The following is a 72,089-nucleotide window of genomic DNA, read 5'->3' as shown; positions in this document are numbered from 1 at the left end:
CCATTTGTTGGAGAGACTATTTTTACTCCATTTTATGCTTCTGCCCCTTTTGTCAAATATTAAATGACCATAGAGGCATGGGTTTATTTCTGGGCTCTCTATTCTGTTCCATTGATCTATGTGTCTGTTCTTATGCCAGTACCAGACCTTTCTGATTATAGTGGACTTGTAATATAGTTTGATGTTAGGTATTTTGATCCCTCTTACTTTATTCTTATTTCTCAAGATTGCTGCAACTATTCATGGTTGTTTATGGTTCCATTCCATATAAATTTTTGAAATATTTGTTCTATGCCTGTGAAATATGTCATTGGTATTTTAATAGGGATTATGTTGAATCTATACATTGCTTTGGGTGGTATGGACATTTTGATGATGTTGATTCTTCCAATCCATGAGCACAGAAAATGCTTCCATTTATTTGTGTCTTCCTTGATTTCTTTCTTCAGGGTTGTGTAGTTTTCTGAGTCTAGTTCTTTTACCTCCTTGGTTAAGTTTATTTCTAGGTACTTTATTTTTCTGGTTGCTATAGCAAATGGTATTTTTTCCTGATTTCTGATTCTGATATTTCATTGTTAGTGTACAAAAATGCCTTTGATTTCTGAATATTGAATTTGTATCCCACTGTTTTGCCAAAGTTGCTTATTAGGTCGAGTAGTTTTTTGGTGGAGTCTGTGGAGTTTTCTGTGTACACTATCATGTCATCTGTAAACAATGACAGTTTTATTTCCTCCTTTCCAATTTGGATGCCTTTTATTTCTTTTACTTGTCTGATTACTGTGGCTAGGACTTCCAATACCATGTTGAGTAGAAGTGGTGAAAGCAGACATCCTTGTCTTGTTCCCAATCTTAGTGGGAAAGCTTTTAGTTTTTGCCTGTTGAGTATGATGTTGGCTGTAGGTTTTTCATATATGGCTTTTATTATGTTGAGTTATGTCCCTTTTACTCCTACTTTGCTGAGTGTTTTTATCATAAATGGATGCTGTACCTCATCAAATGCTTTTTCCACATCCATTGATATGATCATGTTGTTTTGTCTTTCCTTTTGTTTATGTGATATATTATGTTTATTTACTTGCAAATATTGAACTATCCTTGCATCCCTGGGATGAATCCCTCTTGATTGTGGTGGATGATCTTTTTAACATATTGATCATCCAGTATGGCTGGATTCAATGCATGGAAGATTCTTTGTTGCTGATGATGATGGGGACTGTGTGACAAGGACCTGAAAGCATCCCCTGAGAACAGAGAGCAGCCCCTGGCTGACAGACAGCAGGAAAACTGTGATCCACCTCTACAACAATGGGGAGATGATTTCTGCCAACAGCCTGCATGAGCCCCAAACCAGATTTTCCCCAGAGCTTCCACATGAAAAATCATCCCTGCCAATACCTTGGTATCAGCACTGTGAGACACTAAGCAGAGCATTCAGCTATGTCATATGGAACTTGGGAAATATAGTAGGTTTGCTAATAAATGAGAATTGTTTTAAATTGCCAAAAAAAAACAGAAACAAAACAAAAAACCCAGAGACGGAGGACATCGCCAAGCTGACCAGCATCGGCCCCAAGTCGATCACTAAGAAGATGATCGAGGGGCTCTACAAGTACAACTCCGACAGGAAGCAGTTCAGCCACATCCCTGCCAAGACCTTGTTTGCCAGCGTCCACGCCATCACCATCCACAGCCACCTGTGGCAGACCAAGAGACTCGCGACACCCAAGAAGCTCCTGCCCATGAAGGCGTAGGGCCGGCGCACCCCTCTGCTCCCCAGGGAGTGCCTTCCCGGTCGTCTCGGGGGCTGACGGCCGCCACACCGCGCCAGCGCTGCAGGCGGGGCGCAGGAGACAGTGTCACCCAGGCGCTGGAGGGTGGCGCCCTCCCAGTCACACACTAGTCGGACTTAGGTGGAAGTGGGGCGGAGGTTGCAAATGATGGGTTTATTTGAAAAAAAAAAAAACAGAAAAAAAAAAGGATGGATACCGTTTGTCAATATTTTGTTGAGGATTTTAACATCTATGTTCTTCCGTGATATTGGCCTATACTTTTCTTTCTTTGTTGTGTCTTTATCTGATTTTGGGATTAGGGTGATGCTGGCCTCATAAAAAGAGTTTGGGAGTCTTCCCTTTTCTTGGATATTTTGGAACAGTCTGAGAAGGACAGAGGTTAGTGCTTCCTTAAATGTTTTGTAAAATTCTCCTGTGAAACTGTCTGGTCCAGGGCTTTTGTGTGCCATGAAGTTTTTGATGAATGCTTCAATTTCACCAGCTGTTACTGGTCTGTTCAGGCTTTCTGCTTCTTCATTCAGTGTTGGAAGGGTATATTTTTCTAGAAATTTGTCTATTTCATCGAGGTTTTCAAAATTCTTGTATGCCATATTTTCTTTATCTGTTATTCATAACTTATGTTTTCTTAATTCTTGTGTTATAAATAGTTTAAAATTTAAAGCGATGTAAATTTGAAATTAATGTTAAACTCTGACAGCCCTTTTCCACGTAAGTCCTACAAGCTTCCTTTTTAGATGTAATATCAATATAATTCTCAACAAATTAATAATTCCTGAGATTGTAGTAATATATGTATACTTTTTAAATGATAAATTTATATATAAATTTATATTCTGTATTTTAATTTACTTTGTTATTTAGGTATAGGAAGAACAAATATCTCAGGACTTCTTGAGAATATTTTAGGGCTTCTGTATATATATTCCCATGTTTTTGGAGATGTTCAGAATTTAAAATAATTTCTAAAAAAATTATAAAATGATTAAATATGGATCCTTAAAAGAAAGCATAAAGGTGTTACAAGAATTAATGAAACAAAAGAAGTACAGGAATATATGAAGCAAATGGTGATTTTTTAAAAAAAGTCTATGGAAAGTGGAAAAAGATACAAGAACTTTTACAGAGTTTATTTAATTATACAGAGCCAACAACAGTACACATTTGGCTACAGTGATAATATTGACAGTTTTAAGTTCCCTGGAATTAAGTCTCATCTCCCAAAGCAGTTGAATCTTTGAAGATGTCAGTGACAACACAAGGAATATCCAAAAAAGAACAATTTATTTGGGTTTTATGTAAAGTATACCTTTGTGACTACCCCTACCATTGTCTAATCCCCAATTTGACAGCCATGGACAACAGAGATTGCAGGATATTAACACAGAGAGAGAGAGAGGGTAATGATGAAATATTAGCTTTGGTTCTCAGATTAAGAACAATGGGAACTCTTGATGTATCAGCTTTTGTGAGGCTAACCAATAAGTTTGAAAATGCTTTGGGGACATACAGGCTTTAGAGTCAGGCAGCAGTAGTAGAGAGAGAAAGTGAGAACCAGCAGGTAGATTCTCAAAGATACTTATAATCTGCTAAGTGTTAGCATTTGTTATTTAATGAAATTTTGCCATTATCTTCTCCTTAAAGATAAAATATGAATAGAAAACAGATGTTTCTAATTAAAAGTATAGCAGTAAAGAGATATTTGCACTTGATTGATTGCCAAGTGGTTGATTATAAGCCAAGTGTTTGATGGATAGAAGGAAACAGGATTTCCAGAAACAAAAAATAGATCAATGGTTATGAGAATTTTTATGGGTGAAATTGTCACCAGAATATTGGTAATTCTGAGGTATTTAACTGCTGGGGGTTGCCAAAGAAGTGACTATGTGGACAAATCTCCATAATTATTAACTTTGCACTCTAAACTATGTTAGAGGCTAGTTGTAGTTTTCCTTATTGATTTTTCTATCATTTTTTGTATGACTGGTCACTTGGACAGTGCTTTATTATTGGAAACAAGTATCATTTTAAATTTTAAATGAGAAGTATCTGCATCTTCATGATAAAGTTTTGACCCTATATTATTTCTGGGAAATTCATACCTTCGCAGAATCACACCTTAGAATTTAAGCCAGAACACATTGTAATTAACACATTGTAATTTTTTATTTTCATGAAACCTTATGGAGGTTAGATCTACTTCAATAGAGTTTTCTCATTCATAATATAGAATGCCAAATAATTCTTTTATTGATGATTCCAAATACTTTAGGACTTTGGCACCAAAGATAAAACTAAGGTTTTATTCTTTTCAACTTTGAGTTTATACAAAATATCTTCAAGTAAGTCAAAGAAAATACACTGAACCATTGAATTCACCCCTTAGACTCATGAAAAGTCATGATGATGCTATTAGAGAGTGTGTTTCAAACCTAGGAATGAAATTTGTTTCCATTTCTTTTCACTCTGAATATTCATAAAATACTGACTATAAACTTCATATTTTTCAATTTGGTAGTTTTCAAGAGATAATGTTATTACTTCTTCCTTTCTGGAAGCTTATTATTTTCTTCCTGAATCACTTTTTGATTAATTTATAGTGAGCTAAGCTGAAACAAGTAAGTATTTCAAAAATTTTCAAATAAAACATACTAGTTTTCTGAAGGCCCTGCATAGCAATAGCAATCCTGAAAAAGAACAAATTTGAAGGAACCACACTACCTAATATCAAACTATACTATAAGGTCATAGTAATCAGAACAGCATGGTACTGGAATAAAAACAGACACATAGATCAATGGAACATAGTAGAGAGCCCAGAAATAAACCTACACCTTTATGGTCAATTGATATGCAACAGAGAAAACAAGTGCATGCAATACACTAAAGATAGTTTATTCAATAAATGGTATTGGAAAAATTGGACAGATACATGAAGAAAAATTAAACTAGACCACCTTCTTAAGACCACACACAAGAATAAACTAAAGAAATAGATCATACACTTAAATTTTAGAACCCAAACCATAAAAAATTATAGAAGAAAAACATAGGCAGCAAAATCTTGGACATTGCTCATAGTAATTTTTTATCAGATATATCTCCTTAGGCAAGGGAAACAAAAGAAAAAATAAACAAATGGGACTACATCAAACTAAAGCATTTTCCCACAGCAAAAGAAATCATCAACAAAGGAAAAAGGCAACCCACAGAATGGGAGAACATATTTGCCAATACATCTGACAAGGGGTTAATATCTAAAATTTATAAAGTACTTAAAAGACTCAGCACCAAAAAAACAAACAACCTGATTAAAAAATGGACAAAGGATCTGAACAGAAACTTCTACAAGGAGGCCAATAGACATTTGAAAAGATACTCGATGTTACTAATTGTCAAAGAAATGCAAATTAAAACCACAATGAGATACCATCTCACACTAGTCAGAATAGCTATCATCAATAAATCAACAAACAAGTGCTGGCTGAGGATGTGGAGAAAGGGGAACCCTTTTACATTCTTGGTGGCAATGCAGATTGGTGCAGCCGCTGTGGAAAACAGTATGGAGATACTTCAAAAAATAAAAAATGGATCTCTCTTTTGACTCAGTGACCTCACTTCTGGGAATATATCTGAGGGAACCCTAAACACTATTTCAAAAGAACATAAGCACCGCTGTGTTCCCTGCAGGGTTATTTACAATCACTATGATATAGAAGCTGCCAAATGTCCATCAGTACATGAATGGATAAGACAACCATGGAACATTTACACAATGGAATACTACTCAGCTGTTAAAAAAGAAGAAGAAGGAGGAGGAAAAGAAAATTTTACCCTCTGCGATAGTATGGATGGATCTGGAGAACATTATGGTAAGTAAAATAAAACCAGCAAAAGAAAGAAAAATACCGTATCATTTCACTTAATATGTGAAATCTAATGAACAAACAGAACTAACAAGGAAATGGGGACAGACTCATAGATGGAGAGCAGATGACAGCTGGTGTTGCGGGGACCGTACAGGGCAGAAGGATTGAGCAAAAAGGAAAAAACACTCCTGGACATGGACAACAGAGTGGTGATTCTTGGGTGGAGGGCTATATAAGGGGACTAAATGGTAATGAAAAAATATAATAAAGATTAGAACAACAAAAACCAAAAAACAAAACAACAACAACAACAAATCACCCTTCATATACAGTAGTAACAAACAGAGTAGATATAAGATGATACTCTTGAATACCAGTTGGGATATATGTTATCACTCTGATGTCCTCTTTTTTTCTTTTAATAAGTGATCCTGTATAGAAAGTATGATTTTGTAGATTAAGCCATTTACAAACTCTGCATAAACTGATTGTTAGTATAATGTAAAAACAAACACACAAAAATAACTGTACTTGGATACAGGATGGATAAATATTAAACCTAACTCCACGACTATAAGGTCTTGTGAACCTGAGAAACACACTTAAACTTACTGGGTCCCAAAGTCTTTTTCTGTGGAGTTATTTACACTTGGCATTATTTTCTGTATTATATAAGGAGGTACATATAAATAAGTGCTAATTGATAAAAGTATGGCATTCAGAATAAAGGGGGTATTTTAAATTAATACAATTTTTTCTTATAATTTTTTTGTGTTTGTCAAAAAAGGTCTCACAAGTAAGGATTGCTTAAAATCTCTAGTTTAATTTGGGCATTTCTTTTGTTTTAGGAAAACTTGGAGAATAGTAACGTTGATCCTTACAGAGAAATATTCTTAAAATATACTTTGTTTTCCTTCATAAGCATATTTTCTTAATTGGGGAATTCATTTATAATTATCTAAATATATCACAGACCTAAGCACTGTATAACCATTAAGAAACTGCTAACATCAATTAAATTTTTTACGGAAAATTGTGTTAAATAAATAAATATACTTTACATAGACATGGCTCTTTAGATTGATAATAGCAGAAATCTTCTTAAATTAGATTAAATTAAATGCAAGACTATCTCATACCATAAAGAACTCTATCACAAACTGAAAGGCAAAATGTTTTGTTGGCCTGTGATGACTGGGATGAGGAGCTGGAAATCTGAGTCACCAAAGCAATCTCTTTCCATGTCTCTCTGGGACCCCTTATCTCCACTCTTAATTCTCTGTGCATCTGCAGGCCAGTTTCCCCTATTTTTCCAGATTTGGAGAATTTTTATCTCCTCGTAGGTTTAAGTTTACAATTCAAAGTGATGGCAGAGGGTGATCAGTGTTTGGGACCCTAATAATTAGAAGAAGAACTGACCTCCCTGGTTTGTGTCAAACATCTACCATAACACAATAGCAGACGCTAAGGTAATGGGGCTAAACCACTGTGACCTAACACTGAGGTCCCAGTTCCATGGATAGGAGCCCAGTTCTATGTGTTAATGGCTTACAGGCTAAACATTCATCTTAAAATATATTTCACGTAAAGATGATTTTGTAGGAAACACGGGCTTGGATGAGAGATTTTTCTTTTTTTAAATCACTTTATGGGGATGCTTGGACATATTTATACATACATTCACCCTTTCTTAGGGTAAATTAATCAGAACCTTTATGGTAGACTTCAATGCATAATTTAAATAAGTTGAAAGCATGTTTAAATTGAAATGGGAATTATTCAGTAAGCACTATTAGAGAAACTAGTGATGATATATTCTAACCTTGCCAGTTCACAACCACAAAGAATAAGTCTGGTGAGCCATTGCCATAGTCCCTGCACCCCTTACATACTGATGTCAAAGACAGAATATCCAGTGTCTGGCTGGTTGTCTGGAAAATATAAGATTCAATAATTATTTATTATAATAATTGAGATATTCTGACTCAGTTGGCTTATTATTATATGCAAATAAAAAATTTGAATCCTGAACTCTGGTGTTTCCACATCAAAATTTCCTTTCTTAATTAAAAATAGATTTTATACATTAATGGGTAGAGAAGTAGAGGAAGGGAAAGGTAGGCTTCTAGAATTTTAAAAGTTACAAGAACAAAGTGACAGAATATTTGTATAAAGTTAACAGATTTATCAGATTTCCCAGCAAGATTAATTGAGGATAGATGAGAATAGTGAAATATGGTCAATGAGCTTAGAAAAAAATAGCAATTCTCAAATAATATAAACAGGTAAACTATGATTTGAGAATGAGGGTGATATAAAGTTACCTTTCAGATTTGTAAAAACTAAGACCACCTTCCAACCTTCATGGGATATTTAAGCTTATTTCTGCATGAAAGATAGAAAATTCAGTCATGACAGAATTAAGAAGCAAACACAATAACCCACTTGAATAAAGTATGTTACCTCAATTTAAATTAACGGTAATATTCCATTTTGGGCTAAAATCAGGCAAATTAAAAGTTGAAGCAATAATGAATAATGGCTATATTTGATGGGAAGGTTCACTAAGTTCTTTATAGCATTTAGGAGGAAGAGAAAATTGCTATTATTAGATGACCCGCTTAAAAATTTAAGAGTAGTCACTTAGAAAAGATGTGAAATCAGAAGAAAGAAAAGGTTTTATCACAAATCTGTAAAAAATAATAGGTGAGAAAAGAAAGAAAATTGTGTAGGAGTGTAGAATAGTTTAATAGCCAAATTAGCAAAATAGAACTGTGAATTAGGTATCATAACATGTACCTAACACATAAAAAACATATCTTTTATCAAGTACTATACAATGTTTGCAAAAATTAACTGCATACTTTAAGAAAAAGTCTTCAAAAATGCAGTTGAGAAGGAAAAGTAAAATTATAATTATTTATTTGTTTGTTTGTTTGTTTGTTTTTGTTGCCTCCCGTACATGCTCCAGGGATTCAACACACAACCTAGGTATGTGCCCTGACCAGGAATGGAACCCGTAATTTTTTGGTCTACAGGACAATGCTCCAACCAAATGATCCACCCAGCCACGTCCCTTATTATATTTTATTATTTCATTTTAAAATATAAACTATTGATTCTTTTGTAATTATCCTGCTGTATCATTTGATAATATAGATCTGACTTTTTTTTTTGTCTAACTGGCTATGAAATTATCCCAGTTCCACTTTTCCACTGACTTATTATGCCACCTTGATCATATATTAATTTTCAAATTGTATTGAAGAATATTTCTGGCTTTTTTTAAAAAATGTCATTGGTTTGTCTGTTTATTTTCTACTGTTTTAACTATTTAGGTTTTATAACACATTTGAACACCTGATATTGTGTCTCTCACCCATTGTTTTTTTTTTTCCAGAGACTTTTCTCTTTATCTCTTTTTTTGACTATTTTTATATATTTATTTTAGTATAAATTGTCTATTTTGAAAGAAATTCTTTTTTAAAAAATAGAAAGAGAACCTGCAGGAAAGACAAAGGGACAAACTCTGGGGAACAATGGGAAGACTGTGGGAAGAAAAGGGGAGAAAGGGCTCTTGCTAGTGGGCCATGAGAAGGTACCACATGGTTTTGGATTAAGAACTGGAGATCGTGGTGATGCAGAGGATGGTGCTGGGAACCACCAGAGGACTGCGTAGCTGAGCCCTGGACTTCTGTTCTTTTTCTTCTGAAGGGTGGTACCCCTGACTGGCCTGACTGGGAAAAGAGGGGAAGGCAGGACTGTGTGTGTTGGTGGGTGTTTTAAATGCAAGCTGTCCCCCAGTTGTCATCCTGATGCCAGATACCTCAGTTCCTCCCCGTATGCCACTGATACCCTGCAAGCTGCTACTCCGGTGCTGGAGCTCAGAGGGAGTGAGTCTGAAGTCCTAAAAACTTACTTGAGAGAGAGAGAAGATGGTGGAGGAGTGAATGGGAGTCACGCTGACCTCCTCCCAAGACCAAACTGGAATTGCGACTAAATAGTGGAGTAATCACCTGGAAAACAATGGAATGATAGTGGGAGAGGAGCCTTGGAGCCGTGGACAGTGGATTCAACTCTCACACATCCCAACGGGTGAGAAGTGTGGTGGAGGCTCCAGAGGGTGGGCTGGGTGCCCACGGGCACTAGCACCAGAGGGACATTGAAACGGCCAGTTAGCTTCCCCTGAGAAGAATGGGGTCTGAGTCATAATCAGGGACCCCTAAACTACAGCAGCTAAAACCAAGAAAATACAGACAAAACGCAACCCCGAAAAGCTTAGGGGCGCTCTCTACCAGAGACAGGTGGCTGGGGATGCAAAGAGACATTTAAAGGGCCAACCCAAAAATTGCAGTGGCAGCCACCCTCCTTGATCTCTGGGTAGAGGCGGCAGCAGGGTGGGCTGGTGCCTGGGAAAAGGCTGGTGAGGAAAACTTTGTGAAGAGAACTGACACGGCCAGTGGAGCCCGGGTGATAACTCACTTCCCACTCTGCAGCTACCATCTCGCTCAGGCATAAGGGAATCAATTAACCTGCCTTTTGTGTGCTCTGCACACAGCTTGTGCATGTGAGCTGCGGGGCTAGTGCAGACTGGCTGGGAGAGCCTTGAGGAGAGACTGGAGAGGGAGGTGTTGGGGAAAGAACGGTAGGAGGAACCGGGGAGCCCTGACTCCCTCCCTGTTCTGTAGTCTCCACTGTGGGCTGGAAAGGCGCGACCCCAAAGAGGCAGAAGTGGGGCGCGCATGAACCAGACTGCCTGCTATTGAAATGCAGTCCACACAGGGGGTGGATCCTTGGCCGAAGGGTCACAGAACTGCCCAGAGGCCCCTGAGAAGAGACTAGAAACGGAGGCGTTGGGGAAAGAATGGGAGGAGGAACCGGGGAGTCCCGACTCCTTCTCCTTGCTGTAGTCTCCATTTCGCGGGAAAAGGCCACACCCCCAAAGAGCCAAAAGCCGAAAAGCACTCACAGACACCCAAAAACACCCAGTGCAGGTGCGCACACTTGTTCCGAGTGACCGGCGAGGGTTGGCGAGCCTGTGTGTGACCCGCGTGGGCTGGAGAACGCTTGCACCGGCCAGCAAGGCCTCCCACAGAATGGCACCTATATGGCCTGCTAGGGAGTGCACAGAGCGGCAAGGGCAGGCGTAAATTGACCTGCCTGCCTGTGATTGCTGAGCGGCCCACAAAATTAGTAGATCCCCGGCCGGCCTAAGGGGTCACAGAGCTGCCCAGAGTCCCTGGAGGAGAGACTGGAGACAATATTAACCGGAGAGTCCTGGAGCTGACTTCCTCCCATTTCCATAGTCCCCATTTGGCGAGGGCAAACAACGCACCCAAAGAGCCAAAAGTGGGGAAAACACACAATAGAAGACCCTAAACTGACCAGTGCCTGGGAGCTCCCCGGCCAGGAGGGCCAGATAAGTACACGAGGTCACGAATAAGTCCCCTGGTCTGGGGCAAGCACATGCGAGCCCAGGCAGGCGGGGGATCCTGCTGCGCTGGGAGCTCGCTCAAGGAGCCTGCGTGAGAGTGCAGAGCGATCCCAAAAAATAGCCCAGCCCTGACCGAAGGGGTCACAGAGCTGCCCCAAGCAGGAGTCAGACACAGACAGTAGAATCCTGGAAGGCTCAAACAAACGACCCAAGGTCATATAGGGTCAACAACTGACATCATCAGAGGCAAGCCCAGAAAGAAAAGGACAAAAATACTTAACAGACTCTCACAAAAATGGGAAGAAAAAGAAGTTCCCCCCAAATGAGTGGAAAAGGGGACTCCCCACAGAGAGAGCTAAATGAAATAGAGGCAAGGGAACTGTCAGATATTGAATTCAAAACAATGGTCTAAGGAAGCTCAATGAGCTCAGCCAGCTCAACGATAACTATGAGAAACTGCAGAGAAACTATCAGGATCTTAGAGCAAACTATATCAGCTTGGAAAAGGTCATAGAAACTATTAAGAAGACACAAGAGGATATTAAGAATACTATTTCTGAATTGAAGAACACAGTAGAAGGAATCCAAAGCAGGCTGGATGAAGCCGAGGATCGAATCAGTGAGATGGAGGACAAGGTAGAAAGAAGCTCCCAGAAAGAACAAGAAATGGAAAAACTACTCAAAAAGAATGAAGAGGCATTTAGGGAAATACAGGACAACCTGAAACGCAATAATATCCATATAATAGGGATTCCAGAAGGAGAAGAAGAGGAGCAAGGGATAGAGAACATCCTCAAAAAAGTAATGATGGAAAATTTCCCAAATTTGAGGAGAGAAAGGGTCTCATGGATCCAGGAGGCACAGAGGACCCCACTCAAGAGGGACTCAAAGAGGTCCACTCCAAGACAGATCATTATTAAAATGGCAGCTATCAAAGACAAAGTGAGAATCCTCAAGGCAGCAAGGGAGAAGGAGAAAGTAACATACAAGGGGGCCCCGATACGGCTAGGAGCTGACTTCTCAACAGAAACACTCCAAGCCAGAAGAGAATGGCAACAAATATTCCAAGCCATGAAAAGCAAGGGCCTACAGCCAAGGCTGCTCTACCCAGCTAGGCTCTCAATTAAAATAGAAGGGGAAATATGGAGTTTCCCAGACAAGAGAAGGCTAAAAGAATACATCTCTACCAAACCAGCACTCCAGATATGATAAGGGGACTGGTTTAAGCAGATGAAGGAAAAGAATGAGAGAGAGAGAGGACACACAGGTACAAAGAGAAAAGATGAGTAAGTTTCTATCAGTAATAACTCTCAATGTGAATGGACTAAATGCCCCAATCAAAAGACACAGAGTAGCTGAATGGATAAGAAAACATGACCCACACATATGCTGCCTACAAGAGACCCACCTCAGAGCAAGAGACCTACACAGATTGAAAGTAAAGTGATGGAAAAAAATATTTAAAGCAAATGGGCAAGAGAAAAAGGGCGGGGTTGCCATACTTGTATCAGACAAAGTAGATTTCAAAACAAAGGCCATAAAGAGAGACCCAGAGGGGCACTTTATAATACTTAAAGGAAGAATCTATCAAGAAGACATCAACAATTATATGCTCCCAATATAAGAGCCCCCAAGTTTATAAGGAAATTGTTGGACGACTTCAAAAAAGATATAGACAGCAACACACTGATAGTAGGGGATTTCAACACCCCACTGTCAAAAATGGACAGATCTTCCAAACAAAACATTAATAAACATATTGTGGCTCTGAATGACACACTGAATCAAAGAGACTTAACTGACATATATAGAACCTTACATCCCAAAGGAGAAAAATACACAGTCTTTTCAAATGCTCATGGCAGTTTTTCAAAGATAGACCACATGATAGGACACAAAGCAAACCTCAGCAAATTCAGGAAAATGGAAATAATACCAAACTGTTTCTCGGACCACAAGGGCTTGAAACTGGAAATCAACCTCAAAGAGAAACTTCAAAAACTTGCAAACTCATGGAGAATGAACAGTAGACTATTAAACAATGAATGGGTCAATAATGAGATAAGAGGAGGAATCAAAAAACTTCTGGAAACAAATGAAAATGAGCAGACAACAGTCCAAAATCAATGGGACACAGCAAAGGCAGTCCTGAGAGGGAAGTTCATAGCAATACAGGCCTACCTAAAAAAGATAGAAACATTTCAAATAAAAGACCTAACACTACAATTTCAAGAATTGGAGAAACAACAAGAAATAAATCCCAGAGCAAGTAGAAGGAAGGAAATAGTCAAGATTAGAGCAGAACTGAATGACATAGAGACGAAAAGAACAATTCAAAGGATCAACGAATCCAGAAGCTGGTTCTTTGAAAAGATAAATAAAATTGACAAGCCTTTCAGCAGACTCATCAAGAAGGGGGGGGGAAAAAAAAATCTTTTTTTTTTTAAAAGGAGAGGACCCAAATTAATAATATCAGAAATGAAAGAGGAGAAATAACAACTGATACCACAGAAATACAAAGGATCTTCAGAAACTAGTATGAACAATTATATGCCAAGAAATTTGAAAATCTTGATGAAATGAACAAATATTTAGAAAAGTATAATCTTCCAACACTGAAGGAGGAAGAAACAGAAAGCTTGAACAGACCGATAACAGCTGGGGAAATTAAAACAGTAATCAAGAAACTCCCAGCACACAAAAGCCCAGGGCCGGACGGTTTCACAGGAGAATTTTACAAAACTTTTGAGGAAGAGCTAACCCCTGTCCTTCTCAGACTGTTCCAAAAAATCCAAGAGGAGGGAAGACTCCCAGACTCTTTCTATGAGGCCAGCATCACCCTGATCCCAAAACCAGATAAAGATCCTACAAAGAAAGAAAACTACAGGCCAATGTCGCTGATGAACATAGATGCTAAAATCCTGAACAAAATATTGGCAAACCGTATCCAGCAATACAGTCAAAAGATTATCCACCACGATCAAGTGGGATTCATCCCAGGGATGCAGGGATGGTTCAATATACGCAAATCAGTAAACGTGATACATCACATAAATAAAAGAAAAGACAAAAACCACATGATCATCTTGATAGACGCAGAAAAAGCATTCGATAAGGTACAGCACCCATTTAGGATCAAAACACTCAACAAAATGGGAATCAATGGGGCATTCCTCAACGTAATAAAGGCCATATATGAAAAACCTACAGCCAATATCATACTCAACGGGCAAAAACTGAAAGCTTTCCCACTAAGATCGGGAACAGGACAAGGATGTCCGCTCTCGCCGCTTCTTTTCAACATCGTATTGGAAGTCCTAGCCACAGTGGTCAGACAAGAGAAAGAAATAAAAGGCATCCAAATAGCAAAGGAGAAAGTAAAGCTACCATTGTTTGCAGATGACATGATAGTGTACATAGAGAACCCTGTAGACTCTACCAAAAAACTCCTCAACCTAATAAGTGAATTTGGCAAAACGGCAGGATACAAAGTCAACATTCACAAATCAAAAGCATTTTTGTACACCAGCAATGCAAGAGAAGAAGAAGAAATCAGAAAAAAAATACCATTCGATATCCCAAGAAGAAAAATAAAGTACCTAGGCATAAATTTAACCAAAGAGGTAAAAGACCTGTACGCAGAAAACTATACAACATTGAAAAAAGAAATTAAGGAAGACACAAATAAATGGAAGCATATAGGGTGCTCATGGATTGGAAGAATTAATATCATCTAGATGTCCATACTACCCAAAGCAATTTATAGATTCAATGCAATCCCTATTAAGATACCAATGACATATTTCACAGAAATAGAACAGACATTTCAAAAATTTATATGGAACCATAAATGACCGAATAGCCTCAGCAATTTGGAGGAAAAAGTAGGAGGGATACAATACCGAACATCAAACTCTACTACAAAGCCACTATACTCAAAACAATCTGGTACTGGCACAAGAAGAATAGACAGAGAATAGCAGAAATAAGCCCAGGTCTCTATGGGCATCTAATATTTGACGAAGGGGGTAGAAGCATAAAATGGAGCAATAATAGCCTCTTCAACAAATGGTGTTGTGCGAGCTGGACGGCTACATGCAAAAAATTGAAATTGGATCATCAGCTGACACCATACACAAAAATAAACTCAAGATGGATAAAAGACTTAACTATGAGTCGCAACACCATCAAAGTCCTAGAAGAGAACATTGGCAGGGAACTCTCAGATATCCCACGTAGCAATTTTTTCACTGATATGTCTCCTAAAGCAAGGGACATAAAGGAAAGAATAAACAAGTGAGACCTCATCAAAATAAGAAGCTTCTGCACGGCTAAAGAAAACATCAGCAAAATGAAAAGGGAGCCAACCATATGGGAAAATATACTCACTAATGATACATCAGATAGAGGTTTGATCTCCAAGATATATAAAGAGCTCACTCGACTCCACTCCAAGAAGACAAACGATCCAATCCAAAAATGGGCAAAGGACCTGGGCAGACGCTTTTCCAAGGAGGAGATACAGAGGGCCCAGAGGCATTTGAAAGGATGCTCAGCATCACTAGCCATCAGAGAAATGCAGATCCAAACCACCCTGAGGTACCACCTCACACCGGTCAGAATGGCCATCATAAACAGATCAACAAACAACAGGTGCTGGCGAGGCTGTGGAGAAAAGGGAACCCTAGTCCACTGTTGGTGGGAATGCAGGCTGGTGCAGCCACTGTGGAAAGCAGTGTGGCATTTCCTCAAAAAGCTGAAAATGGAACTGCCTTTTGATCCAGTGATTCCCCTGCTGGGACTATACCCTAAGAATGCCAAAACGGCAATACAAAAGAACCTATGCACCCCAATGTTCATAGCAGCACAATTTACAATAGCCAAGTCTTGGAAGCAACCTAAGTGTCCATCAGTAGATGATTGGATCAAAAAATTTTGGTACAAATACACAATGGAATACTACGCAGCAGAAAGAAAAAAAGAACTACTAAACTTCGCGATAGCATGGATGGAACTGAAGAACATTATGCTAAGCGAAATAAGCCAGGGGGCGAAAGACAAATACCATATGATCTCACCTATAAGTGGAACCTAACCAACAATACAAAGGTGCAAAGAAAATAAGACCAGCAACACTGAAAGGAAAAGAAATCAAGAGATAAGAGGGAAGGAGGGGGTCGGGGAAAGGGAAGGGAAGGGGAAAATCAAGGAGCATATAGCAAGGACTCATGGACAAAACCAAAGGGGAAGAGCTGAGGGAGGGAAAGAGGGAGGAGGCAAGGGAAAGTGGTAGGGGGTAGGCAGAGACAAATGTATTTGAAAAAATGAATTAAAAAAATAAAATAAAAACATAGAAACAAATGTATTAAAATAGCTTAGTGATGATAACATAATGTTGATATTATGTACTTCGACCTATTCAAGTCTTTCTCTGTGTCCGTTTGTAGTATGTAAAATTTTTCTTCCTAATGATTTTACACATTTCCTGTTAAGTTTATGTTTTTGGAATTTATATTTTTGTTGCTATTGGAAATTGAATCTTTTTCCCATATTAAATTCTGATTATATGAGTGACATTGATCTTTATATATTAATTTTATGTCATGCTATCTTACTGAATTTCCTTCTAGTCTGTCATATTATCAGCAAATAGTGATAGTTTTTTCCCTTGTTCAATTTTTATAGCTTTAATTTCTTTCATCTTAGAATCTTCCCTAACCACTATCCATTTTTTTTCCCTGTTTGTTGTGTGTTTGTTCTCCTGTTTTCTAAATTCCATGACTCCCTCTTTCTTGGTTTAATCTCTCAGTTTCTTTCTGAGAAAGGCTGCCTGGAAGGTAAGATTCGAGAAAGAATTTATATCTGAAAGTATTTTCTCTTTTGCTCTGGCATATTTGTATTATTTTCACTGGGATCGAATTCTAGATTAGAAATAATTAGCCCTCCAAAATTTTAAAGGGGACACCATATTATGGTTAAGCTTCTTGTGAAGCTCTTGACATTTTGATTGTTATCCATTGCAGTAGTACTTATTATTTTTCTTTTTTTGTATAACATTTAAAAAAATTTTAAGTATATTTCATTGATTGTGCTATTACAGTTGTCCCATTTTTTCTCCCCTTTTGTCTCCTCCATTCTGCACCCCTCCACCAGCTTTCCCGACCCACCTAGCTCATGTCCATGAGTCGTATATGTAAGTTCTTTGTTTTCTCCATTTCCTGTACTAGTCTTAAACTCTCCCTGTCTATTTTGTACCTGCCACTTATGCTTCTTACTCCCTGTACCTTTTCCCTACTTCTATTTTGTGACCATACTCAACCATTTTTGTGAACAACCTGATTACCATTGTTTTGAACTCTGCATCAGGTAAGTTGGCTATCTCTTCATCACATAGTTGTATTTTTTCTGGAGTTTTGATCTGTCCTTTCATTTGGGCCGTATTTTTTTCTCTCAGTGCTGTTTTGCTGTAAGGGGTGGAGTCTTAGGTATTTTCCAGGGTGGGGCAACCCATGTGGCTGGATTGTGGCGCTGTATGTGGGGGAGGGTTCAGAAAGGTAACTATGCTGCTTGCTCAGCTCTTGGCCGCTACCCACAAGCCCATTGGGCCCTTCTGGTGCTGATTCTCAGGCAGGTGGGTTTGTGTGTGTTATGGGACGTTGTGGGTCTGTCCAACAAACCGACTCTCCTGTGAGGCTAGGAGTTTCTCGTGCTGTTGCAACCCCCACAGTATTTATAGCCAGAGGTTTTGAGGCTTTTTTTTCCCATGCTGGAACCCTGGGTTGCAAGGTCTGTCTTGCTCGCCAGATGTTCCTCTCTGTTTATCCACATGCAAATATGGCACCTCCTGATCTGATGCCAGCCACTGCCTCATCAGCTTGTCCTCTAGCCACTGCCTTGCCACATGTCCTATCTGCTCTGGCTGGCCATCTCTGCCCCGACAACCGGTCTGGATAAATGTTTCTTCTTTAACTCCTTGGTTGTCAGACTTCTATACAGTTTGATTTTCTGGCAGTTCTGGTTATTTTTGTTTTTAGATTTGTTATTGTCCTTTTGGTTGTGCGAGGAGGCAAAGTGTATCTATGTGTGCCTCCATCTTGGCTGAATTAAAATTAGAATTTATTAATGAAAAGATGATTTTACAAAATCAAAACTATATGTTTAAAAATAAAACTGCACTCCTTAGTTCCTTTTATTTATATCACAATCAAAATACAAACTATTTAGAAATAAACTTGAAGGAAATTGCCATATATCAAAATGTTTAGAATCTATCAAAGAAAGTATGGATATAATTTTTATAGTAACAAGAACAAGAAAGAATGAGCATGTGTTAGTTACACAAATTGAGAAGCTGAAGAATAAGGCTAAAAGAAGCCTTTAGCTTTAAAAGTATTAAAAAATATTTAAAAGTATTTAAAGGATTTTAAAAGTAAAGAAAAGGACAATTACTGACAAAACAGGAAAAAATGTAATGCTGAGTTAAACAACAAAAACAAAAGCTGTTCTATATTAATAAATCGTAAAAAAGAAAAGCTAAGCTAAAACAAAATTAACAAACCTTTAAGAAGGCTAAGTGAATTATAAAAAATGGATTAAAAAAGGGAACACAATTACAGATATGGTAGAAGTTAAAAATACAGGGGTGGGCAAAGTAGGTTTACAGTTTTTCATATGGAAAAACATGAAGACTATGATTATAATAATATAAGAATAAACTGTGATTGTGTACTCACAAATATAAACCCATCTTTGCTCACCCCTGTAATTAGAATGTTATGAACATCAGCATGTAAGTCTAAAAAAAATTGAGAATTTTGTAGAAAAAATTTATCAAATTTGACTCAAGAAGACACAAAGCTTAAGCCCATATGCCTAAACACCTGAATTTTTAATCAAAAGTCAAAGTAGTTCTTGTCAATAATCTTCTTCCACTTTCCTTCCTCCCTCCCTCCCTCCCTTCCCCCCTCCCTTCCTTCCTTCCTTCCTTCCTTCCTTCCTTCCTTCCTTCCTTCCTTCCTTCCTTCCTTCCTTCCTTCCTTCCTTCCTTCCTTCCTTCCTTCCTTCCTTCCTTCCTTCCCTTCCTCCCATCCCTCCCTTCCATCCATGTACCCATTGCTCTTGCATTTACCTCTCTCAATCTCAGGCTATTTTATAGAAAAAAATTTTAATTGGTCATGCTATGGACAGATAGTACTGATCTTATTAAAAAAAGTAGGCAAGTAAATCTTTCTATAAAAACAAGTCAAGGATACACAAGAAAAAGAAAATTATATACCAAATTCTCTCATGATTTTTATATAAAATATTGGCAAATTGAATTCAGCAGTTTTCATGTTTTTTAATTGTTATTCAATTACAGTTGTCCCAATTTTTCCCCATTGATCTTCCCTGGCCCACCCACCCCCTCACTTTCTTAGTCAGTCCTCACCCTGTTGTCCATTACTATTGGTCCTTTATACATGTTCCTTGACTAGACCCTTCCCCTTCTTTCCTTTGTTATCCCCACCCCTCACCGTCACTGTCAATTTGTTCCTTATTCCACGTCTCTGGTTCTATTTTGCTCATTTGTTTGTTTTGTTCATTAGGCTCCACTTATAGCTTAGATCATATGGTATATTTTTTTCAACACCTGGCTTATTTCATTTAACATAATACTCTTCAGTTCCATCCATGATATTATGAAACGTAGGAGTTCCTTCTTCCTTTGTACTGCGTAGTATTCCTTTGTGTAAATGTACCATATTTTTTTGATCCACTCACTTACTGATGGGCACTTAATGATAGGCACAAGTGTTTCCAGCACTTGGCTATTGTGAATAAAGCTGCTATGAACATTGAGGTGCATAGGTTCTTTTGAATTGGTGTTTTGGTATTCTTAGGGTATAATCCCAGCAGTGGAATTGCTGGGTCAAAAGGCAGTTCCATGTTTAATTTTTTGAGGAAATTCCATACTGTTTTCTACGGAGGCTGCACCAGTCTGCATTCCCACCAGCAGTGGACTAGGGTTCCCTTTTGTCCACAACCTTGCCAGCACCTGTTGTTTGTTGATTTGTTTATGATGGCCATTCTGACTGTGTGAAGTGGTATTAATCATTGTGGTTTTAATTTGGATCTCTCTGACGGCTAATGATGCTGAGCATCCTTTTATTCTTTCATATTTCTCTGGGCCCTGTGTATGTCCTCCTTGGAGAAGTGTCTGTTCAGGTCCTTTGCCCTTTTTTAATTGGATTGTTTGTCTTTCCAGTGTTGAGTTCTCTATATATTTTGCAGATCAAACCCTTGTCTGAGGTATCATTGGCAAATATGTTTTCCTTTTCAGTTGGTTTCCTTTTCATTTTGATGATGTTTTCTTTAGCCATGCAGAAGCTTCTTATTTTGATGAAGTCCCATTTGTTTATTCTTTCCTTTATATCTCTTGCCCTAAGAGATATATCAGCAAAGATATTGTTGCATGGGATATCTGATATTTTACTGCCTATGTTTTCCTCTAGGACTTTTATGGTGTCATGACTTATACTTAATTCTTTTATACATCTTGAGTTTATTTTGGTGTATGGTGAATTCAGCAGTTTTTAAAGAAAATATCATTTAAACAAGAAGAAGACTTATCTTTAGAACTTATGGATGAGTGTTTGCAAAGATGTTGTATTAATAAATTAAAGAAATAATAGATAAAAACAAATGAACATCTCAATAAATTAATAAAAACAGTTAAGTTCAACAATAAAAATAAAAACCTTTACCTAACTTGGAATAAGAAAAAAGCCAGCTTCTTTGCCTTAATGAATAATATCATTCAAAATCAGGAACAGACATCATACTTAGTGGTGAAACTTTACAAGTTTCCTTACAGTGAGGAAGACGATGATGTTTTGTTTCTAGTTAAATCTCGGAAACCTCACTGGTCAAGAATCTATGTAAGAGGTGTAAGAATTGGAAATAAAAAGAGAACAATATCCTTATCTGCACACATGATTGTCTATATAAAAATTTCAGGAACATCTATAAACAAATTATTAGGCCTCTTCTAAGTACCAGTGATAATCAATTAGAATATGTAAACAGAAAAATCAAACCTCAGTCTGTATATGAAAAAAAAACCCTAAGTTATATTTAATTAGAGAAGAGCAAAACCATTCTGGAGAAAAGTACAAAACAAAGCTCTAAAAAGAAAAACTGATGTTGACACTCTCCATTATCATCTGTAAATTTAAATCACTCTTATTAAAAATTCCAATAGGACTTTTTAAGGAATAAGGAAAGTCAATGTCTAATTTCATAGCAAAAAACAAAATACCAAGAAGAGTCAAGGCAATCTTTTAAATCATATACAAAAGACCACACTCTAAAGGAAAAAAAAATTGGCTGAATTTTGACTACATTAAAATTGAAAACTTTACCCAAAACCAGAAATGAAAAGAATGATAGACTAGAAGATATTCCTAATGCCTACTGCTGACAAACTTTTAATATTTATAAAATAGTCCCTCAAAGAAAAAATCTTTTACAAATCAACTAGAAAAAGATGACCAAGTTAAAGAATAAACAAATTAATATAAACATATAGTTTCCTTAGAAAAAATTTCAAGCCATCAATATCTATTTGTGGTAGGCTTATTGCTTCTCAAGGATGTCCACATCCTAATCTCTGGAACCTGTAACTGTTTTACCTTAAAAGATAAAAAAGGACATTTTACATGTGAATAAATTAAGGATTATGAGATAGGGAGATCATTTTTGGATTATCTGGGTAGGCCCAATGTAATCACAAAGCTACTTTTAAGATTAAGGAAACAGGGGTATCAAAGAGTAATAGGAGAAGGAGATGTGATGACCAAAGGAAGAGGTTGGAGGGATGTGAGGAATGGGCCACAAATGAAGGAATACAGGTTGACTTAGAAGCTGAAAAAGACAAGGAAGCAAATTATCACTTGAAGTCTCCAGAAGGGTTATGGCCCTGCCAACCCATTTTGACTCTGACCCCTAGAAGTGTGAAAAAACAAACTTTTGTTATTTTAAGACACTAAGTTGGTGGTCATTGGTTACAATTGCAATAGGAAACTAATGCAATACTTCTCCCTCTCTTGTAACCAGGGAAATTCTAATTAAAAAACAACGGAATATCATTTTATATCTATTTGTTGGGCAAATAATTACAAATCTGACAGTAACGTGTAACATGTGGTTGAGGATGTAGAAAGATGAGAATTTTTGTCTATTCTGGTGGGTATAAGTACAGTCTACAATGATATAGCCATTTTAAGAGAAAAAATACCAGTGACTTAGGTATTCCTCTACTAAGTATATGCTACAATGATAGACATGGTTTAGAAGGAAGTATGATAAGAATGTTCATTGCAAAGTTATGTGTAAGAAAAGTTATAAACAACTAGATGTTCATTTACAATAGAAAAGATACACAACAATGTATTTATGAAATGGGAAAGTTTACAGCCACTCAAAAATAAATTAGAGGTGCACTTTATCAGTAGAGAGAAAACAATGAGTTGTTAAAAACATTAAATACGCTTCTATTTCTATTATTATACATATTGCAATAAAATACTATATATTGCCTATAGATAGATGAACATTAAGTAGGTAAAACATTTACGAGAATGATAAATGCCAGGAATATGATAGTGGCTACTCCTGAGGAAAAAAGAATTAGAGTAACACACAGATCATTGACCTCTGGCTATATTTTATAACAAAAATAAGCTGAAATATATGTGGTTAAATTTTAAAATTTTACAGAACTAGGTGTTTGGTAAATATATATTTGTTATTGACTACATTTGTATGCATATCTGAATTGTTTTACTACTTAAAAACAAAACAAAACTCATCTCCTATTTTAAGAAATTTAACCTCAGAAGGTTTCTTTAAAAACTGATGTTCCTGGATTTATTTTCCTACAACATCAAATTTAAAAATAAAAAAAGACAGGATTTCTGATTCCCTTAATAATAGCTTAATGTCCTAGCCAAACCCCAAAATCATAATTAAACTTCTATATACTGAGTCTAAGCCTCCCCCCCACAAAAACAAAAACAAAAACAAAAACAAACAAACAAAAAAAACAATTGAAAAAGTGGTATAAGTGATTGGAAATTATTTTCAAATAACACATAAAATATGGTTGAAAAATGCCCCAGAAGGCTGCTAAAGGCCCATATCATGTCTCTGGCTTTTCCATGCCAAGTTGTCTGGCACTAAGCAAATCTCTGAACAATTCTTTTTAGTGTTAAGTTCCAGTGACCTGAGGCTCCTTTCTAAGATGCAAGGGGCAACAGAGGAAGGATGTGATGCACCTGTCAAAAGAAATAAAAATAACCACTTTTTTTGAAAAAATCTAGTTTGTAGCTATTCCACAGATTTGTTTAGAAATTTACTCTCCCTTCCCTCCAGTCACAGAACACTTAGGGTTTATTTTTTGAGATATCTGGAAATAATCCTGGCATCTTTCTAGCACTAGCATTCAGGCAAAAATGAGAAGTTGGGTAAATGCCTCTTTTTTTGGCAGTGAATATTTTGTTAGAAGATTAAAAATTTAAACAAATTTAAAGAGAAACTGTTCAACTTTAGGTTTGACTTAGGTATTTTTTTTTCTTGTAATGGAGCTATGTCAATTTTAGAGACAAACATTGCTATTTAAAATGCCATTCCATAACCATACTTTAATTAAAGTAGCAATATATTGTCAACCTCTTCCCATTAATAAATGTTTAACCATTAGAATCTAAGCTGTATAATATACAGTTTAATGTTTTTCAAAAGTGGGCAGCTTCCTCAGAGATTTGAAGAGGGAGCTTAAAATTCAGTGCTTTAGAAGTGATAACTCAGACACATACTGAAGAAAAAGAGCAAAAGAGAGAAAACATGACATAGAGAAATAGAGAGCAGGGAGGGAACAAGAAAAAGAGAGAGAGATAAACAGAAAGCTGGGGATGGGATGGTGGGTGCAAAAGTCAGAAATTTGTGTTAATGAAATGATGACTCCAAGTAATTAAATAGCCCTATTTTATGTCCTGGTACCACGTAGGGGAGGTATGCCTTTCTTAATATAGAGCCCACATAAATTCATTCTGTGTCTGGGAGTCAATGTATTTCCTGTATTTATTCCAATATAATTTCCTGTAGTTTCAGATCATTTTTATTACTAATTATGATGCTGTCCACACTATTGATATGACAGATGCATAAGTGAGTGACAGAGGCAGAACAAGGTGCAAAATACTAGAGAGGTTAAAAAAAATTTTATACAAGTATCAAACAGAAGGTACAATTTTATGGATGCAAGAATTAGGAAGCCAGTTAAGTGGTTTGTAGATGGGAGTGGGAAGAAAGACATTGTGTATTATCAGGATATGACTGGCAATTCCATACCCATCTAATAAAAACAAACAAACAAACAAACAAGCAAACAATTTTACCAAAGAGGGCTAGAACAAACCAGAAAACTGAAAAAATCCAGAACACAGAATCCTCTCTCTGCACCTGCAGAGTTTCATGGCTTCTCTGCTTTATCTTCATAAGTGTGTTTTATTTTACTCTTATTCTTAACTACTTTTTCTGCAGGCTCATTTTATTCATGAACCAGTATGTCTGATGTGACCTAATTCAGACCAGAAATTTATAAGTCTTCTCTATGTTTCTTTTTTTTGTGAGTCACATAAAAGATATTCTGAACAGCCCTCCTCATCCTTTTTGAACCAGATACCATTATGTTTATTATCATCCTTGCTATGATTTCTACTAATATTTATTGAGTGCTCACTACATGAAATGTACTATTCTAAGTATTTCACATGTATTAATTCACTTAATATGTATAATTCTAAGAAGTAGGCATTATATTATTATTTCTATTTTGTAGACATGAAAACTAAAGCATTTTTAAGTAACTTAGCAAAGGTCTCATCTTCTCTGTGCAGAGCCAAATTTGAATCCTAGAGGTAGACTCCAGAGCCCATGGACTTGCCCTCTCCACTGTACCATGCTATATATAGGTCAGTTGTGCATCTTAAGTTCATCCAGAAGGGATGGAGCTGGGTTATGAAGCTCTCCGATCACTCATTGTAGGTAGTAGCCAAGGTTTCCTCAAATGTGGATACAAATGAGACAAGCAATGACCAGATTAGCATCTCATGGTACATTTAAAGAGGTAACATTTTAATATCAAAACTGGCATTTTAATATCAGAGACATTAGAATAGCATCACCTTGACAGAGTCAGCCAGGGGTTAGATTTTCCATGTGCCTCAGAGTTAATTGGACTGAAATATAGAAATTGGAATAACAACTGAACAGATTTATAATGGGTCATGAAAAGTCAAATTATAATCAGAATCATGCCTGAAGAACAAAAAGAATTAGTTGTATGGATAAATTAAGTTATTGTACTCCATCTGTTTAGCTTGGTGAAGCAAGCTCCTTGTGGAAAAATACCTACCACATTAACTCAATATTCAAAAGTTGTCAGGATGCCTGCCCTCCCCTAGAATAGTTTCTAAATCACTGTTTCTCTTTGACATTTCTTTTTAGAACTCTAATTTTGTTTCTTCTTCAAATTGCTCACACTATGTTTTTAGGTGTACTTAATGACATAAATTATCAAGAAGACAGGTAATAACAAGTGTTGGAGAGGTTCTGGAGAAAAGGACATTCATGCTGGAGGTAATGTAAACTGGTACAGCCACTATGGAAAACAGTATGGAGGCTCCTCAAAAAAACAAAACAAAACTAAGCAACTAGGAGTGGTGACTCAGCAACCACTCTTCTGGGTATCTATCCCCTCAAATTGAGAACATTTATTTGCAAAGATACACATGTCCTATGTTCATTGCAGCACTATTCACAGTGGCCAAGACATACAAAAACCGAAGTGTTCTGTGATAGATGGTTGGATAAAGAGGATGTGGTATATGTATACAATGGGCTATGTCTCATCTATGAGAAAAGATGGAATACTGCCATTTGCAACAACATGGATGGATTTTGAAAATATCATGCTGTGTGAAATAAGTGAGAGATAAAAAGCTAAGTATCATGATTTCACTCATATGTGCGATATAAAACTGAAAGGAACAAACAAGAAAAACAAACAGAAACTCATAGACTAAGACAACATAATGGTGGTTACCAGAGGGAAGAGGGATGAGGGCCAAGAAAAGGTAATGGGGGTCAAATATAAGGTGATGGAAGAAAATTTAACTTCAGTTGTTAGACGCATAATGTAATATACAAATGATATATCATAAAATTGTACACTTGAAACCTATGTAATATTATTAAACAATGTGACCCCAATAACTTGATTGAAAAAAGTAAGTCAGTAATATATGAACAAATTGATATCAGAATAGAAAACTCTAGTTTACACAAAATAGAATGGGTTTGCAGAGGATTTTGGGGAAAACAAGTCTGTTAAGGGCTTTGTCTTATTTGCATAGGGGGCAGAGATAATGATAATTTTAGGTGTTGTTTACAAAGTATGTGAAGAAAAGTATGTTATAAAATTTTACTACCTATGTTTTCCTCTAGGACTTTTATGGTGTCATGACTTATATTTAAGTCTTTTTTCCATTTTGAGTTTATTCTGGTGTTATGGTATAAATTAGTGGTCTAGTTTCTTTTTTCTTTTTCTTTTTTTCCATGTAGCTGTCCAGTTCTCCCAACACCATTTTTTGAAGAGGCTATTTTTACTCCATTATAAGCTCATGCTCTGTTTGCCAAACATTAATTGACCATAGAGACATGGATTTATTCCTGGGCTCTCTATTCTGTTTCTTTGATCTATGTGTCTGTTCTTATGCCAGCCCCAGACTGTTTTGATTACAGCAGTCTTATAGAATAGTTTGATATCAGGTATTGTGATCCCTCCTATTTAGTTCTTCTTTCTCAAGATTGCTGAGGTTGTTTGGGATATTTTTCGTTTCATATAAATTCTTGAAATATTTGTTCTAGACTGTGAAATATGCCATTGGTATTTTAATAGGAATTGTGTTGAATCTGTAGATTGCTTTGGATAGTATGGACATTTTAATGATCTTAATTCTTCCAAACCATGACCATGGTATATACCTCCATTTATTTGTATCTTCCTTAGTTTCTTTCTTCAATGTCCCATAGTTTTTTGAGTAGAGGTCTTTTACCTCCTAGGTTACATTTATTCCTAGGTACTTTATTTTTCTTGTTGCTATAATACATGGGATTATTGTCCTAGTTTCTCTTTCTAGTATTTCATTGTCAACATACAAACATGCCATCAATTTCTGAATATTGACTTTGTATCCCATTATTTTACCAAATTCACTTATTATGTCAAGTAGTTTTTTTGTCCAGTACTTTTGCCAATATATCTGCTAGGGCAAGGGATATAAAGGAAAAAATAAGCAAATAGGACTACATCAAATTAAAGAGCTTTTGTACGGCTAAAGAAACCATCCTCAAAATGAAAAGGGAACCAACCATATTGGAGAACATATTTGCCAATGATACATCAGACAAGGGTTTGATCTCCAAAATCTATAAAGAACTCATATGACTCATCACCAGGGAGACAAACAATCCAATTTAAAAAATAGGCAAAGGACCTGAACAGACACTTCTCCAAGGAAGACATACAGATGGCCCACAGATATGAAAAGCTGTTCAACATCATGAGCTATCAGAAAGATACAAAATAAACCACAGAGAGATATCACCTCACACCAGTCAGAATGGCCATCATAAACAAATCAACAAACAACAGGTGCTGGCAAGTTTGGGGACAAAAGGGAACCCTAGGACACTGTTGGTGGGAATGCAGATGGGTGCAGCCACTGTGGAAAACGGTTGGGAATTTCCTCAAAAAACTAAAAATGGAACTGCCTTTTGACCCAGCAATTCCACTGCTGGTATTGTACCCTAAGAATACCAAATCACCAATTCAAAAGAACTTATGCATCCTTATATTCTTAGTAGCATTATTTACAGTAGCTAAATGCTGGAAACAGCCTAAGTACCCATTAGTAGATGAGTGGATAAAAAAAAAAACTGTGGTATATCTACACAGTGGAATACTACGCAGCAGAAAGAAAAAAGAACTCCTACCTTTGCAAGAGCATGGATGGAACTAGAGAGTTGTATACTAAGTGAAATAAGCCAGTCACTGAAAGAAAAATAACCATATGATCTCACCCATAAGAGGAATCTAATAAACAAAATAAACTAAAAAACAAAATAGGACCACAGACATGGAAACATGGAACAGGCTGACAGTGAAGAGAGGGTTGGGAGAGGGGAATAATAGCGGAAAGAAGGGGAAGGGACTAGCTGAACAGCATGTATGAATGACCCATGGGCATGGACAACAGTGTGGGAATTGAGTGTGGGATTGGGGGTGAAATGGGTGGAGGAGGGCAAAGGAGTAGAAACTGGGACAATTGTAATAAAATAACAATTTAAAAAATCTTAAAAAAAATGATTAACAAGGCTAAAAAGAAAAAAAGGCATTTATGCACCCCTATGTTCATAGCAGCACTATTTACAATGAAAAAATATAAGGTTAAAAGCTAACAATAAATTATAGAAAATACATGTCTCTCTTTTTTTTATTGGTCAAGTACATTTGTCTGCATTTTCCTGCCACCAGTTTTCCCTGCCCCACCCACCCCCACCTCCAACCCTCAATCCTTCCCCACTTAGGCTTTGTCCATAGATACTTTATGCATGTTCCTTGACTTGACCCTTCCTTTTCTTTTCCCCATTATCCCCCTCCCTCCTTCTCTCTCATTACTATCTGTTTGTTTTTTCTTTCAGTGTTGCTGGTTATATTTTCCTTGCTTGTTTGCTTCATTAATTAGGTTCCACTTATAGGTGAGATCATATGGTATTTAATCTTTCACCCCCTGGCTTATTTCACTTAGTATAATGCTCTCTAATTCCATCTGTGCTGTCACAAAAGGTAATAGCTCTTTCTTTCTACTGTGTAGTATTCCATTGTGTAAATGTACTATAGTTTTTTGATCCATTCATTTACTGATGGGCACTTAGGTTGCTTCCAGCACTTGGCTGTTGTAAATTGTGCTGCTATGAACACTGGGGTGCATAGGTTCTTTTGAATTGGTGTTTTGGGATTTTTAGGGTATAATCCCAGCAGTGGAATTGCTGGGTCAAAAGGCATTTCCATGTTTAGCTTGTTGAGGAAATTCCACACTGCTTTCCACAGTGGTTGCACCAGTCTGCATTCCCACCAACAGTGTCCTAGGGTTCACTTTTCTCCTCAACCTCGCCAGCACTTGTTGTTTGTTGATCTGTTTATGATGGCCATTCTGACCAGTGTGAGGTGGTACCTCATTGTGGTTTTAATTTGCACCTCTCTGATGGCTAGGGATGCTGAGCATCCTGTCATATGTCTCTGGGCCCTGTGTATGTCCTTCTTGGAGAAGTGTCTATCCAGGTCCTTTGCCCATTTTTTTAATTGGATTGTTTGTCTTCTTGGAGTGGAGTTGTGTGAGTTCTTTATAGATTTTGGAGATCAAACCCTTGTCTGAGGTATCATTGGTAAATATATTTTCCCATAGGGTTGGCCCCCTTTTCATTTTGCTGATCTTTTCTTTAGCTGTGCAGAAGCTTCTTATTTTGATGAAGTCCCATTTGTTTATCCTTTCCTTTATGCCCCCTGCTCTAAGGGACATATACGTATATATTTGTAAACAGAGGATAAAAATTCAAGAAAGGAGAGAAAAGAAGTAATAAAAATATAATAGAAAGTATAAATTATTATAAATAATTTAAAATATGTTTACAATTAGAATAAATGTAAATAAATAAAAATAAAAGTCACATCTCAAAAACTCAGATCTTAAAGAGAGACTCTCAATGGTTGAAAGGAGTCAATTTGATCTATTTCTGTGACTGTGGATAAATCTCAAGACATATTGTTGGGAGAAAAAGCAAATGTAGTTATTTTACAATGTAATGCCATTATGCAAACAACACACACATAAAAAATTATTTTATGCAGTCTGTTCAGCTACAACTCATGTTTCCTGTCATGCCTATTAACACATATATGCCTGGTGTCTAAGAAAATAATGCAGATGTTACAGCAATTCACATGTGATTTTTTTCTCAACAAATTAATACTTTTTTGCTACCATCTGACAGTGGTTGATTCAAAGTATACTAATACAGAGCCAGCTAGCTAGGGAGAAATATAGTGCAGCATTTCATCTGATACATTGCACTCCATGTTCTTCTCTTGGCCTAATTCTCTTGGGCCACACCTTCCTTGTTTTTTTCTCAGTTCCTATTTATTTTTAAAACACCATCATCAGGTATCTTCCTAAGCAAAGCCAAATGAAACACATTTTCTGAATTATCAAGTATTAAAATATGTCTTTATTCTAGCTTAGATAAGTGTTTGCTACTACTACACGGAAGAATATAACAGAAATAAGTGGAAACTCCCTTGGAAAGACTGTGTTCTTGAATTTTACATCCATTCATTCTTAATGGCAGCCTTCCTTTCCATTTGCTTCAGCACAGCATATACCATCTAGCAATCTGAAAATGCCCAAGCTCCCTATGTTTTCTTCTAGGATTTTTATGGTTTCACATCTTATATTTAAGTCTCCTTTTTGAGTTTATTTTTGTGTGTGGTGTAGGTTGGTGGTCTAGTTTTTGTTTGTTTGTTTGTTTGTTTGTCTGTTTTTTTTGGCTTGTACCAGACCAGCATCACTTATTGTAGAGACTGTCCATGCTCCATTGCATGCTCGTTCCACCTTTATCAAATATCAATTGCCCATACATGTGTGGGTTTATTCCTAGGCTCTCTGTTCTGTTCCATTGATCTATATGTCTGTTCTGCTAGTACCAGACTGTTTGTATTACAGTGGCCTTTATTACAGTAATACAGTTTGATATCAGGAGTTGTGATCTCCCCAACTTTTTTTTTCCCCCATACAGTTGCTGAGGCTTTTTTGGTTCCATATAAATTTTTGGAGTATTTGCTCTAGTTCTGTGAAGTATGTCATTGGTATTTTAATAGGTTTTGCATTGAATGTGTAGAATGCTTTGAGTAGAATAGCCATTTTAATGATGTTAATTCTTCCAATCCATAAACAGAGTATATGCTTCCACTAATTTGTACCATCCTTGACTTCTTTCTTCAGTGTCTATAGTTTTCTGAGTACAGGTCCTTTACCTCTTTGGTTAAATTCATTCCTATGTACCTTATTTTTGTTGTTGTTACAATAGTAAATGGAATTGTGTTCTTAGTTTCTCCTTCTAATAACTCATTGTTGGTGTATAAAAATGCCATTGATTTCTAGGTATTTATTTTGTAATCTGTTGCTTTGCTGAATTCATTTATTAGGTCTAGTAGTTTTTTTGGTAGAGTCTTTAGGGTATTCTATGTACAATATCATGTCATCTGTGAATAGTGACAGCTTTGCTTCCTCCTTTCCTATTTGGATGCCTTATATTTCTTTTTATTTTATGTTTTCTATGGCTAGGACTTCCACAATTACATTAATTAAGAGTGGTGAAAGCAGACATCCCTGTCTTGTTCTTGATATTAAAAGAAATGCTTTCAGTTTTTGTCCATTGAGAATAATATTGGCTGTAGGTTTTTCATATATAGCCTTTATATGATCCCCAATATTTTTGACAATATATCTCGTAAGGCACTGGAAACGAAGCAGAAAATAAATAAATTTTCTACATCAAATTTAAAAGATTTTTGTATAGCTAAAGAAAGCATCAGCAAAATCAATAGGGAACCCACTGGAGGGGAGAAAATTTTCATCAATGATACATTTGACAGGGTTTTAATCTCCAAAGTATACAAAGAACTAATATAACACAACACCAAGAAGACAAACAACACAGCTAAGAAAAGGGCAAAAGGCCTAACTAGACACTTCTCTGAAGAGGACATACAGAGGGCCCATAGACATATGAAAAATGCTTAACGTTATAAATCATTGGATAAATGCAAATTAAAATCTCAATGAGGTATCACCTTACACCTTTCAGAATTGCTATCATCATTAAATCAACAGACAACAAGTGTCGGCAAAGATGTGGAGAAAAGGGAACACTAGTATCCTATTGATTGGAATGCAGATTGGTTGAGCCACTGTGGAAAACAATATGGAGTATCCTTAAAAAATTAAAGATTGAATTCCTATTTGACCCAGTGATTGAACTTATAAAAATATACCCCAGAGATCTTGAAACACCAATACAAAACAATATAGGCACCCCTATGTTTATAGCAATGCTATTAACAATAGCCAAGATTTGGAAACAGCCTAAGTGCCCATCAGTAGATGAATGGATAAAAAAGCTGTGGTATATTTACACAATGGAATACTACGCAGCAGTACGAAAGAAGAAACTCTTACATTTTGCAACAGTATGTATGGACCTGGAAAAAATTATGCTAAGTGAATTAAGCATGTTAGTGAAAGAAAAATACCACATGATCTCACTTATATTTGGAATCTGATGAACACAATAAGTTAACAAACAAGAGAGTGACGAAGCTTAGATACATAGAAAAGACTGACAGCTGCACAAAGGAGTGGAGAGTAATGGGATGAAAGATGGTGGAGGGGTTAACCAAAGAACATTTATGTACAACCCCATGGACACAGACAACAATGTGTGGATTGGCTTGGGGTCGGGAGAGGTTGGGAATGGGTGAGGGGGGGGGAGGAGGAGAAAAATGGGAAGAACTCTAACAACTCAAACAAAAAAGAAAAATAATAAAAATAAATAAAAGTAAAAATGCCCAAGCTACCTTTTGTTGTATTTCAGGGTCAGCTCAGGATATAAACTGTATATGTTCAGTTGATTGCATTGTAGTTTCACAAAATGAACTTGGCTGAATATAATTTTACCATTAGTTGGTATTCATCCTGGACACTGTGTTTTGCTTCCATTCAAGTTGCAGGTAATTCCTCTAAGAAATCATCATTTTCCAGAAGACCTACTATAGGTCTTTGCCTTTATCTAGATCAATATACTGCTGCCTTTTAAACTCTAGTGCTATCATAAAAAGTAAAGACCCTTTCTTTTTGGATCCTGAGCTTACTCTTTGACTTCAGAGCATTTTTCCTTGAAGTTACTTGAGTTAAACCTTAGCCATTATCCTCTGTACCTGCCTCCTAACAATTTACAATTCTCTAACATCAGTCCTCGTGTACTCTAAGCTTCTATCAAGCCCACTTCATTTACTCTTCAAGAAGTTGTTTAGACAGTTACTTATTCCTAGACTAATATTAAGGTAGCTATTGAATTAATGAGGCTCTCACATATGCTGCAGAAACAAACAGCCCAGGAATTACAGTGGCTTATGACAACAAAGATTTCTTTCTTTCTCATGCTACATGTGCATTCTGGGTCCATGGCAACTCTGGTCCGAGGCTGTGCTGTGCATGTTGCCTTCATCCCAGACCCAAACTAGAATGACCTTGATCTGAGACATTGTTGACCTCATGTTTAAGGAAACATAGATCATAATAGAACCTTACAATTGTTCTTAAAATTTATTCTTGAAAATGGATCATATCACTTCTGTTCCCATTTAATTGCCCAAAACAAGTCACAGGGGGAAAAAAAAAAAAAAAAAAAACACTTCACACCAACAGTTGGTAATGGATAACTAATTAACCCAGAAGGAGCAAACATCAAATATTTTGAAAAATCTAATCTACTTCTACTATTGCCAATTCTATAGCTGTTTTTCTGTTCAGTTTCTCTTATACAATGTGAGTCATCTATTTCTTTCATTCCTTCCTACCTGCCTTCTAATTCAATAAACCAACTAGGTCCTTCCTCCTGACTGACCTTCTGAAATGTTGCCATATATATGCCCTCTTCTTTGTCTTTACCACTTCAAACTTCGGGCCTTAACTGTCTCTCTCTTGGACATTTAGTCATATTTCCCAACTGATCCCTCTGCCATCAGTCTGTGTCTCTTCACATCTGTGCTCCATACATTCGCATATTGTTCATGCCAATCACCTGCTGAATGTCTCGGCTATTTGTAGGCTTATGGGTACCTTCCTGATTTCTCTCCAACCTCATTGTTCCTCACCTGATGACTCTTCTGCATTACCCTCCACAGCTCATTTTGTATAACTTCTACTCATTTTGTGAGACATCTTAAAAGTTCTTGGAAAGCCATCCTTAAAGCTCCCAGGCTCTCCGAGACCCTGTGCAGGCTGCCACTGCTTCACTGTACTTGTGACATTTATTTATATGTGCCTGTCTTCCTCATTGGACTGCAAATCCATTATAGTGAGGGACTGATTTTTACTCAGCTTTATGTCTCTTACAGGGCAGCAATTGTGTCTTTTAAAAATAACTGCTCACATATTTTTAAACTTGTAATAGAATTTTAGAGATAGAATGAATGTCAGAGGTCATCTATCCTATCCTCTCACTAACTGCCACCAGCCCATTTTTTATTGAATTTATTGGGGTGACTTTGGTTAATAAAATTTTATAGATTTTAGGTATATAATTCTAAAATACATCGTCTGTATATTGTATTGTGTATTCACCACCCAAAGTCAAGTCTTTCTTTAACCCTTCTTTATCCTCTCCTACCTTCCCGCACCCACTTTTCCCCTGGTACTCACCGTACTATTGTCTGTTTATGAGTTTTTTCTTAATCCCAGAGGTTTGGGAGCTGGGTGAAGAAGCAATTGTGTCTCAACAATCTTTGTGCTCTTGCACCCAGCACAGTTTCAAAATATAATAGGTGTTTAATAATTTTGTTTAATAAATAAATGGCTATAAGCCAAATACAAAATTTCCTTCTTCAGTTACAAAAGCTATAGCAGTTTTCAGTTTCATTTTCCAAAATTTCAGTTACCCATGGACAACTTCAGTCCAAAAATTAAGAAAACTATCACTCTAGTTTAGTTAATTTTCTTCAAAGTTTTATTTTTCACCTATGAACTGAACTGGATCCTGAATTTTTCTAGGATTTTTTTTTTACATGTATTTGGCTACAACCCTCCAAACTCATGTTATGACTTGGAATTATTGAGATTTATAACACAATTTGCCTCCACAGGGTACAAGCCCCACGAGTACACTGGGAATACCGCCCCTTACCTGCTCCAGACACCATCACAACCTAGTTCTGTGTCTAGGCCTCATTGTCCCTCTGACAGAGAATAAATGTCACTTGATTCTGAAGGAAAACTTCATCTCTCTTCAGCAAGGTGCAGCTACAGAAGAGACTCTACACCCCTTTCCCCTAAAGAATTCAGAGCCAAGAATCCTTGAGGGAATGTAGTAAGCAGTTAGGCATGAGCAGAGCAAGGGCCACAGGCCAGGTACAGAAGGTCACCAGGGCGGAAAGCCTCAGGTGCCTAGCAATGGGCAAAACTGGGAAAACAAGGACTTGGTTCCCAGGGTGACATTTCCTCCCCTAGTATATCACTGGTCATGTGGTTTAGACCCAGGGGTATTAAGACTTGACTTTGGGTGGTGAATACACAATACAATATACAGACGATGTATTTTAGAATTATATACCTAAAATCTATAAAATTGTATTAACCAAAGTCACCCCAATAAATTCAATAAAAAATGGGCTGGTGGTAGTTAGTGAGAGGATAGGATAGATGACCTCTGACATAGATCTTTCATATCACTCTGTATGCAGTTTAGACTTCTAACCTTTCTCCCATAACATGTCTCTAGTCATGTGCTAGACTCCCTTAGAAGAAGAATAATGGCAGCCAGAGAAGAGCCTCAGAGGACTACCATGCAAGCCCTTGAACACTACTCCCTTACACCTTAAGCCCTCAGGACAATGAGGTTCTGACCCATATCAAGTAGTCTCAGAAAGAAAGCATCAGGTGTATTGACCACAGCGACAGAATTTTGGTCTAACTAGACAGAACACCTAGACTGCAACTGTGTTTCAGCTCCAGGCAGAAGAAAAGCAGCAAGGCCAGGCAGGACAATGTCATGGCCGACATCAGACTAGCTGCAATGAATAATGACCCCTGCCTGCCCTGGCGCTACTCAACCAGGAGAGGCCACAACCCTGAAAGGACACACTTAGAAAGCTAATGAATATTCTATTGAGATCTTCTCCTGAGACCTCCCCTAAGATCCACCTTTAGAGAGGGGATAAAAATCATCAGGAGAGCAGAGCCAGCACATTCTCTCTCTCTTAAGCACACCCACACCTTTCCTCCCTCTTCCTTTCCTCGAGATGTATACCTTTGCTTTCTTTTTCCTAAGCAACATGTGCTCTTCTTTTGCCTCTGTAACTTGTTTCCTGGGTCCATTCACTCCCGCTGTCTCATTTCTTCCATGGCTCACTTCTACCTCTGCAACTTTCTAAATAAACTTTTGCTTGTATTTGAAATAAAAATAGAAAATCTTGAAATAAAACATTTCATAAACTTTAAAATGATCACCATTCTGAATATATCACTGTATCATATTATGTAGGCATTTTATCATCTAACACTATCACAAGAAGAAGGATAAGTATAATACCATAAGATATTTTGAGAGAGAATGAAAGAGAGAGACCATATAACTTTTATTACAGTATATTATTATAATTGTTCTGTTTTATTATTGTTGTTAATGTATCACTATGCCTAGTTTATGTTATACTTTATTGTAAGTATGTATGTAAAGGAAAAAAGATAGTATATATAGGGTTTTGTACTATCTGTGGTTTCAGACATCAACTGGGGGTCTTAGAATGTATTCCTCATGGGTAAGGGGGAACTCCTACGTAATGATTTTGGAGAAAAAACTTACTTGATACTTGGATTGAAGCACATATAATAAACATAGTGGGTTTTATAGGTTTTGTTTGGAAAAATAAAGAAGTGAGATATCCATTAACATCATTAGTTCTTTTTAAGTATTTCCCTTAAAACAAACCCACAGATTTAAATGTATTCAATATAAATTTGTTTATACAAGGAAATTCTCCATGAATTCTATTTACTACTGTCCTAAACACTTTTCTTGGTGCTCAGGAATCCTTAGTATTAAAATAAATAGGTAATTACAGTCTTGGATAAAATACCCTTAACACAGACCTAATCACAGGAGCCAGTAGTGCAAGAATAAAGTTGCAGGTGGTAATAAATATGTCTTTGGTATACAAATTGCATTTTACATTGCCTCTCCTATTCAGTGACACAACAAATGACAGGATCAGGTCTTTAAAACATGTGCTGTTCAAATTTTGAATAGTAAGCATTCTTATACAGAAGATACTGTTTTCTTTGGAGAAAGCATTCTCCTACTAGTTATGTTACAGTTATTTTGTTTTCTGATGTGTAAAAATTAAGAACAATGACAAAAAATTTAAAGGTATTACAAAATGTCCAATTGGAAGTACATAAAGCCTCTTCCCTAAATTTATATTTTAAAAGTATTGGTAATATACTAAAGGGGAAAATGGCTAAAAGAATAGATTAGATTCATACTTCATTTGATGGACCAAATTATTCTGATTTTTGTCAGTTAAGTTATTTGTCTTTTTAACTAAACCAGTCTATCTTTAATGATGCTAAATTCTTCTACACAACTTCTAGTAGACTAGATATACAAGGTTCACAGTTCTTGGGATTATTTCATTTATTGAATAAAAGATTGTTGAGTTCCTACTATATGGTATGTATTGTTATAAATTATAGTGATACAGAAATGACCAAATAAAGTCTCTGCTCTTAGGACTTACATTCCAGAGGAGGAAATCGTATGATAAATTAATATAACTTTTGTTAGATTATGATACACGGCATAAAGAAAAAAATAAAAGAGTATAAAGGGAGCAGTGATGGGCAGTCATCTCTGAAAGGCTGTCATTTACATATTGACCTGAATGAAGTGAGGAAGTGAACCATGATGACACCTTGGAGCAGAGTGTTCAAGGCTGAAGACAGAGGATGCAAGATGATCCTTCAGCAGGCGTCTCCTGCATTTGTCTTTGTAGCTAATGAACAAATAGTTGGAAGGGGCTAAGTCTGGAGGGTCTTGTAAAACCGTGGAAAGGACTAAATTTTTACAGGTAAGATAGGTGAGCCATGGAAAGATTTTGACAAAGGGACAGCTTTGTAAAATTATAACTAGCATTTGTGTAAAAAGCATACCATTGTGAGAAGTTTGTAATGGTTCACATAGGCTAAGAAATAAGACAGCGTTCTAGAAGCCTTTTCCAGGGCCCCTTTCTGTACTTTAAAATTATCAAACTTTTAAAATTACCTATTTATTTTTATTCTTTATTAAAATACAATTAGCATACAATATTATAAAAAACAGGCATATAGATCAATGGAACAAGATGGAGAAACCCAGAGATAAACCCATGCTTTTATGGTTAATTAATATTTAACCAAGGAGGCAAGAACATGAAATGGGGTAAAAAGAGTATATGCAATAATTGGTGCTGGGACAATTGGACAGATACATGCAACAAAATGAAACTAGACCACCTCCTTACATCATACACAAGAATAAACTCAAAATAGAATAAAGGCTTATGTATAAGTCTCAAAACTATAAAAATTCTAGGAAAAAAGGCAGTAAAATCTTGGATATTTCTTACAGCAATGTTTTTTGTTTTTATATATCTCTTTGGACAAAGAAACAAAAGGAAAAATAAAGGACTATATCAAACTAAAAAGCTTTTGCACAACAAAGGAAACCATCAACAAAATGAAAGACAGTGCACTGAATCAGGGAACCTACTCTTGGGTATATTTGATAAGGGGTGTTAATACCCAAAATTTATAAAGAACTTATACAGCTCATCATAAAGAAAACAAACAACCCAGTTTAAAAAATGGGCAAAAGACCTGAATGACACTTCTGCAAAGAGGACATACAGATGGCCAATAGACATATGAAAAGTTATCAAACTTTTAAATTCACTTAAGAAATGTTATTGTTAATTTTGTTGATTTAAAACATGAATGAGTATATTTTAAATAATTGGGTAAAAAGAGCAGCATATGAAATTGAACTAAATAAGATTTTTTAATTTTTATTTTAGTTGAGGGTGTTGACTCAAACTAGGAATTGGATAAAAGGCTATGTCTTAGTTAAATGATTTCTAAATGTAAAAAACTATTTTCACATGGGAGATCTTTACATACAGAGTACACATTATGCAGGATATTATTGCTAATGATAGAATGGCAGTCTCTCCATCACATAATATCCTCCAGCTCCCTCTATGGCTTAAATATCTAATTCAGTTTCTCCTCACGAAGCTTATAAAGTACAAATAAAGGTGTGTATTTGTTCTGAGTGAATAATGGGCAATTTGATTTTGGTATGCAGTTTATTGTGTTCCTTATAATGTCTGTCATTATTCTATTTGATGTGCATAGAATTCTCAGATTGATATATTTAAAATTAATGAGGCATTTGTCCTCCCTGTGAAGAAACTAATAAGGAAATTTTATCCCAATGAATTATGTAGATGGAATTTAAACAAATCAATTTTATTTTGGAATAGATATTTTCTGAATTCAAAGGCATCCTAAAACTTACTGTGAATTAATATGATGCTTTGGAAAAGATGGTGAGTAATTTTAACTCACAACTGAATAATAATGCTTGGAAAATTGGTGGCAGGGTTTCATCCATAGGTATTGAAGTTGACACAATTTTCTCCCCAGTTTTGTCTTTTGAAGGCATAATTAGTTGAATATATAACACTTACTAAATGTCTCATAAGTGCCAGACTCTAGATAGTTACCAGGATATCAATAAGTACCTAGTGTGTTCTCGGGTTATAATTTATTAAAGAACAACTTCATATATACAGCGAAAGGTATTATAGTCAGCAAAGTTTACAGACTAGACTATATAACAACTTTGTGTGAATTAGAAGAACTACACTTTTAAGATGCTGAAATTACAACAAGCTCTCCCTCTAAGTAAAGATAACCTTATCACTGGATAGTTCTGAAAATTGACGGTATCATGGGTATACCTTTGGGTATAAAAAGGCACCCTGCTCCCCTCCGCCACGTTTTTGTCCCCGTGGAGAAGGTAGCCCTGTGCTGGAACACAGGCTGAGCAAGCGGAATACTTGTTGAATTTATGTTGTCATTCTCTCCCCTTATTACCTTTCTGCATTGCACAAACTGCACTACTAAATACACAATAGGCCCATAATTAATGGTTCTCACGGTGGGAGCCCTAAACAGGCAATTACGCCAGATAGTGTTTTGGGACATCTCCTCACAGGACTGGGTATTTGAATGTCAAACATGAGAACTAAGAGGTAATTTTTGACAACCACTGAAGAGATAGGCCATTTCAGTAAGAAGGCAAAAGGTGGAAATGAGGCATTTCACATTTTGTATAGTAGCATGAAATTTGATAGGGCTAGGATAAAAGTCATAGTTGGAAGTGATATGAATTGTGCTTGGAAAGAAAGTCTTTTGCTTCATTATAAAGAATCTGAAATGCCCAATAAGAAATTTGGACTAAACAAAGAAAGTTTGAATTACCCTTGGACAGAAATTAGAGAATGATATAATAGATATTTGAATTAGCAAAGCTTTCCATTTAGAACCACGTACAAGTAGAATAAAGATAGTGCAGCTGATAACTGCTTTGACTTGTAATGTAGCAGACACATCTTGTCTCTCTTTCTATGGCAAAGATTGGAATATCTGATAAAAGAATAAATGACACCATTAAAAGTGAGAATCCTTTGACCCATTTCAATTTTTCATAAGGACATTTCTCTAAATAAGCCTATTTTAGTGTCACTATCGAAGTAATAAGAAAAATAAATAAATAATTAAATAAAGAGGTTATATGAATAATGGAAAATATATGAATACCACAGAATTATTCATAAAGTCCTATGAAACTTTAAAAGAATTTCAACTTTATAAGGGCTAGTATCTCATTAACTAAATTTTTTACACATTTTCACTGCTACATAATAGTTTTCATGCCAGCTTAGTATGTCATAGATATTTTTGAAAGGAACATCATTTATTATACTGGAAAAGGATTGACTTTTTGTATAGTTATGGTAACTTTATAATCATAGAATGATTTTAATTTTCTGTAATGCTCTAATGTCAGTACCATAATATTGTACTTTTGATTATTTTAGTACAAAATTATCTTCTAAAATGCACTTTAAATTCAGTTTCTTAAAGTATATTTTTAAAATATATGTTAAAGATGAATACACTTTGGGTTCATATTGAAGTGGAACTAATTCATGACCTTTAAAAATGATGTATTACTTGAGCATGTGATTCTACTCAGTGGGGAAGTTAGCTTTTCAGTTCATCAAAGAAAACACTTCCCAAAACAATAATGAATGATAAGTGATCTTCTTTAATATATTTGTATTTCCCAAGATTCATTCACATTGCTGTTCTTTGTTGTCTTCCTTTTTTCTCCTTCTGAGGCTAAGTTCACTGTAAGGATAGGCTCTGGGACAATAGTTTTTCCAATTACATCTTGTGTATCAGGCAGAATACTGAACATGTGGATCAGTAAAGAGAGGTTTTAATTAATTTTATCATAAAAAGTAATACATGAATTTTTAAAAATACAGTTGACTTACATGGGATAATATAATGTTTTTCTAAATTGTAGTTATCTGTGGGTGTAATCACTGTTTGGATTTGAGTATACTTATTCTTATGGTCTGTTATACATATATGAATAAAATAGGAAATTTTGATTAACTTTAAGATTGTCACTTTTTCAGTATCCATTTAATACTAAAGTCGATAATAGATCCTTGAGCTGGACAGAATTTTGCTTTGATTTTCAAGTTTAGAAACCATAGATAAATAAAACCATAAATAATATCACATTATATCCTGCATACATTTCATTAAAGTTCATTATTATCTGAGGTACCTTGCATTTAAAAATTCAGAAATTTATTAAGAGCATACCCGTTGTTCTATAGTTGATGAAAGATTTAATTTAAAATAATCTGTTGAAAAATTAGAAGGTAGATTGGAAAAATATGATAGTGGAGACAAGAAGGTATGTTAAGAGATGTGTCTAAGGACAGGGAAAATACTCAGTAACAATGCAGTCAGGTCATATGGAACTGAAATATCATTCATTGCTGCTCAGTTTTCAATATTGGCCACTTTTTACTGAAAGAAGTTCTGAAGACCTAATAAGAGTTCATATAGTCTGCAGTTATCATGACCCAGGCTCTCTTCTAATCTCAAATTCAAACTGTCCAATGATAATGAATTTGGTTGGATTTATTAGTCACTATCCAGTATAGAGTGCTTCAGTTAGAACTCTCCTGCCCCTCAGCCTCTTAGATCTCTGTGCTTCCTCTGTGTGTTCTCTTTGGGAAGGAATCTATCACTGATCCAAATCAACCAAGTCAGCAGTGGTGAACCACTGTAGCACAAAGAATGGTAACTGCTGCAAAATGACCTTCTCAAAATGTATCTGTAAATATGGCAGGCATTTTAGGTATTTTTAGATAAGGACCATGTAATACAAAGGCTCTGTTTGTGGGCTTGCATTAGAAAACATGTGAGCCCAGATAATAGGTCTTTTGGTAGATTGAATTATTGGCCAAGTTTCCCACCCCCTCCCATACACATGCCTTTTGGTATTATTATTTTTTTTTAGGTTGAAGAAAATGTTTTAATAGATAATACTATAATATTAATATAATCTTTATACCAATGAAGCTGTGAAATATAATTCTTATACAGAGGAAGGGGCCTACAAAGTGAAAATGTGTAGGACTTACAAGAGTCAATATTCTGTTGTACCATAAAGCCAGCCTCCATGCTCTGATGGTTGTGATTCGTCCGGATGAAGGCATATGGGGCACAAGTGGGCGCTCAAACTCCATTGGCCTTTTCTACCTGCTGGCCCCTCCTTAAGGTTCATTTCAGCAGCTTTAATGTACCTGTTAGTCTTGACCTGTGCAGCCAATCAGACTTTGATGCCAAATGCTGTGTGCTTTCCTGGGAATGGAAGCCCAAATCTTTTCCTCAGTTTCTCAGGAGCCCTGTAAAATGTAGCACTCTTGTTGAGAGTTGCTATGTTGAAGCTGGAGTGGATATGATGACCTACGCTGTACAATAACTCAGAGTGGCTAGATAAATGTGGTGAGTCAGAGGTGTGCTCTGATGATGCAGAGAGGCACTCTGATGACCCTTAAATCTCATGGTAACACAAAGAGGGGCCACGATGATGTAAGAGGAGAGTGATGGCACAGGGTGCATGATGAAATGGGAGACTTTGGAATGAAGATGGGGCTGGCTTTCTGGTTTCCCCTCTGGGTCCTCCAGGTGATGGAATTTAGATTCTGCCAGGACCTTTCAGGACTTGGGGCTCAAGTCTTTCCATGGTCCAATCCATTGATTCCTCCTTTTTAGTACTTAGGTTTTCCCTGACCCAAAGGAGTTTTGAAAAACTATGTACCTGCTCACACACTAAAGTTGACATCTAGAAATGCTCTGTCATAAGTTTAAATATCTTTAAAGGAGAAAATTTCCTCTGTTGTCCAAGTTGATTATTTTTATGTAATGGTATAATATATATAATGTGAAATAGACCATTTGATCATTTTGCAGTGTGCAGTTCAGTCGTTGGCCTGGCAGTTCCTTCCAGTAGAAGTGCATCTTACTGCTTGACTTTGGGCCTGGTTATGTGATTTTCTTTCGTGAAGAGAAAGTGGGCAGAAGTGATAATGTGCTGGTTCCAAGGTGAGGACTTTAAAAGACATTGCATATTTGTTTGTTCCCTTGTGCCTCTGCTGTGGATGGGAAGAAATCATTCTCAAGGAGAATGAGAGAATTGTGAAGTAGACCCAGACAGACCTTTGGTTTACAGCTGTCCAGGTAAGCCCAGACTAAATCAGCTGAACCCCAACTTACTCACTGATTAATAGCCAAAATAAATACTGTTATATACCACAGGCATTTTTGTGATGTTTATTATACAGCAGTAGATGTGTTACATGGGCCTAAACTTGACTCATGGCAGTGGAAAAGGAATGAATAATAAAGATCATGCTCTTCCTTTCAACCACTTTCTGTCCTTGAGTTCTAATATCATGATCTCTTGTATGCTGTCCTCTTTCTTGAGCTGTTAATTCTCAGCCTTCTTTCTATCTCTTAATTTTGAAATTCCACAGCGATTAATTTTCATATTTAAGACTAGCATAGCATTCATGGAACAAATCCACTTGGTCTTATTCTCTTATCTTTTTAAAATAGTGTCTTAAAAATATAATTTGCTTAAGATTGTGTCCGTGTTTCTGAGAGATAGTGACGTGTAATTTTCTTTCTTGCAATGTGCTAGTAAGATTTGGAATTAGTATTATATTTTTATAAAATGTATTGGAAAATTTCTTCCCTTCTCTAGAGAAGTCTGTGTAAATAGGGTTTTATTTCTTCCTGAAAGGTTTGAAAGAATTCACTAGTGAAGCCAACTGATCCTAGAATTTTCTTTTTGGGAAAGGCCTTATTTATGTGTTCACTTTCTTTAGCAAACCTAGAACTATTCACAGCTCTTTATTGTTGTGTCAGGTAAAATACTTTTCATTTCTACTTTTCATCAAAATATCACATTTGTTGTTATATATTTGCTCAAAATATTTTTTTTTATGATTAAGGATCTATAATTATGGTATATTTTTATTCCTGATATTGGTAATTTATTTTTTTACTGTTTTATAGGGATCATCAATTTCCTTATTTATTTCACAGAACTTATTTTTTAACCCACTGGGTTTTTCTATTGTATGTTTGCATTCTATTTCATTGACTTCTGTTATGATATGATAATTTTCTTCTAGCTTTTTTTGTCTTTTTCTCTTCTTTCTTAACTTCTTGAAAGGAAAGTTTCAGTAATTTATTTATAAATTTTTCTCTGATGTCCTGGAAAAGGATGTTGTGTGTGTTCTGGTCATTGCAGAGCAAGCCTTCCCTTGTCATTATCTTGTACCCTCCCTCTCAGAATGGAAAGCTCTTCTTTTCAATAGTGTTTTTAGCTTAGTGAATGGCAATTTACTACAAATTACAAGGTTAATTTATACCATTAACCTTATAAAAATCAGATACTTGTAAGCATCCTTGAACATTTTCCTTTTATTCTTTTGCCAATTCCCATAGTACATCAGTTATCAAAGCCAGTTGATTCTGACTCCTAAATGTATTATTAACCCATTCACTTCTCTCTATTTCTCCTAAATATGCCTCATATCCATTTACTTCTCCTTACTTCTATCTTACAAAAACTATAGCAATAGATTTTAATCTGTCCTCTACTCTGTTTTTACTTTATTCTATCCCTTTTAGGCACAATCTGCTGGAGTAATTGTTTATAATTTTTTAAAAAATGACCCTTCAAAGGATTTCAATTTCTTTTATTATATTAAAAAATAACAAAATCCATGCTTATTTATGTGCTCTAAAGTTCCTGCATGACCTTACTTTTCACTGCTTTATGAATCTGCCCTTTTGCCATTCTTTCATTTGGTGTTTGTGTTTAAGGTTTGAATTGCCTTCTAATTTCTTCAACATGCCAACATTCTCCTTCTGAAATATAGCCATTCCCACCAGTTGCTTCATCTATTCATGTGTTCTGTTCTCACTGTAGTGAAGCACTCAACTGAAAACCAATTTTAAAGAAAGCCTTTGACTTTCCAGGCTTAGAGCAGGTACCCCAGAATATGGTCTTAAATAATTTTTGCGCTTCTTCTGCATAATATTTTTCAAAATTATAAATAAGAACTTGATTTTGATTTCTATGTCACCTGTAGCATGTGCATTCCATGAGAAGAGCATCCTTTTTTAGTCATTACCTATTATTATGTTTCTAGTATGCAGGCAGAGCTTTGAGCACAGTAAACCCAATAAATATCAAAGCCCTGAGATGAATGGACCCATCAGAAGCTTGCCTGCTGTGGCTGACAGAGGCTTTGGAATGGGGGTAAATATACAAGAGAGATTATTACAATTATAAGAGATTTACAGGAGGACATTCTTTGTATTATAATTATATATGATTGAATACATGAAAAATAACTTTAGTGAAAAATAATGCTGACACTAGTCTTTTTAAAAAGTATTTATTTATTTATTTTAAAGAGAGGAGAAGGGAGGGAGAAAGAGAGGGAGAGACACAGAACTATGTGAGAGAGAAGCATCAATCAGTTGCCTCTTGTACACACCCTGACCAGGGACAGAACCCACAATTTAAGCATATGCCCTGACCAGGAATTGAACCCATGCTCTTTTGGTTTGTGGGACAATGCCCAAGCAACTGAGCCATATCGGTTAGGCCTGGCATTTACTAACAATATGCGTGCTGCTGCTTTAAGTACATTGCATATACTATCTCATTTAATTCTTAAAGTAATCCCATGCAATATTGCCCCAATTTTATTAATGAGAACCCTAAAGCACAGAGTAGAGATGGCATGTGTTTCTTCAGAGCCTCACTGTTGGTCACTATGGTATGTGCCCTTGGAGCATTTTCCCCATTAGAATCACAAATAGGAGTGCAGGGGAGGGCGACAGGTGGTATCACATTTTCTTTTCTTTTTTTGTGATCATTAAACCCAATAAAATGGCATCCTTCATGGCTATATTTTAGTATCTAATGTTCAAAGATACTTTTTTTTCTCTTGAGTATCTAGTAGGCAAGACAGAATCAAAATACACTTTGATTTAACCTAAAAGACATTCTGAAGGAGCCAGGACTCATGGAAAGTGTGTTAAAAAACAACAACAAAAAATTTCAAACCTGTATCTAGAAGGATGTCTGGACTTCAGACATTCCTAGAACCATGGACTCAGATGATATCATTAGGATTCAACCTATTCTTGCTTTTTTGTGTTTTTATGAAAGCTCTTCTATATGGTGGCAAGATGTCTTCCAAAATGATTTGGTTTAGAGTTTACTACCTTAAAAATAAAAAAGAAAGCACAACCAGCCTTCTTCCAATAACTCAAGCAAAACAATATATAAGGTTTTTATTGCTCTTGCTTGGCCACCTGTCTTTTTGTGAACCAATCACTGTTTGTTAGGGTAATGAAGTAGTTTGATTGCATACATATGCATCAAATGTCCATCAGGGAAATAAGAGATGAAATCAAGCTATACTTCTTCTAGTCCCAGAACTGTGAGTGGTGGAGGATAGTTTCCCAGAGGAAAATCAGGAAATTCTTCTCGGCTTAGGGTGAGTAAATAACCAACAGGCAGAAATTGCAGATGACAAAAATAGATACTAAGGATAAGAAATTAGAAAAGTCGTTTGCTTGAACTTAAGTTTAAGTAAAATGACAATAGTATCATTTACAAGCTTAGAACTGGTAGTCATAGAGAGAGTGAAGGTTACCATCCCGCATTGTAATTTAACTCATGACATTGATACTTTGGGGCCCTAAAATGATTTTTGAGAAATATAGTTATCACCGTTGAATGCCAGTAATCTCTTCCTGAAAATCAGATGTTCTGCATGTAAACACTAACCAAGAGCCTATTTTTCATTATTGTTAAGTGGGAAAAATAAGGCATTTCATGAAAATCCACGCCTCAACGCATTTTCTAAAATGTAAGTAAAATATAGAGAAATGCCTATAAGAAATACTTTATTATATTAGAATGTAAGAAGCTTAAAACATGCTCTTCTGACCAACCAAATGATAGTTCATAATAAAAGGTGTGTTGTACATGCCATACCTGGTGCTTATTGCCTGTATGGCACTTTAAAAAAACCTCTTCGCCTGATTCTGACAGCTCAATAGTGCCATTTGGAGTGTAACTCAAGATTTTTCCATATTCTTTTTAAATTAAAAATACTGTATGCATTTTGGGGATAAATATTTACAATTTATCTCAACATGAGCATTGGCTGAACATGTCTTCAAAAATGTATGTCTTTTTGAAATTTGGCTTGTAGTGTGTATGTATTATTTTTCTTTATATTATAATATTTTGGCATTTTTAAAAACCGTTTTGTCTGAGGAGCGATTTCCCCTCCCAGAGCTAGTTAATTCCCAAGGATAACAGCAACTTGCTAGTGAGCGTGCTTTTCATATAGAAGCCAGTCAATCCTGAGTTTGTGCCCCCAGGTACCTTCTGGCATATCAAGCCAATATTTTCCCTGCCCTAAATGATCCTGGACCCAGACACCAGGTAACTGAAGACCACCCCCATAGCCCAAATCCTGCTGGAATTATTCAAAATAGACAATCCTGAATTTTTAACTCTGCTCAGCCTTGCCTTTCCCATGGCAACCCCAATATGACTGTGGCCTAAGTTCCCCACCTGAACCCCTGCCTTCTGCCTCCTGACTGTCCTATCTCCTGACTACCTGTGACTCTAGTGGGCATGCACTGACCCTCTCTGGGACCTGTGAGCATAATATGCTTCTTCCTACCAAGCCTAGCTCTCATCTCCTGCAATGGCATCACTGACTTTACCATACCATACCCAACATGTACATTTTTAGAACATAGGTAGAGAAAAAAAAAAGAGGGGCATTTGCTAAGAAAATGTTAAATGGAGAGATTTCTGCAGGATTCTTACAGTGTGCTTGTTTAGGAACCTTGAGAAAAGCCCATTGTAGGAAAAAGACATGTTAATATACAATAAGGGCTAGATATTGGCTATACAACATGAAGCATGTAATACTGGTTGGCAAAAATCATAGTCAAATATATATATACTCAAATGCTCAAGTTTCAGAGTAAATAAAAATGAAGACTGATCTCTATTTTTTTTATAGCTCTCATAAACAATGTGTAATACTTTAAAGTGGAGTAGCCCTTGCCTAAGCCAAAATGTTAGTTAAGCAATTTAAGTGAGCAGGGAAAACAATTCTATGATATCTAAAAATTCACCATATTATGACAAGATAAAAGTAAAGAAGTGCTACCAAAATGTACTAAAAAAAAATCTTCCTGAATTCAAGAGCAATTGAAGTTCTGCAATCCTTAGTGAGGAAAAATCTTCATTGCCTGGCAGACCTATCAGAAAGTAGCTGTGAAAATAGTAGCGAAATGTTCAGATTGGTGCTGGCAACTGAATAACGAAAACAAAAACAACATCTTAAACCACTTTTGACAATAAAATAAATAATTTTTAATAATGCCCCCCTTTTTTTTATCTCAAGTGTCTCACACCAAGAAAAGAGAAACATTTCTAAGGTCTAAAAGAAAGCATGAGAGGAGAAGAATTATTTTATTATCATGGTGTGGAGAAAAGAAGATGAGCTTCATTGTCACACAAACCTGCATTCTCTCAAGTTTCAGAGAGCAAAGGAGAAGACTTTTAGAGAGATAATCATGAAAATGTCATAATATACTTGGTCTCTTCCTTGATAAAATTACATAACATCTCAGACAAGAAAGAGCTTCTAAGAATTTTAAATTAGATTAAATTGGAGAACCTAGCACACTTTTATTGAATATCATTAGCTCTACCATATCTTGCTTATGTTAAAATTAACCATGGAACAGACTCCATAGAGTAGCCCAATGAAACAAGGAGCTAAATTAAAATTCTCACTTATATTTTAAAGATTCTGTCCTTGCCAGTTTATTATTTTTTTAAGATTTTTTATTTATTTATTTTTAGAGGGGAAGGGAGGGATAAAGAGAGGGAGAGGAACATCAACGTGTGGTTTGAGTTGCCCCTACTGGGGGTCTGGCCTGCAACCCAGGTATATGCCCTGACTGGGAATTGAACCAGCGACCCCTTGCTTCGCTGGCAAGCACTCAATTTATTGAGCCATACCAGCCAGGGCATGTCCTTGCCAGTTTAGATTGTAGATGTTTGTTTTTCTATATCCATAAAAGACAGGGAAAAAAATTACAAACCACTTCCAGATTTTGTTGAGAACTGAGTCTGTGCTGAGAGCAATGCCCTACATATTGATTCTCCAAAGTTGTCCTGGTGTGGCGAGATCTTTCTTGATTGACAGACTAGCAAATTCAGCTTTGATATAGACTATTTGGGTTAGGACTCAACTCTTAACCTATAGAAACTGATGGTATCTCCAAGTAGTTGGTGTCAGAATTGAGTTGAATTCTTAAACACTGTGGGTATCTGTTTGTTGGTGTAGTGGGAACCCTTCACCCTGCCCGATACTCAAGTTGGAATTGAGCCCAGGGAATCCAAAGAACCTCCTTGCTCTTTGGGTCTTTTTCATACCCTCTGAACTGTTTGCATTTCTCATGGTATTTTATGTCCAAGCCTAAATTTCTAAAACAGAGATGCGTAATTTGAGTATCTTTCTTCTCAGTGGAGAACACACTTTACTAACAATGAAGTACTCCAAAGGAGCACTCAATAATTAGTTATAGAAAAACTGATAGCAAAGTAGCATATTCATATCTTAACAGTATCATTCTAGAAGCTGGTTCCATAATCAAAGAGAAAAGAGTGGGGGTTTCAGACGATGAAAGTTAACTCTAGGCTAGTGGCCCTCAAATCATCTGTCATTGATTTATTCTGTCAATATCTTGTGATTTAGATCAACAAAGATTTCTCCCTCAAACAAAGTTAAATAAATTGTCCTAATTGTTTTTACAAGCAGGCCAAATCATCAAGAATTAACATGAGGTTTCTAATAAATATGAGGTTTAGAAAGGAAAGTGAAACAATAGTAAAGGCAGAGAAAATGGAAAAAAGAAAAAAAAAATTAACAGTTTCCCTCACCAAGCAATGTTTTCTTTTGGAAATAACTCATAGTGATGCTCAGAAAAATGTATAAGTAATGACATTTAATTTTTTAAATAAATACAAAATTACATATGACATCATTTTGGTAATATTATTTTTACTTGTGGCCTTAAGATAAAAGTAAGACATTGTAGTTGTAAAGATGATTTACTTGAAGAAGAGGAACAGGTCTTTTAAGAAATCCATAATAAAGGTACTCAGTTTTCTAAGGTTGTTTTATTCCTTCATCTCACAAAAAGAGACAAAATCCTTATTTAGTCTTTTCTGATTTCTTAGTAGGAGATTTAAAGCTTTATATGAGTACATCAATATTTTCTTTAGAACATCTTGCTGATAAGTCTTCCTTTAGGAGACATGATTAGGCCTGAATTTGAACAAAAAGAGTCATCAAACCTATCTCAACATTTCTTTGACTTGAAACTCTGAAATTTTTTGTAACATTGGTATAGTGAAGCCCTTCCTTTTTCTTTAAAAAAGTCACTTGGATTTAATGCAGCCTCTCTGGATTCTTTCAATTTACTCTTATAACAAAAGGTAGTTGTCTAATAGAGAAAAAAAAAAAAAAAAGAAAGAAAAAAACCCCTCAGTTTTATTCTAGTGATTTAACTTGTATCACCTCACTATGGGTCTTTCACAAACATTCAAGGAGAAATTAACTGATGAGTCATTAATATTGAAATGCCTAAAAGGACTGACTAAATGAATTTTTGACCCTTAATTAAACAAGAATTTTAATGTATGAAAATAAATTCCTATCCTGGCTAATCAGTTTTAATTTAACTATTTCAGACATTGCCTTCTTTATTTCTGATTGGTCCTTTTTTATGGTTTCTCTGTATTTTTACATGCTTCTGAATATACTTATAATGATTACTCTAAACTTCATGTCTGATATATTACTTGCCTCCATTTCATTTGGTTCTTCTTCTTGAGTATTCTCTTATTTTTTCATTTGGGGCCTGTTTCTTTTTCTTCCCATTTGAGCTGCTCTATATATGTGTTTGTTTCTATGTATTAGGTAGAGATGTATTAGGTAGATCTGCAAAGACACCGGTGCAGCCCTATGTCAGATGCTGCTGTGACTGGACCTGGGCAACCTGTTTGAAACTATCAGCAATTCACAGCTGGTGACTCCCTCTGCTGGGCCTGGGTGTGATCAGAAAGAACCAGGATGCATACCAAGGATGGCTTTTACCAGCATCAGGCCCATGGAAGGGTCGGCTAAAGTCTCAGAGATTCCAGATATCTGCCTTTGCTGTTAGACTTAATCGCTAAAATAGCTTCCAGCTGTACTCAGCAACCTGGCTTAAGCTCCACAGGATGGGATGAGAGGGTGGATGGGGCTCTTGGTTCCCCCCAGACTGGCTCCACATGGAGGGGAGTGTTCTGCCTGAGAATGATATGAGCACAGGGATTCTGGCAGCTAACCCTTCAGCTCTCTCCCCAGAGCCACCAACCCCAATCTCTCCTCATGCATCTCTAATCCACTCTGCCCTCTGTCTGCAGGAGCCCAGATGAGAGGTTGTCAACAAAATTTTGTGTGCTGGCCCTTTAAATGTCTCTCTGCATCGCCAGCTTTCTCCTCCTGGCAGACAGAAAGCCATCTGCTTTTCACAGCCGATGGTATTTGGGTTCCTTTCCCAGTTCTGGTGCTCTTGGTTGAGGAGACCAGCTTGGGGTTTAGACCCCACACTACTCAGGGAGAATTCCCAGTCACTGAAATATCCCTCCAAAACTTCAGCTGCCGCTAGTGGGAACCCAGCCAGCCCTCTCGAGCATCCTCTGCATTCCCTCCTAGTCTCATTGTGGTGAATTGGCTTCTGTCTGTTCTTGGTTATAAGGCTTCTCTCCAGCTAGGGTTCAGTTGGTCGTTCAGGATGATTTCTTTCCAATTTAGCTGTAATTCCAGTTTGGGCCTGGGAGGAGGTTTGTGTAGCTTCCACTTCATCCTCTGCCATCTTGGGATAATTTAACTCTCAGTTGTTAATGATGAGATATGAATAATATTAATTTGGTAGAATGTGATTAGATTGATTTTAAAGTATTTTTTTTCAGGATATAGCGTAGACTTTTTTTCATGCACAAATATTATATATTTTGTACATACTACACATACGTTATGTAATTTCTTTTATTTATTCAGATAAAATATATATACATATTTTTTGGACTCATCATTGTTCTTTTTTTGGCTGTCATTGCTTCAGCAAATTTCAGTGAGCCTTAGAGGCCAATATGCTGTTTGGTTACATTTTTCTTTACAATAGGAAAGGGAGTTTTCTTTTCAATAAGTTTCCTTTTCTTTGTATGTTTCTCTGTAAGATTGGGGTGTTTGGATATTTCATTGTTTAGACAATGTTTGTTGGAGGGGTCATTGAGAGGATGTTACAGTTGACCAGTGACCCAGGTGATCAGGTGCTCCTCACCCTGCCCCTGTCCCTGGAATGTACGGTCTGCCCACCAGTTGCATAGCTAGCACCGTATCAACTGATGCAACCTTCAAATAATGTGTTATTGAGACCACCCAAAATATGTGTGACTGAACCTGGGTAAGACCTCTAAACTTTTAAGATTCTCTGACTGCCCAAGATAAGCCTTATAAGTAAGTTTCTTTGTTTTTTAAAACTGCCATCTACCAATTGGTATAGTCTGCCTCTCTCTTCCGTTTGTCCTTGTCCTCTTTGTATGGGGTCCAATTTCAGGTGTCATCTGGAAAACCCTTGAGTTTGCAAACCAACAGTATTTTCCAGTGTTGGCCCCCTTAAATTGATGGTAAGCAAATCTGAAACTAATCATTCCTGAATAATATGAGACAGACCTTTTTAGACTCCTGGCTAAAGTTAATAAAAACATAAATTAATGTTATATACTTTTAAAGGGTACTCATTGAGGACAATCATAAATAATATGACAGGAGAAAAGATTTTAAAAGTTTGATATAAAAACATTCAGAAGGTAAGGCTCAAATACATTTGTCTCTGCCTCCCCCCCACCACTTTCCCTTGCCCCCTCCTTCCTTCCCTCCCTCAGCTCTTCCCCTTTGGTTTTGTCCATGAGTCCTTGCTATATGTCCCTTGACTTTCCCCTTCCCTTCCTTTTCCCCACCTCCCCTCCCTCCTTCCCTCTTGTCTCTGTTGGTTTCTTTTCCTTTCAGTGTTGCTGGTCTTATTTTCCTTGCATCTTTGTATTGTTGTTTAGGTTCCACTTATAGGTGAGATCAAATGGTATTTGTCTTTCGCCCCTGGCTTATTTCGCTTAGCATAATGCTCTCCAGTTCCATCCATGCTGTTGCGAAGTTTAGTAGTTCTTTTTTTCTTTCTGCTGCATAGTATTCCATTATGTATATGTACCGTGATTTTTTGATCCAATCATCTACTGATGGGCATTTAGGTTGCTTCCAACACTTGGCTATTGTAAATTGTGCTGCTATGAACATTGGGGTGCATAGGTTCTTTTGTATTGGCGTTTTGGGATTCTTAGGGTATAGTCCCAGCAGGGGAATCACTGGATCAAAAGGCAGTTCCATTTTCAGCTTTTTGAGGAAATTCCACACTGCTTTCCACAGTGGCTGCACCAGTCTGCATTCCCACCAACAGTGTACTAGGGTTCTCTTTTCTCCACAGCCTCACCAGCACCTGTAGTTTGTTGATCTGTTTATGATGGTCATTCTGACTGGTGTGAGGTGGTACCTCATGGTGGTTTGATCTGCATTTCTCTGATGGCTAGTGATGCTGAGTATCCTTTCAAAAAAAGAATTATATGAAGTTCAAAAAAAGAAAAAGAAAAAAGATAAGAAAGAAAGAAAGAAAGAAAGAAAGAAAGAAAGAAAGAAAGAAAGAAAGAAAGAAGATGGATGGAACTCCTACCTTTTGCAACAACATGGATGGAACTGGAGAATATTAGGCTAAGTGAAATAAGCTAGTTGGTGAAAGACAAATACCATATGATCTCACCTATAAGTGGAATCTATTCAACAAAATAAACTAATGAACAAAATAAACCACAGGCATGGAAACAGAGCAGATTGAAAGTGACCAGAAGGGATGGGGAAGAAAGACAATGGTGGAAAGAAGGAGAAGGAACTAAACAAAGAACATGTATGAATGACTCATGGACATGGACAACAGAGTGGGAATTGACTGTGGGAGTAGGGGGGCGGGAGGCCGGGAGGGATGGGTGGAGGAGGGCAAAGGGGAAAAATTGAGACAACTGTAATAGAATAAATATTTAAAAATAAAAAATTAAAAAAAAAAAGCTAAGGCTCAAATGTTGTTTGTTTCCTTTTCACTAACACCCCAGTAAAGGCACTCTCTGAAGAAAGGGTTTTAGGTTTCATTTGCATATGTCATTAAAGTTTACTTTGTTAAAGGATTCCTTTGTTAGGAGCATAGCGAGAATTCCTTCCTCTATGAAGGAATCATAAAAGTTGCTGACAATTATTTTTTATATTTGTTTAAGGTGAACCTTCTCATGAAAAAGAATTTTAGTGTATGAGGAGGGACCCAAAAACCCCAGAAATTATTTATAAAAAATTGTGTATTTAGTCTTAAATGTTTAAACATCAGTCACCTTCAAAATACTCTCCATTTGATGCAATACACCTATCGAGACATTTTTTTCCACTGCTCAAAATAGTTTTCAAACTCATCAATTTTGAAGCCTTTCAGTGCGTCTGCTATTTTTTGTTTTACCTCTTCAATGTCAGCAGAATGTTTCCCTTTGAAGATTTCTTTCATGTGGGGAAACAAACAAACAAAAAGTCACTCAGGGAGAGATCAGGCGAATAGAGAGGGTAGGGCATAGTGATCGTGCCATTTTTAATAAAAAAATGCTGAACACTCAGTGTGGTGTGGGCAGGTGTGCTCCTAAATCATTCTTCATGAAATGGGCAAACAAATTGAAAGAGTCTTAAAAAAAAAATTCACTAAAGCCAAGCTGAGCCTCTTGCAACAAAGCCAGCTGGTACACTGATACAGATGAGTTCCTAGAACACTCACCTAGTGGGGAAGCCTGTACTACAAAGGACCTGCCTCCCAGGAGAGAATTCTGTTGTTTTTTGTTTGTTTGTTTGTTTGTTTTTTTTTGCCCCCCCCTTGTACTACTTATTTTTTAAAATTTTACTTCTTACTAAACATCAGATTTAGAAAATACACATATTTACAGAGGAAAGTGTGAGGATAGTAAAGGGTTACATTATATTACACCCAGTTTTTCTGATTATTAACATCTTGCTTTTATATGGTACTTTTAACCTAAAAATAAAAGGCCACAGTGAGGGGAAACAAGCATTTATTTTAGACAGAAGAAAATAGCTATTCTGAAAGAACTAATTCAAAGAGAAACCCAATGTTCCCTTAGGAACAAAAGCAAGGGTTTTTTTGAAAGAGGGAAGGGGAACAATTATATCAATGAAGGAGAAAAGTACATCAATCAAGGGGAATAATTACATCATAGAAGGAAGGCTTTTCTGTAAATGCAGATAAGCTAACATAGTGAGGTTAATTCTAAAGACTATTTAATTTTCAGTGCATTAGTCATATCTGCTTTCTTGCTGTTTTGCAAAGAGTTGTATGGGATCCACTGTTGCTTTAGGCCCAGCCCAAAGACTATTTTGGTCAGTTTTAACCTTCCTAAGTTTTGAGGAGACCTGCAAGGCAGTTCTTCTGGATTGGCAGTTACAACTCCATTTTAAAGTGACTGCAGTTATTATTTTGTATAGTATGAGTGTTAAAATTAATGAACAAATATTAATATATTATATCATGTTAATGTCTTATTCACATTTCCTTGCTTTTTATATAATGTTTTCTTGCTGTTCCAGCGTCATATCTAACATAGCGCATTGCATTTAGTTGTAATGTATCCTTAGCTTCTTTATTTAAAAAAATATTGCATTTATTGGGGTGATATTAGTTCATAAAATTATGTAGGTTTCAAATGCAGTTCTATAACACGTCATCTGCATATTGTGTCGTGTTCACCACCTGTCAGGTCTCCTTCCATCACCGTTTGTCCCCCTTTACCCTCCCTCTTCTGCTGCCCCCACTGCCCTTTCCCTCTGGTAACCACCGTACTGTTGACTGTGTCTATGAGATATTTTTCCTTAATCTTTTCACCTTTTTTCCCTCAGTCCCCCAAACCCCACCTGTCTGACAGCTGCCAGTCTGTTTTCTGCATATTTGAGTCTATTTCATTGGTCAGACTTTTTTGTTCATTACATTTCATGTAAGATAAAATACTATGTATTTGTCTTTTTCTGACTGGCTTACAAGTATACCACTTAGCATAATGCTTTTCCAGGCCATACATATTGTTGGAAAGGTAAGATTTCCTTTCTTTTACGGCTGAGTAGTATTCCATTATGCAAATATACCACAGCTTTTTTGTCGACTCATCTACTGAGGGGCACTTGGGCCTCTTTTTGACTGTTATAGTTTCTTATACTTTCTTTGATTCTTTCTTCCTTTTTAAAAATTTGACCTTGATAGTTTAGATGAGTAGTGCTTGACTATTACGTTGAATGCCCTTCAATTTGAGTTTATCTGATTTTTTTTCATGATTATGCTGGAGTTTATGTGTCCTTGGGAGGAAGACCACAGAGTTCATTGTTTTTGTGATAAGCTTCATTATCATTACATTACATCATGATATTATACCCACATGAGTGATCACTGTTGATGATAACCTTGGTCACTTGCCTGAAATAGTGTGTGTGAAGCTTCTGTACGCTGGGGCTCCTTCCCTTGCTCCCTTCCATGTTATATCCTTCGGGAAGAAGTCACTCTGTGAAAAACACATTTAAAGAGTGGGGAATTACACTCCACCTCTTTGAGGGTAGAATATGTACATAATTTATTTGGAATTCTTCTGCACTACGGATTTGTCTCTTCTCCTTTATCTATTGATTAAGTCTTTTTTTCTATTAGTATGGAATCATGTATATTGTTTTATACTTTTGGTTATAATTAAATACGACATTACTTAGTTAATTTGCTAAGATTGGTCATGCATTGGACATTGGGTGCTTTTTCAGTTGGTTGCCATATCTCTTTGACATACCCCCATCATCATGTGTGTGTGCGCATGTGTGTGTTTAACACTCCCTTTCTGGCAGAATTAGTTGCTCCACAACCACCTTGTATATTTATTCACTGCCTCTAGTTCTAGGTTCAGTTGTCTGTCCAAGGAACCCTTGCTCTTTTTATTAAAGAATGATATTAGAAACCTAGACTTGGGTGTTAAGCTCATTGCTACTGGTTGTAGTTGCTCCTAGGCCTCTCAGTTGTGGTAACACAGAATTATGTGTGTATATTCTTATGCTTGTATGTGTATGCATATATAAATATTTCTATATATAACCATTTGCATCTATATTAAGAATAACATAAGTTCATACTGATGTATCCAACACTAATCCAGTATCATATGGATCATTATAGCCTCCACTTATTTATCTGTAAACTCTTAGTTTAATAGTGAGAAACCTGGCTTCCACCATCTGCCATCCGTTTGTTTGATTTTTCCATTCCAGTATACATACACAGCAGCATCACCATTTTGGCCCCTGTCCTTAGGGAAATGACTTTATTGAGTGTAATTCAGTACTTATATAGAGTTTCTTTTGCCATTAGTCATATATACTCCACTTTTTGGCACCTTCCCCCGACTCCCTTCATGGAAGTTCTCTCACACATTTGCAATGTGGTTAGATTGTTTTGTTACATTCTGCATTCGATCCTTGGATTCTCCAAACTCCTGAAATATGTTTTAAAATTTTCTATATGTTCTGTACGTTTAGATTAATACAAAATGTCATGTTCTCCCAATTATAGTATTCTAATTCTTTTTATTGTTGCTCTAGTTCTACCTTTATCAGAACATCACTTAATATGAATCATAAAGCAGGTAGCCATTTAAGACTGGCTTCCTCAATTTATCTGTATGTATTTAAAATTCATTCAAGTTTTTTAATCATTTTTATTGTTATTCTATTACAGTTATCCCAGTTCTTCCCCCTTTGCTCCCCTCTGCCCATTCCCGCCCCCCGCTCCCACAGTCAGTCCCCACACTGTTGTCCATGTCTGTGGGTCGTTCATACGTGTTCTTTGTCTAGCTGTTGAATGACTATGGATCATTTCTCTTTATTGCTGAATAATATTTAATTGTGTGGCTGTACTACAGTTTGTTTACCCACTCAAGTACTGTAGTACATTTTCACTGTTTTCAGTACTTGAAAATTTTGAATAAAGCTGTTATAAAATTTTCATGAAGGCTTTTGTATGAGCCTAAGTTTCCAAACCCGTTTGGTCCATGACTAGGAGTGCAATTGAGGCTGCTGCATTGCATGGCGCGATGACGGTTAGCTTTCTAAGAACTGAAAAATATCTTTCAAATTCACTGTATCATATTTTACAAGGGCTCCTATGGTTCCATATCCTTGGTGACATTTGCTATTGTCTTTTTTTTTTTTTTTGTATTTTAATCATACTAATAGTCGTGTATTGGTATCTCATTGTGCTTTTAATATTTGCAATTATCTAGTTGCAAATGATGTGAATCAACTTTTCATATGCTTATTTAACATCTGTGTATCTTCAGTAATTTTTTTCAGATATTTTGCCCATTTTAAAATTGATTGTATACTTCTTGTTGAATTTTAGAAGTTTTTGTATATATGGGAGACAAGTACATTACAGGTATATACTTTGCAAATATATTTCTCCCGATTTGTGGCTTGCTTTTTATTCTCTACATCTTTCATAGAACATAAGTTTTTAATTTTAATAAATTCCAACTTACCAATTTGTTTTCAGTTTTGGTATTTTATTTAAAAACTTAATGGTGAACCAAAGGTCACAGATTGTCTCTTAAATGTTTTATAGATTTACATTTTATACTAAAGTTTTTTAATATTTCTTTAATTAATTTATGTATAAGATGTTAACTGTATCCAGGTTCATTTTTGTTTTTTATTTTTGTATGTATAAGCATTCCAGCACTGTTTCTTTAAAGGCTATTCTTTCTCCTTTGAGTCACCTTTACTTCTTTTTCAAATCTGTTGACTGTATTAGTGTGGGGCTATTTCTGGGTTCTCCATTCTGTTCCTTTGATCTATGTGTCTATTCTTTTTCAAATCCTGCACTGTCTTGATTACTAGTTTGTTCCAGATCATGTTGGCTATTCTAGGTCTTCAGTCTTTTCATGCAAACTTTAGAGTCACTTTGTTATCTACAGAAGAGCTTGCTGGCATTTTGATTGGAGTTGCAATTAATCTATAGATCATGTTGGAAAGAACTGATATCTTTATCAATATCCAGGAATGTACAATATTTATTTATTTAGGTCTGTGATCCCTTTCATCAAAGGAGTTTTTCATAGAGATTCTATATACATTTTATTCACTTTATACCTAAGTATTAAATATTTTCTTTTTTGTGCTATTTAAATTATGTTATCTTTTTAAACTTTAAATTCCAGTTGTTCATCACTAGTATAACTGATGAAAGTAACTGATTTTTATATATTAACCTTGTATATACCTGTAAACTTTCTCTACTTGTTTGTTACTATCAGTGATTGGATATTTTTTGGAATTTTCTATCTAGACAATTAAATTATTTGCCAACAAAATTTTAATTCTTCCTCCCTAATCTGCATAGCTTTTCTGTTCTTCTCTTAATGCAGTAACTAGGATAATGTTGAATAAAAGTGGGACATATTTGCCTTGTTTCTGATTTTAGGAGAAAAAAGTATCCAATGTCTTACTATAAAGTGTGATGTTAGGTATAACTTTTTTTGTAGATATTCTTTATCAGGTTGAGGAAATTTCCCTCTTCCTAGTTTGCAGATTGTCTTTTCATGAATGACCATTGTATTTTTGTTAAATGCTTTTTCAAGTCAAATGATAGGACCATATGACTTGTTTCTAAATCTTTAATAAAGTAGATTACTTTATTTTTGAAGATTGAACCAACGTTTTATTCTTGGAATTAATCTCATTTGATTGTGGCTCATAATTTTTTAAACATTGTTGAATTCAATTAATTAATATTTTGTTGAGGATTTTTGCATCTTTTGTTTATGAGAGTTATTGGTATCTAATTTTTCTTTATAGTAATGTTTACTCTGGGTGTTGTATTAGAGGAATGGTATCTTCATTGAGTGAATTAGGAAGTGTGTCTTCTACTTTTATTTTCCAGAAGAGAGTCTAGGGAACTGATATAACTTCTTCCTTAAATGTTTGGTAGAATTCATGAGTGAAACCATCTGGGTCCATACTTTCTGTTTAAGAAGATTGTTAATAATGGAATTCATTACATATATATATTCTAATATATATGTAATATATGTTATATATATTTATATATAAATTATATAGCTTTTCTTATATGAGTTTTTGTAGTTTGTGTCTTCCAAGGAATTGATCCCTTATACCTAAATGACCAAATTTGTGAATGTAAAGTTTTATGCAGTATTTTAAAAATCTCTTTAATGTTCATCTGATCCATAAGAATGATTCCTCTTTCATTTCTGATACTGGTAATTTGTGTCCTTCTCTTTTTTATTTTCAAAATTAGTCTGGCTAGACATGTAACAATTTTATTTATCTTTTAAAGAATCACCATTTGATATTTTTGATTTTTTATAGTGAATCCTTATTTTTATTATATTGATTTCTGTTCTATTTTTATTATTTCCTGCTTGTTTAAAACTTAAATTGCTTTTTTCCCTTCTCATATCCTAAGGTAAAAACTTAGAATATTGAATTTAAATATTTATCCCTTGTAACACATACACTTAATACAATCAATATTGTTCTAAGCACTGCTTTCATTATATTCCATTGATTTGATAAGTTGTATTTTCATTAATTTTTCAGTTTTCCAAATTATCTTGAGGCTTTTTTTCTTTGATGTATGTAGTTTATTTTTTAATCTCAAATATTTGGGAATTTCCAGCTATCTATGTTTTGATATCCAGTTTAATTACATTGTTGTCTGAGAACATACTATGTATCTTTTCTTTTAAATTTGGTACTTTTTTTCATGGCTCATGATGTCTTCTGTCATTGTGACTCTTCCATGTGATCTTGAAAAGGAATGTGCTTTATCATTAGATGGAATATTTTATAAATGCCAGTTAGAATTTGTAAGTCTATAGTAATTCATTCTCATAGCCTAAAATATACCACTCTTCTGCACAACTGAAATAGGGGAATTAAATACCTTCATTCCTCAAGTATCGATAAGACTCTAATCTCTTCTGTCCCAAGAAATGTGGTATTTTTTTCAAAGATTTTATTTATTTATTTTTGGAGATGGGAAGGGAGGGAGAAAGAGAGGTAGAGAAACATCAATGTGTGGTTGCCTCTTGAGGATACCCTAATGGGGACCTGTCCTGCAATCCAGGCATGTGCACTGACTAGGATTTGAACCAGTGGCCCCTTTGATTCACAGGTGGGCACTCAATACACTAAGCCACACCAGCCAGGGCCAAGAAATGTGGTATTATTTACTGACTACTTAACAAGGAAAAATCTTAAAGGACCAAGGTGAAATTTTGGTCTTCAGGGATTAAAGCTTTTTCAGGCAGTATCCACTAATATACCCTATGATCCTTTCTCCAATGTACAGTCCTTTCTGGTAAGCAGCTGCAGAGAAGTATGATATAGTTTTATAGTATAATGCATTTTTACTATTTATTATAAAGTTTGATAGTATATAATTTTCTCCAGGATATCCTACCTTCTTCTCAATGAAAAGACTTTGAATGTATAAGCTAGAGCTGGTCTTGGAATTGGATGAGAGATAAGCTTGTCTTTTGTTGTGACTTGTAGGGTGAGTATTAAGTCAGTATAGGACAAAGAATCTTGAAGTGCCAAACATAAACTGCATCTTCTAACATTGTTTAAGTCCCAGACCCAGACCATTCTTAAAATTTTCTGTGACATAAACTAGTAAATTACTTGTTTGAATATTATTTTAATTTAACTTGCTCTCTCTTGCATCTGAAATAATCATTATAGTGCTCTGAAACTGCAATTCACATGTACAGATGTTGCAAATTGTATACATTGATTTGCACTTGAGTAGTTTCTCACATGGACAGCTAGGTAGCTCCTTACTCTAGGATGTATAGCAACTGGGATTTACATACTTAATGATGATTTATCTGTCTTTCAAACAACACTGGTCAGATTGTACATGTGAAAAATGTACTGGTCAGATTGTACATGTGAAAAAGGGAGACTTTCCGATTCCTTTTTCCTCAAATCTTTCCAACCTCCCCAACTCTGTACATCTGATAAAGCTCAGTTTACAGGATATTCTCAAAATCTTTGTTGATTGTATCACTGAAAATGCCTTAGTGGTGGGGAGTTTAGAGAGAAGCAGCTAGGACAGGTTTCAAGCAGAAAAGTGTTTCATCAGTTAGGTTCTCGGTGTGGCAGAAACCCCAATTTGCTTTGTCTGCAGAAAGGATAAACTTGATGAGAAACATCTATGATGACAAACTAAACTGTCTTCTTCCATGTGACTCCCATGTTATCCAGTAAATCTTTTGAAAATGGTTCCACAAAAAGTTCTTCCTTGTACCATTATAATAGAAAAAAATGGAAAGAATCTGATTATTTCTTTTGTTATACCTTCTTATGTGACCCGCAAAGGAGTAAATATCTTGGAATAACAAACCTGGGTATAAAATTTTGTTTGCAAAGTGTTTTATAAATAATTGAAATACAATTTTACATAAACTTTTGTTATGGTCCAATTCTTCTATGAATGCCAATTCTGCTTAAGTGTTATTGAAAAGAACCTGAGTCATTAAAGCTCATGCCACATTTGTCTAGATGCATGAAAAATTATTATCCATATAATAATGATTTGAACCATGATTTTATGATACGGGATAAAAATTTGTTGTTTTAATTTATTCTCTAAAATACAAAGTGAAGTGGCTACCCCATTGGTTGTTTAAAGATATGGTTTTACACTTGTATTTAAGATAAAGTTTAAGGAAATCCACATATACTTCTCTGTCATTTACTTTAAAAAAACAATTTAAGATTTATTCTTTAATTTTTTTACCTTAAAACAAAATCTTGTTCTTCATTGAAAAGGCTTTATTCCTTGATAGAAATGTAATTTTAGTTTATCTACATTGACATTTGAATTTGTATGCATTCATTAAACATTCATATTGTATAAATAATGCAATCTGTATTTTAACAAAGAAAGCTTTCATGGATGAATAACTTCTTTACTTGACATTATGACAGCTACTGAGAATTGGAAATTTCTGCATTAAAAATATTATCTAATAATTTTTAAAAATATTAAAAGATAATGAAATATTTTTACCAAGGAAAAGAATCAAATAGAATAACTTTATAAAGAGTAATTTTTGGAAGGTTTTGATAATTCAATAATTTCAAGTATATAAAACATATACCATATTTTGTAACCTCTGGGAGAGTGGGATTATTAAAAAATATTTTGTCCTTGACTATATTACTCTGTTTCTACAAATTTGTAATGTCTGTATTTTGCTTCTAGACCAGCTTCCTCTATGTCCTAGAGAGACACCTCTCCTTTTTTCTTCTTAGTGGCATAGTTCTGAATTTCTGTTTATAATAATTCATAGTACAGGTCTCCTGACCTTTCATTCTGCAGTTCAGTGTTCAGAATGCTTAATCTACTTGCTTTCTTGACCAGTGACCATCACACACTTTTCACTCTAGATCTGAGCATGTTGTGCAAAAACCTTTGTTCATTTGTCATACAAGAACAGACAAATTATTTGAACCACATTAGCATGTGAGAGAATACAAACCAGAGTGCTTGTTAGCTTAGACTGTGTTTTTTTTTCTTCTGTGCATAAATATTCATAGGAGCATTATTTGTAATAGTCAAAACTGGAAACAATCAAAGTGTCCTAGAATAAGTAAATAGTTAACAAACTGTGGTACATTCCTACCATAAAATACTACTCAGCAATAAAAAGGAATAACTTAACACATAGAACAACTTAGATCTCAAGGGCATTATGCAAAGTGAAAAAAGCCATTTACCATATAATTAGATTTATATGACTTTCTCAAAATGACAAAATTGTAAATAGGGATAACAGATTAGTTATTGCCAGGGCTTAAACAGGATTTATTTGGGGTGGGGGGTGGTAGTGTGACTATAAAAATGTAGATCTCCTGAAGGAGATTTTTTGTGATGATATCACAAAGATCTCCTTCAGGACTGGTTCTGCATCTTGATTTTGATGATGGTTGCACAAATCTACATGAGAAAAAATGGCATGGAATTATACACACCCATTTTAATCACTGTCTATTTTCAGGTTTAAATATTGTACTACATTTATTTAACCTGTAACCTTTGGAGGAAATGGGGTAAAGGGTTCACCAGATATTCTGTGTTATTTTTGCAACTTCTTATGACTCTATTAATATTTCAAAATTCAAAATTAGAATTAGAAGCATTTTGTGACAGATATAGTACAAGAATTATGTAAGAGAGGTCTTTAATACAAATTAATTCAGAGAACTAAAAATTATACATGGCAGACAGAGGGATTGTGTCTAGTTACAGTTATTTTCTACTACATTGTATCATAGAAGAATCACTAACAGCAACTGTTGTAAAAAACTTTGATAACTTTTCAGATGTAGTAAAATCAAGTTCCTCTCAGCTCAAAGAGTTCCTACAGTTTGTCTAAGGTGTGTTCCTAAACTACTCATTTTGTCTTCAGCAGGGATTCTGCTTTTTCCTCTGGCCTACTCTGGCTTGCCCTAATGTTCTCTTTCTATGCTTGTGCTATTATCACCAAAATTGGCAAGTCATCTGAAAAGCAGACTCTGAGATCTGAGGTGCTGTTCTCTTAGAGCCCATCTTCAGCCAAGATATAGGCCGGTTGGCTTCAGCTTTTATGTCAGTTCTCCTACACATTCCAACAGCAGGTGCATCTGGGAGATATCCTTTGCCTCCATGTAATAACCACCATTGCATAGTTTTAAAAGCAACCTGTTTGGGGCTCTAAATAGTCATAGAAATTTCAGTAAGAGCCTGTGCATTTTGTTACAGTTTTTTATAGAAACTCTCTGCCATAACTCAGATTTTTTATTCATGTTTATTCTATTAGAGTTGTCTCGGTTCCCCCAACTTTGTCCTCTTTTGACAAGCCCATCCCCTGCTCCCACAGCCCATCCCCACTCTGTTGCTCAGGTCCACGGGTCATCCATACATGTTCTTTGACTAATCCCTTCCCCTTCTTTCCACTCTTCCCCCTGCCCCACTATTTCCTCTTGCGGATGTCAACCTGTTCCCTGTTTCCTTGTCTCTGGTTTAGTTCAGCTCACTAGTTTCTTTTGCTCATTATATTTCTCTTGTAAGTGAGATCATATGGTATTTCTCTTTCACTGACTGACTTATTTCATTTAGCATAGTAGTTGCCAATTCCATCCATGCTGTACAAAAGGTAGGAACTTTTTCTTTGTGCTACATAGTATTCCATTGTATAAATGTACCACAGTTTTTTAACCCATTCATCAACTTATGGGCACTTAGGCAGTTTCCAACACTTGGCTATTGTAAATAGTGCTACTATGAAAATAGTGTTGCATTAAGTTCTTTTGAATTAGGGCTTCAGGATTCTTAGGGTATATTCCCAGCGATAAAATTGCTGGGTCAAAAGGCAGTTCTATTTTTAATTTTTTTTTAGGAAATTCCATGCTGTTTTCCACGGTGGCTACAGCAGTCTGAATTCCCACCAACAGTGCACTAGGGTTCCCTTTTCTCTACATCCTCACCAGCACTACTTGTTTGTTGATTTATTAATGATAGCCATTCTGACCAGTGTGAGGTGTTATCTCATTGTGGTTTTAATTTGTATCTTTCTGATGCTAGTGATGTTGAGTATTTTTCATGTGTCTATGGGCCATCTGTATGTCTTTCTTGGAGAAATCTCTACCCATGTCCTTTACCCCTTTTTAATTGGATTGTCTCCTTGGTGTTGAGTTGTATGAGTTCTTTATATATTTTGGAGATCAAACCCTTATCTGACATATCATTGGCAAACATATTCTCCCATATAATTGATTCCCTTTTTATTTCAATGATGTTTTCTTTAGCCATGAAGGAGCTTTGAAACATCTTATTTTCATCATAGGGATACCAGAAGGAGAAGAAAAGGAACAAGGGATAGAAAACCTGTTTGAAAAAATAATGAGAGAAAACTTCCCTAACTTGCTTAGGAAAAATGTCATGGAAGTCCAGGAAGCACAGAGGGTCCCAATCAAGATGAACTCAAAGAGGCCCACTCCAAGACACATTATAATCAAAGTGGCAAAATTTAAAGACAGAGAGAGAATCTGAATGGCCGCAAGGGGGAAACAGCTAGTAACATACAAGGGAGCTCAGGTAAGGCTGTCGGCTGTTTCTCAACAGAAACACTGCAAGCCAGAAGTGATTGGCACAAAATATTCCAAGTAATGAAAAGCAAGTACCTGCAACCAAGAACTCTCTATCCAGCAAGACTCTCATTTAAAATAGAAGGTAGAATAAAGAGCTTTCCAGACAAAAGAAAGCTAAAAGATTACATCACCAAGACAGCACTGCAAGAGATACTAAAGGATTGCTTTAAGAGGAAGAAATATATTTATAAAGAGAGGAACACAGGTACAAAGGGAAAAAATGGCAATGAATAAGTACCTATCAATAATAACCTTAGATATAAATGGATTAAACGCTCCTATCAAAAGACAAAGAGTAGCTGAATGGATAAGAAAACATGTCCTGCATATTTGCTGTCTATAAGAAACCCACCTCAGAACAAGAGATATACACAGGTTGCAAGTGAAGGTATGGAAAAAAATATTCCATGCAAATGGACATGAAAAAACAGCTAGGATAGCAATATTTATATCAGACAAAATAGACTTCAAAACAAAGGCCATAACAAAAGACAAAGAAGATCACTACATGATACTTCCAACAAGGTCACTACATGATACTTCCAACAATAGGATATAACTCTTGTAAACATATATGCATCCAATATATGTGCACCTAAATATATAAAGAAAATATTGGAGGAATTTAAAAACAGGTAATCTGTGTTTTATTTTTCTTTGAAATTCTAAAATAAAACACAATACCTGACACATAGTAAGCATGCAGTAAATACTTTTTGAATGAATAATTCTCTTTGTACATGCAAGGAGAAAAATCAGGAGAAGTAACCACAAGAAATACAGCTACATTGTATATAGAAAGAAATTAAAGGGAGAAAGAAGAGTAAGAACATAGAAAATAGTGGGGTGTATCATATTACATGCTTGGATCACAAGGAAGGCAAGACTAGGAAGGAAGTGTACAGAGATTAAGGGAAAATTTATTGAATAGCTAGGGTGTGCCAAGCATCTTGAAAATATTCATGTGTTCATCATTAATTTAACGTATTTATTAAGCACCTACTTGACAGGCACTGCTTTGTGTCCTTGAGCTCCATCACTAAACAAAAGACTCCTGCCCTCATGTAACTCCACTTTAGTATATATGTAGGTGATATATAATAATCATAATATAAGGGAATTATATACTACCTGAAATGTAAAAAGTGCTATGAGGAAATATAAAATTATAAAACAGGGCAAGGGGTATCTAAATTGTATTGACAGGGTGGCTAAGAAGACATCATTTAGAAGGTGAAGTCTGAGTAAGGGGGATGAATGGAAATTATTCAAACATATGTCTAGATGGAGAACTATCTATGTGGTGGGAACCATTAAGGTAAATATCCTTTGGAAGAAACTTTCCTTGGTTGTAGAAGGCACAGCATGGAAGCCAGAAGGTCTGGAGCAGAGGTATCAAGGAGAAAAGCAGCAAAAGAGTAGGTCAGATTTAATGGCGAATTATAGGGAGTTGAGAACAAACCATGATCATTAGAAGGTGTTTTGACTTTCACTCTGAGTGAGATGGAAAGCCATGGGAGTGGTTAAAGGAGAAGTTTGTTGGTCTTTAGTTTAAAAAGGATTGTCTTTTCAGTCCTTTTACGAATCCTGTGAAACAACGTTTCAGTAAGAATTAATTTAGGTACAAATAAACCAAGGAAAATTGTATTTCACATTAAGGGTTTATTTTTCTACTGGGATAGGTGGTTCCTAGGAAGGTTTAGCAAGTTAATGTTGCTTAATTGTGTGAGCTTGCTATTCTCCTGGTCTTCCCTTCATGCATGATGGTGAAGTGGTTGCTGTAATGCCAAGATTTACATCCTTATACAACTGTTCTCAAAGGCAGGGAGGACAAAGAAAGCTTCCCTCTCTCTCTCTCTCTCTCTCTTATTCAGGGAGTGAAATCTTTTCCAGATTGTCCTCACCATCTGTCCTATGAACTTTCTGAGAAAAACTGGGTCATATCAAACAATAAAGAAACTACTAACTGGCAAGTGGGAATAAGATTGCCATCAATCAAGAGATGTCACCTGGGGTAGAACACTGCTACCTGATAGCTGAATAAAATTAGAGCTGTGTTAACCAAGTATAGGAAGGAATGGCTGATGAGTAGGCAAGTAGTATTGTCTTCCAGAAGTAGTACATTTTATTATCTGTATTAAGAGGTAAGTAGAGATTTAGAGAGCCTTTGTAACTTTTCTAATACAACAGATCTAGGAAAAGTACAGTAAGAATTGAACCCAAAGTCTAAAGGTCTGTCTGGTTATAAGCTCATGTTTTTTGTTTTTTATTTTTCCTAAATCAGACTTGGCCCCTACACAATTATGCCGTACTGCTGTGAGGGACTGTTTTGGGGGACCTTTCTTCAGGTGGGAAATGCTATTAACTTACAACTATAATGACTATAATGAACTGTTTAATGCTTGCTGATAGGACAAGCATATCTTCTCTTTAAACTGAGTCCATGTATAAAGCCAAATATTAGTTAGAGGTTTGTGGTAAGGAGAATCTTTCAAGTGGTCTAGGGGTGAATCATAGAACTCAGTTTAGGTGGTTTAATCAGGAATGTAAGTTAATAAAAAAAATATGAGACCATAGAATTCATGGAGACTACATGGTTAGAAATATTATTAAATTCCAATAGCCTGCTGGTGGGCACAGTTTCATTGTGCCTGGGTCCAAGAAACAGGTGATAGTTGGACCCCTCTGCAAGAACATCAACGGCTACTCCATATGAAATCTCTCACTGGACTTGACCTTCTCAACTTCCTTTTGTTTGAGTATAGTCTCCTAAATGCATGTCATATTTGCAGAAGCAAGAGCACATGCCTATATCCTATCTGCTCAGGATTCCGGAGAACATATTTTTATGGAAGAAATTGTGAAGTATTGCTGTTATTTCTTCCTTTACTGTTTGGAAAAATTCATCAAACTACCAGTGCCTTTTTTTTTTTTAAGTTTAAAACTACCAATTCATTTGCTTTAATAGATACAGACCTATTCATATTACCTATTACTCTTTTTGTGTATTTTCATAGTTTGTGTTATTCAAGAAATTGGCTGTTTCACCTAAGTTATCTTCATTTTGGACATAAAGTTGCCTGTAGCATTCCTTTGTTATTCTTTTAATGTCCATGTAGTCAGTGTGATGACCCCTCCTTTATTTATAACATTGGTAATTTGCATCTTCTTTTTCTTTTTTTGGTTAGCCTATCTAGGTGTTTATCAGATTTATTGATCTTTCTGCAGAGAACCTTTTGATATACTTTTTTCTATTATATTCCTGTCCTCAGTTTCATTCATTTCTGCTCCACATTTACTATTTTTTCTTCTGTTTATTTTAAACTTTAATTGCTCTTCTTTCTATAGTCTCCTGCAATAGAAGTTAAGGCTATTATTGATTCTAGCTCTTTGTTCTTTTCTTAAATATGCACTTAATGCTAGAAATTTTCCTCTATAGATTGCTTTTCCTGTATCCTATAAATTTGTATGTTATGTTTTTATTTCAAAATAGTTTTGTTTCCCTGGAGACTTTTTTTGACCATGTGTTATGTAATTTGTTTAGTTTCCAAATAATTGTTGATTTTCAACCATATTTCTGTTACTAATTTCTAGTTTAATTAATTAAATGCACTTTGAAGATTTTCCATGCTTTTAAACTTGTTGAAGTATGCTTTATTTTCCAGAATGTGATATGTCCTGGAGAATGCTCTGTGTGATCTTGAGAAGGATGTATATTTTGTTATTGTTGGATGCAGTTTTCTATAATTATCAATTAGATAAATTTAATTAATGGTTTTGGGTCAACTATATCCTTAACGAATTTTAGCCTGAATCATATATCAATTGCTGAAAGAGGAGTTCTTAAGTTTCAAGTATAATAGTGGATTTGTCTATTTCTTCTTTGTGTTTTATCAGATTTGCCTTGTATATTTTGACACTTTGTTAGGTTATTACCAATGTTAAATTACCTGAAAATATTATTCTGCGCTGCCCACTTTATTCCTGATACCTTTCCTTGTTCTAAAGGTTTCTTTTCTGAAAATATAATTACTCCTAGTTTCTTTTGCTAATATTACCATGGTATATCTTTAACCTTTAATTAGGATATTCAGACTATTCATATGTAAAGTGAATATTGACAGTCAGATTAATATCTACACTTTGTAACTTTTGTAGTCATACTTTTTCTTTTTTTTGAAAGACTTTATGTATTTATTTTTAGAGATAGGGAAAGGAAGGAAGAAAAAGGGAGACGAACATCAATGTGTAAGAGAAATATGGATCAGTAGCCTCTCACACACTCACATGCTCCTTGCCCCACAGGGAGGGGCTGCAACCCAGGCAGGTGCCCCGATGAGGACTCTAACTGGAGACCCTGCATCCCTTAGCTTTGAGGGACCATGCTGGTCAGGGTCAGGGCTAGCTTTCTCTGTAACTGAGTGTTTTATATATTTACATTTCCTCTCCTTTTTAGAATGTTAATTATACTTCATTAACATTTTTTAGAGGTTACCTTAGTGTTTGTATAAATTTTACAACAAATCTAGGTCTACCTTGAAGTATCAGTATATGCTTCACATATACTCTAGGTACTCTCTAACAGTATTTCCAATTCATTGTTGTCATTCATTTCATTTATCCATATTCTATAATCACCCAATACTTTGTCAGTATTATTACTTTAAACAGTTATTTGTAGATTAAGAATGAAAAAATTATACATAGTTTTTATATAGTTTATATAGTTTATATAGTTATATATAAACTATGTAAAAGCTAGTTATCGTACTGGAGCTCTCTATGTGGTGATA

This window comes from Pteronotus mesoamericanus, unplaced genomic scaffold, assembly GCF_021234165.1.
Source record: "Pteronotus mesoamericanus isolate MK-2021 breed Mesoamerican mustached bat unplaced genomic scaffold, CSHL_Meso_final contig_56, whole genome shotgun sequence".
In the NCBI taxonomy this organism is placed as follows: Eukaryota; Metazoa; Chordata; class Mammalia; order Chiroptera; family Mormoopidae; genus Pteronotus; species Pteronotus mesoamericanus.
Note: the sequence above shows the minus strand (reverse complement) of the source record.